Genomic DNA, 72,089 nt, shown 5'->3' with positions numbered 1-72,089 from the left:
TTGCAATTAATCCTGTTATACGATGGAAAAACTGTTGTATTTTGAATGCATTTTATGCTTCGTGCCTTGACTTCTAAGGCCCTAACTATTCAATCTGTTGGAGCAACGCCCTAGGGTGAAGCCTAGGTTGCCCGGAAAGTAGAAATGACCATAACTTTCATACTGGTTGCTATCATTCGTGTTATACGATAGAAAAACTGTTATATTTATAATGTATTTTATGCTTCTGGCGTTGGCTTCTAAGGCCCTAACTGTTTGATCTGGTGGAGCAACGCGCCAGGTTGAAGCCTAGGTTGCTCGGAATGTAGAAATGACAATAACTTTCACACTGGTTGCTATTATGCGTTTGTTACGATGGAAAAACTGTTGTATTTATATTGTATATTATGCTTCTGGCGTTCACTTCTTAGGCCGTAGCTATTCGATATGGCGGAGCACCGCCCTAGAGTGAAGCCTAGGTTGCCCGGTACGTAGAAATGACCATCACTTTCAAACTGGTTGCAATTATTCGTTTTATACAATGGAAAAACTGTTCTATTTATTTTGTATTTTATGCTTCGGGCGTTGACTTCTAAGGCCCTAACTGTTTGATCTGGTGGAGCAACGCCCTAGAGTGAAACCTAGGTTGCCTGGAACGCAGAAATTACCATCACCTTCACACGGGTTGCAGTTATTCCTGTTATAGGATGGAAAGACTGTTGTATTTTTATTGTATTTTAGACTTCTGGCGTTGACTCCTAAGGCCCGAACTATTCGATCAGGTGGAGCATCGCCCTAGAGTGAAGCCTAGGTTGCTCCGAATGTAGAAATTACCATAAGTTTCACACTGGTTGCAATTATTCATTTTATACGGTGGAAAAACTGTTGTACTTATATTGTATTTTATTCTTATGGCGTTGAATTCTAAGTCCCTCACTATTCGATCTGGTGGTGCAACGCCCTAGAGTGAAACCTAGGTTACCCGGAACGTAGAAATGACCAGTACTTTCATACTGTTTGCAGTTATTCCTGTTATACGATGGAAAAATTGTTGCATCTTTATTGTATTTTATGCTTCTGGCGGTGACATCTTAGGACCTAACTATTCCATCTGGTGGAGCAACGCCCTAGGGTGAAGGGTAGGTTGCCCTGAACGTAGAAATGACCATAACTTTCACACTGGTAGCAATTATTCGTTTTATACGATGGAAAAACTGTTCTATTTATATATTATTTTATGATTCGGGCGTTGACTTCTAACGCCCTAACTATTCGATTTGGTGGAGCAACGCCATAGCGTGAAGCCTAGGTTGCCCGGAAAGTAGAAATGACCATAACTTTCATACTGGTTGCAATTATTCGTTTTATATGATGGAAAAACTGTTGTATTTATATTGTATTTTATGCTTCTGGCGTTCACTTCTTAGGGCCTAACTATTCGATCTGGTGGAACAACGCCCTGGAGTGAAACCTAGGTTACCCGGAAAGTAGAAATGACCATGACTTTCAAACTGGTAGCAATTATTCGTTTTATACGATGGAAAAAGTGTTTTATTTATTAGGTATTTTATGCTTCGGGCGTTGACTTCTAAGGCCCTAACTATTCGATCTGGTGCAACAACGCCCTAGAGTGAAGCCTAGGTTGCCCGGAACGTAGAAATGACCATCACTTGCACACGGTTTGCAATTATTCCTGTTACAGGATAGAAAAACTGTTGTATATATTTTGTATTATATTCTTTTGGTGTTGACTTCTTAGGCCCTAACTATTCGATCTGGTGGAACAACGCCGTAGAGTGAAGCCTAGGTTGCCGGGAACGTAGAAATGACCATTACTTTCACACTGTTTGCAATTATTCCTTTTATACAATGGAAAAGCTGTTGTATTTATATCGTATTTTATGCATCTGGAGTTCACTTCTTAGGCCCTAACTATTCGATCTGGTGCAACAACGCCCTAGAGTGAAGCCTAGGTTGCCCGGAACGTAGAAATGACCATCACTTGCACACGGGTTGCAATTATTCGTCCTATACGATGGAAAAGCGGTTGTATTTATATCGTATTTTATGCTTCTGGCGCTGACCTCTTAGGCCCTAACTATTCCATCTGGTGGAACAACGCCCTAGGGTGAAGCCTAGGTTGCCCGGAAACTAGAAATGACCATAACTTTCACACTGGTAGCAATTATTCGTTTTATACGATGGAAAAACTGTTCTACTTATTTTGTATTTTATGCTTCGGGCGTTGACTTCTAAGGCCCTAACTATTCGATCTGGTGGAGCAACGCCCTAGGGTGAAGCCTAGCTTGCCCGGAACGTAGAAATGACCATCACTTTCACACTGGTTGCAATTATTCGTTTTATACGATGGAAAAACTTTTGGATTTATACTGTATTTTATGCTTCTGACGTTGACTTCTAAGGCACTAACTATTCGATCTGGTGGAGCAACGCCCTAGAGCGAGACCTAGGTTGCCCGGAACGTAGAAATGACCATTACTTTCACACTCTTTGCAATTATTCATTTTATACGATGGAAAAGCTGTTGCATTTATATTGTATTTTATGCTTCTGGCGTTGACTTCTTAGGCCCTAACTATTCGATCTGGTGGAGCGACGCCTTAGAGTGACGCCTAGGTTGCCCGGAACGTAGAAATGATCATATCTTCCACACTGGTTGCTATTGTTCCTGTTATACGATGGAAAAGCTGTCGTATTTATATTGTACCTAATGCTTCTGGCGTTGATTGCTAAGGCCCTAACTATTCGATCTGGTGGAGCAACGCCCTAGGGTGAAGCCTAGGTTGCCCGGAACGTAGAAATGACCATCACTTTCACACTGGTTGCAATTATTCCTGTTATACGATGGAAAAACTGTTGTATCTTTTTGCATTTTATGCTTCGGGCGTTGACTTCTAAGGCCCTAACTATTCATTCTGTTGGAGCAACTCCCTAGGGTGAAGCCTAGGTTGCCCGGAAGGTAGAAATGTCCATAACTTTCTTACTGGTTGCAATTAATCGTTTTATACGATGGAAAAACTGTTGTATTTATATTGTGTTTTAAGCTTCTGACGTTGACTTCTAAGGCACCAACTATTCAATCTGTTGGAGAACCGCCCTATGGTGAATCCTAGGTTGCCCGGAAAGTAGAAATGACCATAACTTTCATACTGGTTGCAATTATTCGTTTTATATGATGGAAAAACTGTTGTATTTATATTGTATTTTATGCTTCTGGCGTTCACTTCTTAGGGCCTAACTATTCGATCTGGTGGAACAACGCCCTGGAGTGAAACCTAGGTTCCCCGGAAAGTAGAAATGACCATGACTTTCAAACTGGTAGCAATTATTCGTTTTATACGATGGAAAAAGTGTTTTATTTATTAGGTATTTTATGCTTCGCGCGTTGACTTCTAAGGCCCTAACTATTCGATCTGGTGCAACAACGCCCTAGAGTGAAGCCTAGGTTGCCCGGAACGTAGAAATGACCATCACTTGCACACGGGTTGCAATTATTCCTGTTACAGGATAGAAAAACTGTTGTATATATTTTGTATTATATTCTTTTGGTGTTGACTTCTTAGGCCCTAACTATTCGATCTGGTGGAACAACGCCGTAGAGTGAAGCCTAGGTTGCCGGGAACGTAGAAATGACCATTACTTTCACACTGTTTGCAATTATTCCTTTTATACGATGGAAAAGCTGTTGTATTTATATCGTATTTTATGCATCTGGAGTTCACTTCTTAGGCCCTAACTATTCGATCTGGTGCAACAACGCTCTAGAGTGAAGCCTAGGTTGCCCGGAACGTAGAAATGACCATCACTTGCACACGGGTTGCAATTATTCGTCCTATACGATGGAAAAGCGGTTGTATTTATATCGTATTTTATGCTTCTGGCGCTGACCTCTCAGGCCCTAACTATTCCATCTGGTGGAACAACGCCCTAGGGTGAAGCCTAGGTTGCCCGGAAACTAGAAATGACCATAACTTTCACACTGGTAGCAATTATTCGTTTTATACGATGGAAAAACTGTTCTACTTATTTTGTATTTTATGCTTCGGGCGTTGACTTCTAAGGCCCTAACTATTCGATCTGGTGGAGCAACGCCCTAGGGTGAAGCCTAGCTTGCCCGGAACGTAGAAATGACCATCACTTTCACACTGGTTGCAATTATTCGTTTTATACGATGGAAAAACTTTTGGATTTATACTGTATTTTATGCTTCTGACGTTGACTTCTAAGGCACTAACTATTCGATCTGGTGGAGCAACGCCCTAGAGCGAGACCTAGGTTGCCCGGAACGTAGAAATGACCATTACTTTCACACTCTTTGCAATTATTCATTTTATACGATGGAAAAGCTGTTGCATTTATATTGTATTTTATGCTTCTGGCGTTGACTTCTTAGGCCCTAACTATTCGATCTGGTGGAGCGACGCCTTAGAGTGACGCCTAGGTTGCCCGGAACGTAGAAATGATCATATCTTCCACACTGGTTGCTATTGTTCCTGTTATACGATGGAAAAGCTGTCGTATTTATATTGTACCTAATGCTTCTGGCGTTGATTGCTAAGGCCCTAACTATTCGATCTGGTGGAGCAACGCCCTAGGGTGAAGCCTAGGTTGCCCGGAACGTAGAAATGACCATCACTTTCACACTGGTTGCAATTATTCCTGTTATACGATGGAAAAACTGTTGTATCTTTTTGCATTTTATGCTTCGGGCGTTGACTTCTAAGGCCCTAACTATTCATTCTGTTGGAGCAACTCCCTAGGGTGAAGCCTAGGTTGCCCGGAAGGTAGAAATGTCCATAACTTTCTTACTGGTTGCAATTAATCGTTTTATACGATGGAAAAACTGTTGTATTTATATTGTGTTTTAAGCTTCTGACGTTGACTTCTAAGGCACCAACTATTCAATCTGTTGGAGAACCGCCCTATAGTGAATCCTAGGTTGCCCGGAAAGTAGAAATGACCATAACTTTCATACTGGTTGCAATTATTCGTTTTATATGATGGAAAAACTGTTGTATTTATATTGTATTTTATGCTTCTGGCGTTCACTTCTTAGGGCCTAACTATTCGATCTGGTGGAACAACGCCCTGGAGTGAAACCTAGGTTCCCCGGAAAGTAGAAATGACCATGACTTTCAAACTGGTAGCAATTATTCGTTTTATACGATGGAAAAAGTGTTTTATTTATTAGGTATTTTATGCTTCGCGCGTTGACTTCTAAGGCCCTAACTATTCGATCTGGTGCAACAACGCCCTAGAGTGAAGCCTAGGTTGCCCGGAACGTAGAAATGACCATCACTTGCACACGGGTTGCAATTATTCCTGTTACAGGATAGAAAAACTGTTGTATATATTTTGTATTATATTCTTTTGGTGTTGACTTCTTAGGCCCTAACTATTCGATCTGGTGGAACAACGCCGTAGAGTGAAGCCTAGGTTGCCGGGAACGTAGAAATGACCATTACTTTCACACTGTTTGCAATTATTCCTTTTATACGATGGAAAAGCTGTTGTATTTATATCGTATTTTATGCATCTGGAGTTCACTTCTTAGGCCCTAACTATTCGATCTGGTGCAACAACGCTCTAGAGTGAAGCCTAGGTTGCCCGGAACGTAGAAATGACCATCACTTGCACACGGGTTGCAATTATTCGTCCTATACGATGGAAAAGCGGTTGTATTTATATCGTATTTTATGCTTCTGGCGCTGACCTCTCAGACCCTAACTATTCCATCTGGTGGAACAACGCCCTAGGGTGAAGCCTAGGTTGCCCGGAAACTAGAAATGACCATAACTTTCACACTGGTAGCAATTATTCGTTTTATACGATGGAAAAACTGTTCTACTTATTTTGTATTTTATGCTTCGGGCGTTGACTTCTAAGGCCCTAACTATTCGATCTGGTGGAGCAACGCCCTAGGGTGAAGCCTAGCTTGCCCGGAACGTAGAAATGACCATCACTTTCACACTGGTTGCAATTATTCGTTTTATACGATGGAAAAACTTTTGGATTTATACTGTATTTTATGCTTCTGACGTTGACTTCTAAGGCACTAACTATTCGATCTGGTGGAGCAACGCCCTAGAGCGAGACCTAGGTTGCCCGGAACGTAGAAATGACCATTACTTTCACACTCTTTGCAATTATTCATTTTATACGATGGAAAAGCTGTTGCATTTATATTGTATTTTATGCTTCTGGCGTTGACTTCTTAGGCCCTAACTATTCGATCTGGTGGAGCGACGCCTTAGAGTGACGCCTAGGTTGCCCGGAACGTAGAAATGATCATATCTTCCACACTGGTTGCTATTGTTCCTGTTATACGATGGAAAAGCTGTCGTATTTATATTGTACCTAATGCTTCTGGCGTTGATTGCTAAGGCCCTAACTATTCGATCTGGTGGAGCAACGCCCTAGGGTGAAGCCTAGGTTGCCCGGAACGTAGAAATGACCATCACTTTCACACTGGTTGCAATTATTCCTGTTATACGATGGAAAAACTGTTGTATCTTTTTGCATTTTATGCTTCGGGCGTTGACTTCTAAGGCCCTAACTATACATTCTGTTGGAGCAACTCCCTAGGGTGAAGCCTAGGTTGCCCGGAAGGTAGAAATGTCCATAACTTTCTTACTGGTTGCAATTAATCGTTTTATACGATGGAAAAACTGTTGTATTTATATTGTATTTTAAGCTTCTGACGTTGACTTCTAAGGCACCAACTATTCAATCTGTTGGAGAACCGCCCTATGGTGAATCCTAGGTTGCCCGGAAAGTAGAAATGACCATAACTTTCATACTGGTTGCAATTATCCGGTTTATACGATGGAAAAACTGTTGTATTTATATTGTATTATATGCTTCGGGCGTTGACTTCTAAGACCCTAACTGTTTGATCTGGTGGAGCAACGCCCTAGAGTGAAACCTAGGTTGCCTGGAACGCAGAAATTGCCATCACCTTCACACGGGTTGCAGTTATTCCTGTTATAGGATGGAAAGACTGTTGTATTTTTATTGTATTTTAGACTTCTGGCGTTGACTCCTAAGGCCCTAACTATTCAATTTGTTGGAGCAACGCCCTAGGGTGAAGCCTAGGTTTCCCGGAAAGTAGAAATGTCCATAACTTTCAAACTGGTTGCAATTAATCCTGTTATACGATGGAAAAACTGTTGTATTTTTAATGCATTTTATGCTTCGTGCCTTGACTTCTAAGGCCCTAACTATTCAATCTGTTGGAGCAACGCCCTAGGGTGAAGCCTAGGTTGCCCGGAACGTAGAAATGACCATAACTTTCACTCTGGTTGCAATTATTCGTTTTATACGATGGAAAAACTGTTGTATTTATATTGTATTTTATGCTTCTGGCGTTGACTTCTTAGGCCCTAACTATTCGATCTGGTGGAACAACGCCGTAGAGTGAAGCCTCGGTTGCCCGGATCGTAGAAATGACCATTACTTTCACACTGTTTGCAATTATTCCTTTTATACGATGGAAAAGCTGTTGTATTTATATCGTATTTTATGCTTCTGGCGTTGACATCTAAGGAGCTAACTATTCGTTCTGGTGGAGCAGCGCCCTAGAGTGAAGCCTAGGTTGCTTGGAATGTAGAAATGACCATAACTTTCACACTGGTTGCTATTATTCGTTTGTTACGATGGAAAAACTGTTATATTTATATTGTATTTTATGCGTCTGGCGTTCACTTCTTAGGCCCTAACTATTCGATCTGGAGGAACAACGCCGTAGAGTGAAGCCTAGGTTGCTTGGAATGTAGAAATGACCATAACTTTCACACTGGTTGCTATTATTCGTTTTATACAATGGAAAAACTGTTGTATTTATATTGCATTTTATGCTTCTGGCGTTCACTTCTTAGGCCCTAACTATTCGATCTGGTGGAGCAACGCCCTAGGGTGAAGCCTAGGTTGCCCGGAACGTAGAAATGACCATCACTTTCACACTGGTTGCAATTATTCCTGTTATACGATGGAAAAACTGTTGTATCTTTTTGCATTTTATGCTTCGGGCGTTGACTTCTAAGGCCCTAACTATTCATTCTGTTGGAGCAACTCCCTAGGGTGAAGCCTAGGTTGCCCGGAAGGTAGAAATGTCCATAACTTTCTTACTGGTTGCAATTAATCGTTTTATACGATGGAAAAACTGTTGTATTTATATTGTGTTTTAAGCTTCTGACGTTGACTTCTAAGGCACCAACTATTCAATCTGTTGGAGAACCGCCCTATGGTGAATCCTAGGTTGCCCGGAAAGTAGAAATGACCATAACTTTCATACTGGTTGCAATTATTCGTTTTATATGATGGAAAAACTGTTGTATTTATATTGTATTTTATGCTTCTGGCGTTCACTTCTTAGGGCCTAACTATTCGATCTGGTGGAACAACGCCCTGGAGTGAAACCTAGGTTACCCGGAAAGTAGAAATGACCATGACTTTCAAACTGGTAGCAATTATTCGTTTTATACGATGGAAAAAGTGTTTTATTTATTAGGTATTTTATGATTCGGGCGTTGACTTCTAAGGCCCTAACTATTCGATCTGGTGCAACAACGCCCTAGAGTGAAGCCTAGGTTGCCCGGAACGTAGAAATGACCATCACTTGCACACGGGTTGCAATTATTCCTGTTACAGGATAGAAAAACTGTTGTATATATTTTGTATTATATTCTTTTGGTGTTGACTTCTTAGGCCCTAACTATTCGATCTGGTGGAACAACGCCGTAGAGTGAAGCCTAGGTTGCCGGGAACGTAGAAATGACCATTACTTTCACACTGTTTGCAATTATTCCTTTTATACGATGGAAAAGCTGTTGTATTTATATCGTATTTTATGCATCTGGAGTTCACTTCTTAGGCCCTAACTATTCGATCTGGTGCAACAACGCCCTAGAGTGAAGCCTAGGTTGCCCGGAACGTAGAAATGACCATCACTTGCACACGGGTTGCAATTATTCGTCCTATACGATGGAAAAGCGGTTGTATTTATATCGTATTTTATGCTTCTGGCGCTGACCTCTTAGGCCCTAACTATTCCATCTGGTGGAACAACGCCCTAGGGTGAAGCCTAGGTTGCCCGGAAACTAGAAATGACCATAACTTTCACACTGGTAGCAATTATTCGTTTTATACGATGGAAAAACTGTTCTACTTATTTTGTATTTTATGCTTCGGGCGTTGACTTCTAAGGCCCTAACTATTCGATCTGGTGGAGCAACGCCCTAGGGTGAAGCCTAGCTTGCCCGGAACGTAGAAATGACCATCACTTTCACACTGGTTGCAATTATTCGTTTTATACGATGGAAAAACTTTTGGATTTATACTGTATTTTATGCTTCTGACGTTGACTTCTAAGGCACTAACTATTCGATCTGGTGGAGCAACGCCCTAGAGCGAGACCTAGGTTGCCCGGAACGTAGAAATGACCATTACTTTCACACTCTTTGCAATTATTCATTTTATACGATGGAAAAGCTGTTGCATTTATATTGTATTTTATGCTTCTGGCGTTGACTTCTTAGGCCCTAACTATTCGATCTGGTGGAGCGACGCCTTAGAGTGACGCCTAGGTTGCCCGGAACGTAGAAATGATCATATCTTCCACACTGGTTGCTATTGTTCCTGTTATACGATGGAAAAGCTGTCGTATTTATATTGTACCTAATGCTTCTGGCGTTGATTGCTAAGGCCCTAACTATTCGATCTGGTGGAGCAACGCCCTAGGGTGAAGCCTAGGTTGCCCGGAACGTAGAAATGACCATCACTTTCACACTGGTTGCAATTATTCCTGTTATACGATGGAAAAACTGTTGTATCTTTTTGCATTTTATGCTTCGGGCGTTGACTTCTAAGGCCCTAACTATACATTCTGTTGGAGCAACTCCCTAGGGTGAAGCCTAGGTTGCCCGGAAGGTAGAAATGTCCATAACTTTCTTACTGGTTGCAATTAATCGTTTTATACGATGGAAAAACTGTTGTATTTATATTGTATTTTAAGCTTCTGACGTTGACTTCTAAGGCACCAACTATTCAATCTGTTGGAGAACCGCCCTATGGTGAATCCTAGGTTGCCCGGAAAGTAGAAATGACCATAACTTTCATACTGGTTGCAATTATCCGGTTTATACGATGGAAAAACTGTTGTATTTATATTGTATTTTATGCTTCGGGCGTTGACTTCTAAGGCCCTAACTGTTTGATCTGGTGGAGCAACGCCCTAGAGTGAAACCTAGGTTGCCTGGAACGCAGAAATTGCCATCACCTTCACACGGGTTGCAGTTATTCCTGTTATAGGATGGAAAGACTGTTGTATTTTTATTGTATTTTAGACTTCTGGCGTTGACTCCTAAGGCCCTAACTATTCAATCTGTTGGAGCAACGCCCTAGGGTGAAGCCTAGGTTTCCCGGAAAGTAGAAATGTCCATAACTTTCAAACTGGTTGCAATTAATCCTGTTATACGATGGAAAAACTGTTGTATTTTTAATGCATTTTATGCTTCGTGCCTTGACTTCTAAGGCCCTAACTATTCAATCTGTTGGAGCAACGCCCTAGGGTGAAGCCTAGGTTGCCCGGAACGTAGAAATGACCATAACTTTCACTCTGGTTGCAATTATTCGTTTTATACGATGGAAAAACTGTTGTATTTATATTGTATTTTATGCTTCTGGCGTTGACTTCTTAGGCCCTAACTATTCGATCTGGTGGAACAACGCCGTAGAGTGAAGCCTCGGTTGCCCGGATCGTAGAAATGACCATTACTTTCACACTGTTTGCAATTATTCCTTTTATACGATGGAAAAGCTGTTGTATTTATATCGTATTTTATGCTTCTGGCGTTGACATCTAAGGAGCTAACTATTCGTTCTGGTGGAGCAGCGCCCTAGAGTGAAGCCTAGGTTGCTTGGAATGTAGAAATGACCATAACTTTCACACTGGTTGCTATTATTCGTTTGTTACGATGGAAAAACTGTTATATTTATATTGTATTTTATGCGTCTGGCGTTCACTTCTTAGGCCCTAACTATTCGATCTGGAGGAACAACGCCGTAGAGTGAAGCCTAGGTTGCTTGGAATGTAGAAATGACCATAACTTTCACACTGGTTGCTATTATTCGTTTTATACAATGGAAAAACTGTTGTATTTATATTGCATTTTATGCTTCTGGCGTTCACTTCTTAGGCCCTAACTATTCGATCTGGTGGAGCAACGCCCTAGGGTGAAGCCTAGGTTTCCCGGAACGTAGAAATGACCATCACTTTCACACTGGTTGCAATTATTCCTGTTATACGATGGAAAAACTGTTGTACCTTTTTGCATTTTATGCTTCGGGCGTTGACTTCTAAGGCCCTAACTATTCATTCTGTTGGAGCAACTCCCTAGGGTGAAGCCTAGGTTGCCCGGAAGGTAGAAATGTCCATAACTTTCTTACTGGTTGCAATTAATCGTTTTATACGATGGAAAAACTGTTGTATTTATATTGTGTTTTAAGCTTCTGACGTTGACTTCTAAGGCACCAACTATTCAATCTGTTGGAGAACCGCCCTATGGTGAATCCTAGGTTGCCCGGAAAGTAGAAATGACCATAACTTTCATACTGGTTGCAATTATTCGTTTTATATGATGGAAAAACTGTTGTATTTATATTGTATTGTATGCTTCTGGCGTTCACTTCTTAGGGCCTAACTATTCGATCTGGTGGAACAACGCCCTGGAGTGAAACCTAGGTTACCCGGAAAGTAGAAATGACCATGACTTTCAAACTGGTAGCAATTATTCGTTTTATACGATGGAAAAAGTGTTTTATTTATTAGGTATTTTATGATTCGGGCGTTGACTTCTAAGACCCTAACTATTCGATCTGGTGCAACAACGCCCTAGAGTGAAGCCTAGGTTGCCCGGAACGTAGAAATGACCATCACTTGCACACGGGTTGCAATTATTCCTGTTACAGGATAGAAAAACTGTTGTATATATTTTGTATTATATTCTTTTGGTGTTGACTTCTTAGGCCCTAACTATTCGATCTGGTGGAACAACGCCGTAGAGTGAAGCCTAGGTTGCCGGGAACGTAGAAATGACCATTACTTTCACACTGTTTGCAATTATTCCTTTTATACGATGGAAAAGCTGTTGTATTTATATCGTATTTTATGCATCTGGAGTTCACTTCTTAGGCCCTAACTATTCGATCTGGTGCAACAACGCCCTAGAGTGAAGCCTAGGTTGCCCGGAACGTAGAAATGACCATCACTTGCACACGGGTTGCAATTATTCGTCCTATACGATGGAAAAGCGGTTGTATTTATATCGTATTTTATGCTTCTGGCGCTGACCTCTTAGGCCCTAACTATTCCATCTGGTGGAACAACGCCCTAGGGTGAAGCCTAGGTTGCCCGGAAACTAGAAATGACCATAACTTTCACACTGGTAGCAATTATTCGTTTTATACGATGGAAAAACTGTTCTACTTATTTTGTATTTTATGCTTCGGGCGTTGACTTCTAAGGCCCTAACTATTCGATCTGGTGGAGCAACGCCCTAGGGTGAAGCCTAGCTTGCCCGGAACGTAGAAATGACCATCACTTTCACACTGGTTGCAATTATTCGTTTTATACGATGGAAAAACTTTTGGATTTATACTGTATTTTATGCTTCTGACGTTGACTTCTAAGGCACTAACTATTCGATCTGGTGGAGTAACGCCCTAGAGCGAGACCTAGGTTGCCCGGAACGTAGAAATGACCATTACTTTCACACTCTTTGCAATTATTCATTTTATACGATGGAAAAGCTGTTGCATTTATATTGTATTTTATGCTTCTGGCGTTGACTTCTTAGGCCCTAACTATTCGATCTGGTGGAGCGACGCCTTAGAGTGACGCCTAGGTTGCCCGGAACGTAGAAATGATCATATCTTCCACACTGGTTGCTATTGTTCCTGTTATACGATGGAAAAGCTGTCGTATTTATATTGTACCTAATGCTTCTGGCGTTGATTGCTAAGGCCCTAACTATTCGATCTGGTGGAGCAACGCCCTAGGGTGAAGCCTAGGTTGCCCGGAACGTAGAAATGACCATCACTTTCACACTGGTTGCAATTATTCCTGTTATACGATGGAAAAACTGTTGTATCTTTTTGCATTTTATGCTTCGGGCGTTGACTTCTAAGGCCCTAACTATACATTCTGTTGGAGCAACTCCCTAGGGTGAAGCCTAGGTTGCCCGGAAGGTAGAAATGTCCATAACTTTCTTACTGGTTGCAATTAATCGTTTTATACGATGGAAAAACTGTTGTATTTATATTGTATTTTAAGCTTCTGACGTTGACTTCTAAGGCACCAACTATTCAATCTGTTGGAGAACCGCCCTATGGTGAATCCTAGGTTGCCCGGAAAGTAGAAATGACCATAACTTTCATACTGGTTGCAATTATCCGGTTTATACGATGGAAAAACTGTTGTATTTATATTGTATTTTATGCTTCGGGCGTTGACTTCTAAGGCCCTAACTGTTTGATCTGGTGGAGCAACGCCCTAGAGTGAAACCTAGGTTGCCTGGAACGCAGAAATTGCCATCACCTTCACACGGGTTGCAGTTATTCCTGTTATAGGATGGAAAGACTGTTGTATTTTTATTGTATTTTAGACTTCTGGCGTTGACTCCTAAGGCCCTAACTATTCAATCTGTTGGAGCAACGCCCTAGGGTGAAGCCTAGGTTTCCCGGAAAGTAGAAATGTCCATAACTTTCAAACTGGTTGCAATTAATCCTGTTATACGATGGAAAAACTGTTGTATTTTTAATGCATTTTATGCTTCGTGCCTTGACTTCTAAGGCCCTAACTATTCAATCTGGTGGAACAACGCCGTAGAGTGAAGCCTCGGTTGCCCGGATCGTAGAAATGACCATTACTTTCACACTGTTTGCAATTATTCCTTTTATACGATGGAAAAGCTGTTGTATTTATATCGTATTTTATGCTTCTGGCGTTGACATCTAAGGAGCTAACTATTCGTTCTGGTGGAGCAGCGCCCTAGAGTGAAGCCTAGGTTGCTTGGAATGTAGAAATGACCATAACTTTCACACTGGTTGCTATTATTCGTTTGTTACGATGGAAAAACTGTTATATTTATATTGTATTTTATGCGTCTGGCGTTCACTTCTTAGGCCCTAACTATTCGATCTGGAGGAACAACGCCGTAGAGTGAAGCCTAGGTTGCTTGGAATGTAGAAATGACCATAACTTTCACACTGGTTGCTATTATTCGTTTTATACAATGGAAAAACTGTTGTATTTATATTGCATTTTATGCTTCTGGCGTTCACTTCTTAGGCCCTAACTATTCGATCTGGTGGAGCAACGCCCTAGGGTGAAGCCTAGGTTGCACGGAACGTAGAAATGACCATCACTTTCAAACTGGTTGCAATTAATCCTGTTATACGATGGAAAAACTGTTGTATTTTTAATGCATTTTATGCTTCGTGCCTTGACTTCTAAGGCCCTAACTATTCAATCTGTTGGAGCAACGCCCTAGGGTGAAGCCTAGGTTGCCCGGAAAGTAGAAATGACCATAACTTTCATACTGGTTACTAGCATTCGTGTTATACGATAGAAAAACTGTTATATTTATAATGTATTTTATGCTTCTGGCGTTGGCTTCTAAGGACCTAACTGTTTGATCTGGTGGAGCAACGGCAAGGAGTGAAACCTAGGTTGCCCGGAACGTAGAAATGACCATAACTTTCACACTGGTTGCTATTATTCGTTTTATACGATGGAAAAGCTGTTATATTTATATTGTATTTTATGCTTCTGGCGTTGACTTCTTAGGCCCTAACTATTCGATCTGGAGGAACAACGCCCTAGAGTGAAGCCTAGGTTGCCTGGAACGCAGAAATGACCATCACCTTCACACGGGTTGCAATTATTCCTGTTATAGGATGGAAAGACTGTTGTATTTTTATAGTATTTTAGACTTCAGGTGTTGACTTCTGAGGCCGTAGCTATTCGATGTGGTGGAACAACGCCCTAGAGTGAAGCCTAGGTTGCCCGGAACGTAGAAATGACCATCACTTTAAAGCTGGTTGCAATTAATCCTATTAGACGATGGAAAAACTGTTGTATTTTTATGCATTTTATGCTTCGGGCATTGCCTTCTAAGGCCCAAACTATTCAATCTGTTGGAGCAACGCGCCAGGTTGAAACCTAGGTTGCTCGGAATGTAGAAATGACCATAACTTTCACACTGGTTGCTATTATTCGTTTGTTACGATGGAAAAACTGTTGTATTTATATTGTATTTTATGCTTCTGGCGTTCACTTCTTAGGCCGTAGCTATTCGATATGGTGGAGCACCGCCCTAGAGTGAAGCCTAGGTTGCCCGGTACGTAGAAATGACCATCACTTTCAAACTGGTTGCAATTATTCGTTTTATACAATGGAAAAACTGTTCTATTTATTTTGTATTTTATGCTTCGGGCGTTGACTTCTAAGGCCCTAACTGTTTGATCTGGTGGAGCAACGCCCTAGAGTGAAACCTAGGTTGCCTGGAACGCAGAAATTACCATCACCTTCACACGGGTTGCAGTTATTCCTGCTATAGGATGGAAAGACTGTTGTATTTTTATGTGTATTTTAGACTTCTGGCGTTGACTCCTAAGGCCCTAACTATTCAATCTGTTGGAGCAACGCCCTAGGGTGAAGCCTAGGTTTCCCGGAAAGTAGAAATGTCCATAACTTTCATACTGGTTGCAATTATTCGTTTTATACGACGGAAAAACTGTTGTATTTATACTGTATTTTATGCTTCTGACGTTGACTTGTAAGGCACCAACTATTCGATCAGTTGGAGCAACGCCCTAGAGTGAAGCCTATGTTGCCCGGAACGTAGAAATGACCATAACTTTCACACTGGTTGCAATTACTCGTTTTATACGATGGAAAAACTGTTGTATTTTTATTGTATTTTATGCTTCGGGTGTTTACTTCTAAACCCCTAACGATTCGATATGGTGGAGGCACATCCTAGAGTGAAGCCTAGGTTGCCCGGAACGTAGAAATGACCATAACTTTCATACTGGTTGCAATTATCCGGTTTATACGATGGAAAAACTGTTGTATTTATATTGTATTTTATGCTTCGGGCGTTGACTTCTAAGGCCCTAACTGTTTGATCTGGTGGAGCAACGCCCTAGAGTGAAACCTAGGTTGCCTGGAACGCAGAAATTGCCATCACCTTCACACGGGTTGCAGTTATTCCTGTTATAGGATGGAAAGACTGTTGTATTTTTATTGTATTTTAGACTTCTGGCGTTGACTCCTAAGGCCCTAACTATTCAATCTGTTGGAGCAACGCCCTAGGGTGAAGCCTAGGTTTCCCGGAAAGTAGAAATGTCCATAACTTTCAAACTGGTTGCAATTAATCCTGTTATACGATGGAAAAACTGTTGTATTTTTAATGCATTTTATGCTTCGTGCCTTGACTTCTAAGGCCCTAACTATTCAATCTGGTGGAACAACGCCGTAGAGTGAAGCCTCGGTTGCCCGGATCGTAGAAATGACCATTACTTTCACACTGTTTGCAATTATTCCTTTTATACGATGGAAAAGCTGTTGTATTTATATCGTATTTTATGCTTCTGGCGTTGACATCTAAGGAGCTAACTATTCGTTCTGGTGGAGCAGCGCCCTAGAGTGAAGCCTAGGTTGCTTGGAATGTAGAAATGACCATAACTTTCACACTGGTTGCTATTATTCGTTTGTTACGATGGAAAAACTGTTATATTTATATTGTATTTTATGCGTCTGGCGTTCACTTCTTAGGCCCTAACTATTCGATCTGGAGGAAGAACGCCGTAGAGTGAAGCCTAGGTTGCTTGGAATGTAGAAATGACCATAACTTTCACACTGGTTGCTATTATTCGTTTTATACAATGGAAAAACTGTTGTATTTATATTGCATTTTATGCTTCTGGCGTTCACTTCTTAGGCCCTAACTATTCGATCTGGTGGAGCAACGCCCTAGGGTGAAGCCTAGGTTGCACGGAACGTAGAAATGACCATCACTTTCAAACTGGTTGCAATTAATCCTGTTATACGATGGAAAAACTGTTGTATTTTTAATGCATTTTATGCTTCGTGCCTTGACTTCTAAGGCCCTAACTATTCAATCTGTTGGAGCAACGCCCTAGGGTGAAGCCTAGGTTGCCCGGAAAGTAGAAATGACCATAACTTTCATACTGGTTACTAGCATTCGTGTTATACGATAGAAAAACTGTTATATTTATAATGTATTTTATGCTTCTGGCGTTGGCTTCTAAGGACCTAACTGTTTGATCTGGTGGAGCAACGGCAAGGAGTGAAACCTAGGTTGCCCGGAACGTAGAAATGACCATAACTTTCACACTGGTTGCTATTATTCGTTTTATACGATGGAAAAGCTGTTATATTTATATTGTATTTTATGCTTCTGGCGTTGACTTCTTAGGCCCTAACTATTCGATCTGGAGGAACAACGCCCTAGAGTGAAGCCTAGGTTGCCTGGAACGCAGAAATGACCATCACCTTCACACGGGTTGCAATTATTCCTGTTATAGGATGGAAAGACTGTTGTATTTTTATAGTATTTTAGACTTCAGGTGTTGACTTCTGAGGCCGTAGCTATTCGATGTGGTGGAACAACGCCCTAGAGTGAAGCCTAGGTTGCCCGGAACGTAGAAATGACCATCACTTTAAAGCTGGTTGCAATTAATCCTATTAGACGATGGAAAAACTGTTGTATTTTTATGCATTTTATGCTTCGGGCATTGCCTTCTAAGGCCCAAACTATTCAATCTGTTGGAGCAACGCGCCAGGTTGAAACCTAGGTTGCTCGGAATGTAGAAATGACCATAACTTTCACACTGGTTGCTATTATTCGTTTGTTACGATGGAAAAACTGTTGTATTTATATTGTATTTTATGCTTCTGGCGTTCACTTCTTAGGCCGTAGCTATTCGATATGGTGGAGCACCGCCCTAGAGTGAAGCCTAGGTTGCCCGGTACGTAGAAATGACCATCACTTTCAAACTGGTTGCAATTATTCGTTTTATACAATGGAAAAACTGTTCTATTTATTTTGTATTTTATGCTTCGGGCGTTGACTTCTAAGGCCCTAACTGTTTGATCTGGTGGAGCAACGCCCTAGAGTGAAACCTAGGTTGCCTGGAACGCAGAAATTACCATCACCTTCACACGGGTTGCAGTTATTCCTGCTATAGGATGGAAAGACTGTTGTATTTTTATGTGTATTTTAGACTTCTGGCGTTGACTCCTAAGGCCCTAACTATTCAATCTGTTGGAGCAACGCCCTAGGGTGAAGCCTAGGTTTCCCGGAAAGTAGAAATGTCCATAACTTTCATACTGGTTGCAATTATTCGTTTTATACGACGGAAAAACTGTTGTATTTATACTGTATTTTATGCTTCTGACGTTGACTTGTAAGGCACCAACTATTCGATCAGTTGGAGCAACGCCCTAGAGTGAAGCCTATGTTGCCCGGAACGTAGAAATGACCATAACTTTCACACTGGTTGCAATTACTCGTTTTATACGATGGAAAAACTGTTGTATTTTTATTGTATTTTATGCTTCGGGTGTTTACTTCTAAACCCCTAACGATTCGATATGGTGGAGGCACATCCTAGAGTGAAGCCTAGGTTGCCCGGAACGTAGAAATGACCATAACTTTCACTCTGGTTGTAATTATTCGTTTTATACGATGGAAAAACTGTTGTATTTATATTGTATTTTATGCTTCTGGCGTCGACTACTTAGGCCCTAACTATTCGATCTGGTGGAACAACGCCGTAGAGTGAAGCCTCGGTTGCCCGGATCGTAGAAATGACCATTACTTTCACACTGTTTGCAATTATTCCTTTTATACGATGGAAAAGCTGTTGTATTTATATCGTATTTTATGCTTCTGGCGTTGACATCTAAGGACCTAACTATTCGTTCTGGTGGAGCAGCGCCCTAGAGTGAAGCCTAGGTTCCCCGGAACGTAGAAATGACCATCACTTTCAAACTGGTTGCAATTAATCCTGTTATACGATGGAAAAACTGTTGTATTTTTAATGCATTTTATGCTTCGTGCCTTGACTTCTAAGGCCCTAACTATTCAATCTGTTGGAGCAACGCCCTAGGGTGAAGCCTAGGTTGCCCGGAAAGTAGAAATGACCATAACTTTCATACTGGTTGCTATCATTCGTGTTATACGATAGAAAAACTGTTATATTTATAATGTATTTTATGCTTCTGGCGTTGGCTTCTAAGGCCCTAACTGTTTGATCTGGTGGAGCAACGCCAAGGAGTGAAACCTAGGTTGCCCGGAACGTAGAAATGACCATAACTTTCACACTGGTTGCTATTATTCGTTTTATACGATGGAAAAGCTGTTATATTTATATTGTATTTTATGCTTCTGGCGTTGACTTCTTAGGCCCTAACTATTCGATCTGGAGGAACAACGCCCTAGAGTGAAGCCTAGGTTGCCTGGAACGCAGAAATGACCATCACCTTCACACGGGTTGCAATTATTCCTGTTATAGGATGGAAAGACTGTTGTATTTTTATTGTATTTTAGACTTCAGGTGTTGACTTCTGAGGCCGTAGCTATTCGATGTGGTGGAACAACGCCCTAGAGTGAAGCCTAGGTTGCCCGGAACGTAGAAATGACCATCACTTTAGAACTGGTTGCAATTAATCCTATTAGACGATGGAAAAACTGTTGTATTTCTATTGCATTTTATGCTTCGGGCATTGCCTTCTAAGGCCCAAACTATTCAATCTGTTGGAGCAACGCGCCAGGTTGAAGCCTAGGTTGCTCGGAATGTAGAAATGACCATAACTTTCACACTGGTTGCTATTATGCGTTTGTTACGATGGAAAAACTGTTGTATTTATATTGTATTTTATGCTTCTGGCGTTCACTTCTTAGGCCGTAGCTATTCGATATGGCGGAGCACCGCCCTAGAGTGAAGCCTAGGTTGCCCGGTACGTAGAAATGACCATCACTTTCAAACTGGTTGCAATTATTCGTTTTATACAATGGAAAAACTGTTCTATTTATTTTGTATTTTATGCTTCGGGCGTTGACTTCTAAGGCCCTAACTGTTTGATCTGGTGGAGCAACGCCCTAGAGTGAAACCTAGGTTGCCTGGAACGCAGAAATTACCATCACCTTCACACGGGTTGCAGTTATTCCTGTTATAGGATGGAAAGACTCTTGTATTTTTATTGTATTTTAGACTTCTGGCGTTGACTCCTAAGGCCCGAACTATTCGATCAGGTGGAGCATCGCCCTAGAGTGAAGCCTAGGTAGCTCCGAATGTAGAAATTACCATAAGTTTCACACTGGTTGCAATTATTCATTTTATACGGTGGAAAAACTGTTGTACTTATATTGTATTTTATTCTTATGGCGTTGAATTCTAAGTCCCTCACTATTCGATCTGGTGGAGCAACGCCCTAGGGTGAAGCCTAGGTTGCCCGGAACGTAGAAATGACCATCACTTTCACACTGGTTGCAATTATTCCTGTTATACGATGGAAAAACTGTTGTATCTTTTTGCATTTTATGCTTCGGGCGTTGACTTCTAAGGCCCTAACTATTCATTCTGTTGGAGCAACTCCCTAGGGTGAAGCCTAGGTTGCCCGGAAGGTAGAAATGTCCATAACTTTCTTACTGGTTGCAATTAATCGTTTTATACGATGGAAAAACTGTTGTATTTATATTGTATTTTAAGCTTCTGACGTTGACTTCTAAGGCACCAACTATTCAATCTGTTGGAGAACCGCCCTATGGTGAATCCTAGGTTGCCCGGAAAGTAGAAATGACCATAACTTTCATACTGGTTGCAATTATCCGGTTTATACGATGGAAAAACTGTTGTATTTATATTGTATTTTATGCTTCGGGCGTTGACTTCTAAGGCCCTAACTGTTTGATCTGGTGGAGCAACGCCCTAGAGTGAAACCTAGGTTGCCTGGAACGCAGAAATTGCCATCACCTTCACACGGGTTGCAGTTATTCCTGTTATAGGATGGAAAGACTGTTGTATTTTTATTGTATTTTAGACTTCTGGCGTTGACTCCTAAGGCCCTAACTATTCAATCTGTTGGAGCAACGCCCTAGGGTGAAGCCTAGGTTTCCCGGAAAGTAGAAATGTCCATAACTTTCATACTGGTTGCAATTATTCGTTTTATACGACGGAAAAACTGTTGTATTTATACTGTATTTTATGCTTCTGACGTTGACTTGTAAGGCACCAACTATTCGATCTGTTGGAGCAACGACCTAGAGTGAAGCCTATGTTGCCCGGAAAGTAGAAATGACCATAACTTTCACACTGGTTGCTATTATTCGTTTTATACGATGGAAAAGCTGTTATATTTATATTGTATTTTATGCTTCTGGCGTTGACTTCTTAGGCCCTAACTATTCGATCTGGAGGAACAACGCCCTAGAGTGAAGCCTAGGTTGCCTGGAACGCAGAAATGACCATCACCTTCACACGGGTTGCAATTATTCCTGTTATAGGATGGAAAGACTGTTGTATTTTTATTGTATTTTAGACTTCAGGTGTTGACTTCTGAGGCCGTAGCTATTCGATGTGGTGGAACAACGCCCTAGAGTGAAGCCTAGGTTGCCCGGAACGTAGAAATGACCATCACTTTAAAACTGGTTGCAATTAATCCTATTAGACGATGGAAAAACTGTTGTATTTTTATTGCATTTTATGCTTCGGGCATTGCCTTCTAAGGCCCAAACTATTCAATCTGTTGGAGCAACGCGCCAGGTTGAAGCCTAGGTTGCTCGGAATGTAGAAATGACCATAACTTTCACACTGGTTGCTATTATTCGTTTGTTACGATGGAAAAACTGTTGTATTTATATTGTATTTTATGCTTCTGGCGTTCACTTCTTAGGCCGTAGCTATTCGATATGGTGGAGCACCGCCCTAGAGTGAAGCCTAGGTTGCCCGGTACGTAGAAATGACCATCACTTTCAAACTGGTTGCAATTATTCGTTTTATACAATGGAAAAACTGTTCTATTTATTTTGTATTTTATGCTTCGGGCGTTGACTTCTAAGGCCCTAACTGTTTGATCTGGTGGAGCAACGCCCTAGAGTGAAACCTAGGTTGCCTGGAACGCAGAAATTACCATCACCTTCACACGGGTTGCAGTTATTCCTGCTATAGGATGGAAAGACTGTTGTATTTTTATTGTATTTTAGACTTCTGGCGTTGACTCCTAAGGCCCTAACTATTCAATCTGTTGGAGCAACGCCCTAGGGTGAAGCCTAGGTTTCCCGGAAAGTAGAAATGTCCATAACTTTCATACTGGTTGCAATTATTCGTTTTATACGACGGAAAAACTGTTGTATTTATACTGTATTTTATGCTTCTGACGTTGACTTGTAAGGCACCAACTATTCGATCTGTTGGAGCGACGCCCTAGAGTGAAGCCTATGTTGCCCGGAACGTAGAAATGACCATAACTTTCACACTGGTTGCAATTACTCGTTTTATACGATGGAAAAACTGTTGTATTTTTATTGTATTTTATGCTTCGGGTGTTTACTTCTAAACCCCTAACTATTCGATATGCTGGAGGCACATCCTAGAGTGAAGCCTCGGTTGCCCGGATCGTAGAAATGACCATTACTTTCACACTGTTTGCAATTATTCCTTTTATACGATGGAAAAGCTGTTGTATTTATATCGTATTTTATGCTTCTGGCGTTGACATCTAAGGACCTAACTATTCGTTCTGGTGGAGCAGCGCCCTAGAGTGAAGCCTAGGTTCCCCGGAACGTAGAAATGACCATCACTTTCAAACTGGTTGCAATTAATCCTGTTATACGATGGAAAAACTGTTGTATTTTTAATGCATTTTATGCTTCGTGCCTTGACTTCTAAGGCCCTAACTATTCAATCTGTTGGAGCAACGCCCTAGGGTGAAGCCTAGGTTGCCAGGAAAGTAGAAATGACCATAACTTTCATACTGGTTGCTATCATTCGTGTTATACGATAGAAAAACTGTTATATTTATAATGTATTTTATGCTTCTGGCGTTGGCTTCTAAGGCCCTAACTGTTTGATCTGGTGGAGCAACGCCAAGGAGTGAAACCTAGGTTGCCCGGAACGTAGAAATGACCATAACTTTCACACTGGTTGCTATTATTCGTTTTATACGATGGAAAAGCTGTTATATTTATATTGTATTTTATGCTTCTGGCGTTGACTTCTTAGGCCCTAACTATTCGATCTGGAGGAACAACGCCCTAGAGTGAAGCCTAGGTTGCCTGGAACGCAGAAATGACCATCACCTTCACACGGGTTGCAATTATTCCTGTTATAGGATGGAAAGACTGTTGTATTTTTATTGTATTTTAGACTTCAGGTGTTGACTTCTGAGGCCGTAGCTATTCGATGTGGTGGAACAACGCCCTAGAGTGAAGCCTAGGTTGCCCGGAACGTAGAAATGACCATCACTTTAGAACTGGTTGCAATTAATCCTATTAGACGATGGAAAAACTGTTGTATTTTTATTGCATTTTATGCTTCGGGCATTGCCTTCTAAGGCCCAAACTATTCAATCTGTTGGAGCAACGCGCCAGGTTGAAGCCTAGGTTGCTCGGAATGTAGAAATGACCATAACTTTCACACTGGTTGCTATTATGCGTTTGTTACGATGGAAAAACTGTTGTATTTATATTGTATTTTATGCTTCTGGCGTTCACTTCTTAGGCCGTAGCTATTCGATATGGCGGAGCACCGCCCTAGAGTGAAGCCTAGGTTGCCCGGTACGTAGAAATGACCATCACTTTCAAACTGGTTGCAATTATTCGTTTTATACAATGGAAAAACTGTTCTATTTATTTTGTATTTTATGCTTCGGGCGTTGACTTCTAAGGCCCTAACTGTTTGATCTGGTGGAGCAACGCCCTAGAGTGAAACCTAGGTTGCCTGGAACGCAGAAATTACCATCACCTTCACACGGGTTGCAGTTATTCCTGTTATAGGATGGAAAGACTGTTGTATTTTTATTGTATTTTAGACTTCTGGCGTTGACTCCTAAGGCCCGAACTATTCGATCAGGTGGAGCATCGCCCTAGAGTGAAGCCTAGGTTGCTCCGAATGTAGAAATTACCATAAGTTTCACACTGGTTGCAATTATTCATTTTATACGGTGGAAAAACTGTTGTACTTATATTGTATTTTATTCTTATGGCGTTGAATTCTAAGTCCCTCACTATTCGATCTGGTGGTGCAACGACCTAGAGTGAAACCTAGGTTACCCGGAACGTAGAAATGAACAGTACTTTCATACTGTTTGCAGTTATTCCTGTTATACGATGGAAAAATTGTTGCATCTTTATTGTATTTTATGCTTCTGGCGGTGACATCTTAGGACCTAACTATTCCATCTGGTGGAGCAACGCCCTAGGGTGAAGGGTAGGTTGCCCTGAACGTAGAAATGACCATAACTTTCACACTGGTAGCAATTATTCGTTTTATACGATGGAAAAACTGTTCTATTTATATATTATTTTATGATTCGGGCGTTGACTTCTAAGGCCCTAACTATTCGATCTGGTGGAGCAACGCCATAGCGTGAAGCCTAGGTTGCCCGGAAAGTAGAAATGACCATAACTTTCATACTGGTTGCAATTATTCGTTTTATATGATGGAAAAACTGTTGTATTTATATTGTATTTTATGCTTCTGGCGTTCACTTCTTAGGGCCTAACTATTCGATCTGGTGGAACAACGCCCTGGAGTGAAACCTAGGTTACCCGGAAAGTAGAAATGACCATGACTTTCAAACTGGTAGCAATTATTCGTTTTATACGATGGAAAAAGTGTTTTATTTATTAGGTATTTTATGCTTCGGGCGTTGACTTCTAAGGCCCTAACTATTCGATCTGGTGCAACAACGCCCTAGAGTGAAGCCTAGGTTGCCCGGAACGTAGAAATGACCATCACTTGCACACGGGTTGCAATTATTCCTGTTACAGGATAGAAAAACTGTTGTATATATTTTGTATTATATTCTTTTGGTGTTGACTTCTTAGGCCCTAACTATTCCATCTGGTGGAACAACGCCGTAGAGTGAAGCCTAGGTTGCCGGGAACGTAGAAATGACCATTACTTTCACACTGTTTGCAATTATTCCTTTTATACGATGGAAAAGCTGTTGTATTTATATCGTATTTTATGCATCTGGAGTTCACTTCTTAGGCCCTAACTATTCGATCTGGTGCAACAACGCCCTAGAGTGAAGCCTAGGTTGCCCGGAACGTAGAAATGACCATCACTTGCACACGGGTTGCAATTATTCGTCCTATACGATGGAAAAGCTGTTGTATTTATATCGTATTTTATGCTTCTGGCGCTGACCTCTTAGGCCCTAACTATTCCATCTGGTGGAACAACGCCCTAGGGTGAAGCCTAGGTTGCCCGGAAACTAGAAATGACCATAACTTTCACACTGGTAGCAATTATTCGTTTTATACGATGGAAAAACTTTTGGATTTATACTGTATTTTATGCTTCTGACGTTGACTTCTAAGGCACTAACTATTCGATCTGGTGGAGCAACGCCCTAGAGCGAGACCTAGGTTGCCCGGAACGTAGAAATGACCATTACTTTCACACTCTTTGCAATTATTCATTTTATACGATGGAAAAGCTGTTGCATTTATATTGTATTTTATGCTTCTGGCGTTGACTTCTTAGGCCCTAACTATTCGATCTGGTGGAGCGACGCCTTAGAGTGACGCCTAGGTTGCCCGGAACGTAGAAATGATCATATCTTCCACACTGGTTGCTATTGTTCCTGTTATACGATGGAAAAGCTGTCGTATTTATATTGTACCTAATGCTTCTGGCGTTGATTGCTAAGGCCCTAACTATTCGATCTGGTGGAGCAACGCCCTAGGGTGAAGCCTAGGTTGCCCGGAACGTAGAAATGACCATCACTTTCACACTGGTTGCAATTATTCCTGTTATACGATGGAAAAACTGTTGTATCTTTTTGCATTTTATGCTTCGGGCGTTGACTTCTAAGGCCCTAACTATTCATTCTGTTGGAGCAACTCCCTAGGGTGAAGCCTAGGTTGCCCGGAAGGTAGAAATGTCCATAACTTTCTTACTGGTTGCAATTAATTCGTTTTATACGATGGAAAAACTGTTGTATTTATATTGTATTTTAAGCTTCTGACGTTGACTTCTAAGGCACCAACTATTCAATCTGTTGGAGAACCGCCCTATGGTGAATCCTAGGTTGCCCGGAAAGTAGAAATGACCATAACTTTCATACTGGTTGCAATTATCCGGTTTATACGATGGAAAAACTGTTGTATTTATATTGTATTTTATGCTTCGGGCGTTGACTTCTAAGGCCCTAACTGTTTGATCTGGTGGAGCAACGCCCTAGAGTGAAACCTAGGTTGCCTGGAACGCAGAAATTGCCATCACCTTCACACGGGTTGCAGTTATTCCTGTTATAGGATGGAAAGACTGTTGTATTTTTATTGTATTTTAGACTTCAGGTGTTGACTTCTGAGGCCGTAGCTATTCGATGTGGTGGAACAACGCCCTAGAGTGAAGCCTAGGTTGCCCGGAACGTAGAAATGACCATCACTTTAAAACTGGTTGCAATTAATCCTATTAGACGATGGAAAAACTGTTGTATTTTTATTGCATTTTATGCTTCGGGCATTGCCTTCTAAGGCCCAAACTATTCAATCTGTTGGAGCAACGCGCCAGGTTGAAGCCTAGGTTGCTCGGAATGTAGAAATGACCATAACTTTCACACTGGTTGCTATTATTCGTTTGTTACGATGGAAAAACTGTTGTATTTATATTGTATTTTATGCTTCTGGCGTTCACTTCTTAGGCCGTAGCTATTCGATATGGTGGAGCACCGCCCTAGAGTGAAGCCTAGGTTGCCCGGTACGTAGAAATGACCATCACTTTCAAACTGGTTGCAATTATTCGTTTTATACAATGGAAAAACTGTTCTATTTATTTTGTATTTTATGCTTCGGGCGTTGACTTCTAAGGCCCTAACTGTTTGATCTGGTGGAGCAACGCCCTAGAGTGAAACCTAGGTTGCCTGGAACGCAGAAATTACCATCACCTTCACACGGGTTGCAGTTATTCCTGCTATAGGATGGAAAGACTGTTGTATTTTTATTGTATTTTAGACTTCTGGCGTTGACTCCTAAGGCCCTAACTATTCAATCTGTTGGAGCAACGCCCTAGGGTGAAGCCTAGGTTTCCCGGAAAGTAGAAATGTCCATAACTTTCATACTGGTTGCAATTATTCGTTTTATACGACGGAAAAACTGTTGTATTTATACTGTATTTTATGCTTCTGACGTTGACTTGTAAGGCACCAACTATTCGATCTGTTGGAGCAACGCCCTAGAGTGAAGCCTATGTTGCACGGAACGTAGAAATGACCATAACTTTCACACTGGTTGCATTTACTCGTTTTATACGATGGAAAAACTGTTGTATTTTTATTGTATTTTATGCTTCGGGTGTTTACTTCTAAACCCCTAACTATTCGATATGGTGGAGGCACATCCTAGAGTGAAGCCTAGGTTGCCCGGAACGTAGAAATGACCATAACTTTCACTCTGGTTGCAATTATTCGTTTTATACGATGGAAAAACTGTTGTATTTATATTGTATTTTATGCTTCTGGCGTTGACTTCTTAGGCCCTAACTATTCGATCTGGTGGAACAACGCCGAAGAGTGAAGCCTCGGTTGCCCGGAAAGTAGAAATGACCATTACTTTCACACTGTTTGCAAGTATTCCTTTTATACGATGGAAAAGCTGTTGTATTTATATCGTATTTTATGCTTCTGGCGTTGACATCTAAGGACCTAACTATTCGTTCTGGTGGAGCAGCGCCCTAGAGTGAAGCCTAGGTTGCCCGGAACGTAGAAATGACCATCACTTTCAAACTGGTTGCAATTAATCCTGTTATGCGATGGAAAAACTGTTGTATTTTTAATGCATTTTATGCTTCGTGCCTTGACTTCTAAGGCCCTAACTATTCAATCTGTTGGAGCAACGCCCTAGGGTGAAGCCTAGGTTGCCCGGAAAGTAGAAATGACCATAACTTTCATACTGGTTGCAATTAATCCTATTAGACGATGGAAAAACTGTTATATTTATAATGTATTTTATGCTTCTGGCGTTGGCTTCTAAGGCCCTAACTGTTTGATCTGGTGGAGCAACGCCAAGGAGTGAAACCTAGGTTGCCCGGAACGTAGAAATGACCATAACTTTCACACTGGTTGCTATTATTCGTTTTATACGATGGAAAAGCTGTTATATTTATATTGTATTTTATGCTTCTGGCGTTGACTTCTTAGGCCCTAACTATTGGATCTGGAGGAACAACGCCCTAGAGTGAAGCCTAGGTTGCCTGGAACGCAGAAATGACCATCACCTTCACACGGGTTGCAATTATTCCTGTTATAGGATGGAAAGACTGTTGTATTTTTATTGTATTTTATACTTCAGGTGTTGACTTCTGAGGCCGTAGCTATTCGATGTGGTGGAACAACGCCCTAGAGTGAAGCCTAGGTTGCCCGGAACGTAGAAATGACCATCACTTTAAAACTGGTTGCAATTAATCCTATTAGACGATGGAAAAACTGTTGTATTTTTATTGCATTTTCTGCTTCGGGCATTGCCTTCTAAGGCCCAAACTATTCAATCTGTTGGAGCAACGCGCCAGGTTGAAGCCTAGGTTGCTCGGAATGTAGAAATGACCATAACTTTCACACTGGTTGCTATTATTCGTTTGTTACGATGGAAAAACTGTTGTATTTATATTGTATTTTATGCTTCTGGCGTTCACTTCTTAGGCCGTAGCTATTCGATATGGCGGAGCACCGCCCTAGAGTGAAGCCTAGGTTGCCAGGTACGTAGAAATGACCATCACTTTCAAACTGGTTGCAATTATTCGTTTTATACAATGGAAAAACTGTTCTATTTATTTTGTATTTTATGCTTCGGGCGTTGACTTCTAAGGCCCTAACTGTTTGATCTGGTGGAGCAACGCCCTAGAGTGAAACCTAGGTTGCCTGGAACGCAGAAATTACCATCACCTTCACACGGGTTGCAGTTATTCCTGTTATAGGATGGAAAGACTGTTGTATTTTTATTGTATTTTAGACATCTGGCGTTGACTCCTAAGGCCCGAACTATTCGATCAGGTGGAGCATCGCCCTAGAGTGAAGCCTAGGTTGCTCCGAATGTAGAAATTACCATAAGTTTCACACTGGTTGCAATTATTCATTTTATACGGTGGAAAAACTGTTGTACTTATATTGTATTTTATTCTTATGGCGTTGAATTCTAAGTCCCTCACTATTCGATCTGGTGGTGCAACGCCCTAGAGTGAAACCTAGGTTACCCGGAACGTAGAAATGACCAGTACTTTCATACTGTTTGCAGTTATTCCTGTTATACGATGGAAAAATTGTTGCATCTTTATTGTATTTTATGCTTCTGGCGTTGACATCTTAGGACCTAACTATTCCATCTGGTGGAGCAACGCCCTAGGGTGAAGGGTAGGTTGCCCTGAACGTAGAAATGACCATAACTTTCACACTGGTAGCAATTATTCGTTTTATACGATGGAAAAACTGTTCTATTTATATATTATTTTATGATTCGGGCGTTGACTTCTAAGGCCCTAACTATTCGATCTGGTGGAGCAACGCCATAGCGTGAAGCCTAGGTTGCCCGGAAAGTAGAAATGACCATAACTTTCATACTGGTTGCAATTATTCGTTTTATATGATGGAAAAACTGTTGTATTTATATTGTATTTTATGCTTCTGGCGTTCACTTCTTAGGGCCTAACTATTCGATCTGGTGGAACAACGCCCTGGAGTGAAACCTAGGTTACCCGGAAAGTAGAAATGACCATGACTTTCAAACTGGTAGCAATTATTCGTTTTATACGATGGAAAAAGTGTTTTATTTATTAGGTATTTTATGCTTCGGGCGTTGACTTCTAAGGCCCTAACTATTCGATCTAGTGGAGCAACACCCTAGAGTGAAGCCTAGGTTGCCTGGAAAGTAGAAATGTCCATAACTTTCATACTGGTTGCAATTATTCGTTTTATACGATGGAAGAACTGTTGTATTTATACTGTATTTTACGCTTCTGACGTTGACTTCTAAGGCACTAACTATTCGATCTGGTGGAGCTACGCCCTAGAGTGAAACCTAGGTTGCCCGGAACGTAGAAATGACCATTACTTTCACACTCTTTGCAATTATTCATTTTATACGATGGAAAAGCTGTTGCATTTATATTGTATTTTATGCTCCTGGCGTTGACTTCTTAGGCCCTAACTATTCGATCTGGTGGAGCAACGCCTTAGAGTGACGCCTAGGTTGCCCGGAACGTAGAAATGACCATACCTTTCACACTGGTTGCTATTGTTGCTGTTATACGATGGAAAAGCTGTTGTATTTATAATGTACCTTATGCTTCTGGCGTTGACTTCTAAGGCCCTAACTATTCGATCTGGTGGAGCAACGCCATAGGGTGATGCCTAGCTTGCCCGGAACGTAGAAATGACCATCACATTCACACTGGTTGCAATTATTCGTTTTTACGATGGAAAAACTGTTGTATTTATATTGTATTTTAAGCTTCTGACGTTGACTTCTAAGGCACCAACCATTCGAGCTGGTGGAGCAACGCCCTAGAGTGAAGCCTAGGTTGCCCGGAACGCAGAAATGACCATAACTTTCACACTGGTTGCAATTATTCGTTTTATACGATGTTAAAACTGTTGTATTTATACTGTATTTTATGCTTGTGACGTTGACTTCTAAGGCACTAACTATTCGATCTGGTGGAGCAACGCCCTAGAGTGAAGCCTAGGCTGCCCGGATAGTAGAAATGTCCATAACCTTCATACTGGTTGCAATTATTCGTTTTATACGATGGAAAAACTGTTGTATTTATATTGTATTTTATGCTTCTGGCGTTCACTTCTTAGGCCCTAACTATTCGATCTGGTGGTGCAACGACCTAGAGTGAAACCTAGGTTACCCGGAACGTAGAAATGAACAGTACTTTCATACTGTTTGCAGTTATTCCTGTTATACGATGGAAAAATTGTTGCATCTTTATTGTATTTTATGCTTCTGGCGGTGACATCTTAGGACCTAACTATTCCATCTGGTGGAGCAACGCCCTAGGGTGAAGGGTAGGTTGCCCTGAACGTAGAAATGACCATAACTTTCACACTGGTAGCAATTATTCGTTTTATACGATGGAAAAACTGTTCTATTTATATATTATTTTATGATTCGGGCGTTGACTTCTAAGGCCCTAACTATTCGATCTGGTGGAGCAACGCCATAGCGTGAAGCCTAGGTTGCCCGGAAAGTAGAAATGACCATAACTTTCATACTGGTTGCAATTATTCGTTTTATATGATGGAAAAACTGTTGTATTTATATTGTATTTTATGCTTCTGGCGTTCACTTCTTAGGGCCTAACTATTCGATCTGGTGGAACAACGCCCTGGAGTGAAACCTAGGTTACCCGGAAAGTAGAAATGACCATGACTTTCAAACTGGTAGCAATTATTCGTTTTATACGATGGAAAAAGTGTTTTATTTATTAGGTATTTTATGCTTCGGGCGTTGACTTCTAAGGCCCTAACTATTCGATCTGGTGCAACAACGCCCTAGAGTGAAGCCTAGGTTGCCCGGAACGTAGAAATGACCATCACTTGCACACGGGTTGCAATTATTCCTGTTACAGGATAGAAAAACTGTTGTATATATTTTGTATTATATTCTTTTGGTGTTGACTTCTTAGGCCCTAACTATTCCATCTGGTGGAACAACGCCGTAGAGTGAAGCCTAGGTTGCCGGGAACGTAGAAATGACCATTACTTTCACACTGTTTGCAATTATTCCTTTTATACGATGGAAAAGCTGTTGTATTTATATCGTATTTTATGCATCTGGAGTTCACTTCTTAGGCCCTAACTATTCGATCTGGTGCAACAACGCCCTAGAGTGAAGCCTAGGTTGCCCGGAACGTAGAAATGACCATCACTTGCACACGGGTTGCAATTATTCGTCCTATACGATGGAAAAGCTGTTGTATTTATATCGTATTTTATGCTTCTGGCGCTGACCTCTTAGGCCCTAACTATTCCATCTGGTGGAACAACGCCCTAGGGTGAAGCCTAGGTTGCCCGGAAACTAGAAATGACCATAACTTTCACACTGGTAGCAATTATTCGTTTTATACGATGGAAAAACTTTTGGATTTATACTGTATTTTATGCTTCTGACGTTGACTTCTAAGGCACTAACTATTCGATCTGGTGGAGCAACGCCCTAGAGCGAGACCTAGGTTGCCCGGAACGTAGAAATGACCATTACTTTCACACTCTTTGCAATTATTCATTTTATACGATGGAAAAGCTGTTGCATTTATATTGTATTTTATGCTTCTGGCGTTGACTTCTTAGGCCCTAACTATTCGATCTGGTGGAGCGACGCCTTAGAGTGACGCCTAGGTTGCCCGGAACGTAGAAATGATCATATCTTCCACACTGGTTGCTATTGTTCCTGTTATACGATGGAAAAGCTGTCGTATTTATATTGTACCTAATGCTTCTGGCGTTGATTGCTAAGGCCCTAACTATTCGATCTGGTGGAGCAACGCCCTAGGGTGAAGCCTAGGTTGCCCGGAACGTAGAAATGACCATCACTTTCACACTGGTTGCAATTATTCCTGTTATACGATGGAAAAACTGTTGTATCTTTTTGCATTTTATGCTTCGGGCGTTGACTTCTAAGGCCCTAACTATTCATTCTGTTGGAGCAACTCCCTAGGGTGAAGCCTAGGTTGCCCGGAAGGTAGAAATGTCCATAACTTTCTTACTGGTTGCAATTAATCGTTTTATACGATGGAAAAACTGTTGTATTTATATTGTATTTTAAGCTTCTGACGTTGACTTCTAAGGCACCAACTATTCAATCTGTTGGAGAACCGCCCTATGGTGAATCCTAGGTTGCCCGGAAAGTAGAAATGACCATAACTTTCATACTGGTTGCAATTATCCGGTTTATACGATGGAAAAACTGTTGTATTTATATTGTATTTTATGCTTCGGGCGTTGACTTCTAAGGCCCTAACTGTTTGATCTGGTGGAGCAACGCCCTAGAGTGAAACCTAGGTTGCCTGGAACGCAGAAATTGCCATCACCTTCACACGGGTTGCAGTTATTCCTGTTATAGGATGGAAAGACTGTTGTATTTTTATTGTATTTTAGACTTCAGGTGTTGACTTCTGAGGCCGTAGCTATTCGATGTGGTGGAACAACGCCCTAGAGTGAAGCCTAGGTTGCCCGGAACGTAGAAATGACCATCACTTTAAAACTGGTTGCAATTAATCCTATTAGACGATGGAAAAACTGTTGTATTTTTATTGCATTTTATGCTTCGGGCATTGCCTTCTAAGGCCCAAACTATTCAATCTGTTGGAGCAACGCGCCAGGTTGAAGCCTAGGTTGCTCGGAATGTAGAAATGACCATAACTTTCACACTGGTTGCTATTATTCGTTTGTTACGATGGAAAAACTGTTGTATTTATATTGTATTTTATGCTTCTGGCGTTCACTTCTTAGGCCGTAGCTATTCGATATGGTGGAGCACCGCCCTAGAGTGAAGCCTAGGTTGCCCGGTACGTAGAAATGACCATCACTTTCAAACTGGTTGCAATTATTCGTTTTATACAATGGAAAAACTGTTCTATTTATTTTGTATTTTATGCTTCGGGCGTTGACTTCTAAGGCCCTAACTGTTTGATCTGGTGGAGCAACGCCCTAGAGTGAAACCTAGGTTGCCTGGAACGCAGAAATTACCATCACCTTCACACGGGTTGCAGTTATTCCTGCTATAGGATGGAAAGACTGTTGTATTTTTATTGTATTTTAGACTTCTGGCGTTGACTCCTAAGGCCCTAACTATTCAATCTGTTGGAGCAACGCCCTAGGGTGAAGCCTAGGTTTCCCGGAAAGTAGAAATGTCCATAACTTTCATACTGGTTGCAATTATTCGTTTTATACGACGGAAAAACTGTTGTATTTATACTGTATTTTATGCTTCTGACGTTGACTTGTAAGGCACCAACTATTCGATCTGTTGGAGCAACGCCCTAGAGTGAAGCCTATGTTGCACGGAACGTAGAAATGACCATAACTTTCACACTGGTTGCATTTACTCGTTTTATACGATGGAAAAACTGTTGTATTTTTATTGTATTTTATGCTTCGGGTGTTTACTTCTAAACCCCTAACTATTCGATATGGTGGAGGCACATCCTAGAGTGAAGCCTAGGTTGCCCGGAACGTAGAAATGACCATAACTTTCACTCTGGTTGCAATTATTCGTTTTATACGATGGAAAAACTGTTGTATTTATATTGTATTTTATGCTTCTGGCGTTGACTTCTTAGGCCCTAACTATTCGATCTGGTGGAACAACGCCGAAGAGTGAAGCCTCGGTTGCCCGGAAAGTAGAAATGACCATTACTTTCACACTGTTTGCAAGTATTCCTTTTATACGATGGAAAAGCTGTTGTATTTATATCGTATTTTATGCTTCTGGCGTTGACATCTAAGGACCTAACTATTCGTTCTGGTGGAGCAGCGCCCTAGAGTGAAGCCTAGGTTGCCCGGAACGTAGAAATGACCATCACTTTCAAACTGGTTGCAATTAATCCTGTTATGCGATGGAAAAACTGTTGTATTTTTAATGCATTTTATGCTTCGTGCCTTGACTTCTAAGGCCCTAACTATTCAATCTGTTGGAGCAACGCCCTAGGGTGAAGCCTAGGTTGCCCGGAAAGTAGAAATGACCATAACTTTCATACTGGTTGCAATTAATCCTATTAGACGATGGAAAAACTGTTATATTTATAATGTATTTTATGCTTCTGGCGTTGGCTTCTAAGGCCCTAACTGTTTGATCTGGTGGAGCAACGCCAAGGAGTGAAACCTAGGTTGCCCGGAACGTAGAAATGACCATAACTTTCACACTGGTTGCTATTATTCGTTTTATACGATGGAAAAGCTGTTATATTTATATTGTATTTTATGCTTCTGGCGTTGACTTCTTAGGCCCTAACTATTGGATCTGGAGGAACAACGCCCTAGAGTGAAGCCTAGGTTGCCTGGAACGCAGAAATGACCATCACCTTCACACGGGTTGCAATTATTCCTGTTATAGGATGGAAAGACTGTTGTATTTTTATTGTATTTTATACTTCAGGTGTTGACTTCTGAGGCCGTAGCTATTCGATGTGGTGGAACAACGCCCTAGAGTGAAGCCTAGGTTGCCCGGAACGTAGAAATGACCATCACTTTAAAACTGGTTGCAATTAATCCTATTAGACGATGGAAAAACTGTTGTATTTTTATTGCATTTTCTGCTTCGGGCATTGCCTTCTAAGGCCCAAACTATTCAATCTGTTGGAGCAACGCGCCAGGTTGAAGCCTAGGTTGCTCGGAATGTAGAAATGACCATAACTTTCACACTGGTTGCTATTATTCGTTTGTTACGATGGAAAAACTGTTGTATTTATATTGTATTTTATGCTTCTGGCGTTCACTTCTTAGGCCGTAGCTATTCGATATGGCGGAGCACCGCCCTAGAGTGAAGCCTAGGTTGCCAGGTACGTAGAAATGACCATCACTTTCAAACTGGTTGCAATTATTCGTTTTATACAATGGAAAAACTGTTCTATTTATTTTGTATTTTATGCTTCGGGCGTTGACTTCTAAGGCCCTAACTGTTTGATCTGGTGGAGCAACGCCCTAGAGTGAAACCTAGGTTGCCTGGAACGCAGAAATTACCATCACCTTCACACGGGTTGCAGTTATTCCTGTTATAGGATGGAAAGACTGTTGTATTTTTATTGTATTTTAGACATCTGGCGTTGACTCCTAAGGCCCGAACTATTCGATCAGGTGGAGCATCGCCCTAGAGTGAAGCCTAGGTTGCTCCGAATGTAGAAATTACCATAAGTTTCACACTGGTTGCAATTATTCATTTTATACGGTGGAAAAACTGTTGTACTTATATTGTATTTTATTCTTATGGCGTTGAATTCTAAGTCCCTCACTATTCGATCTGGTGGTGCAACGCCCTAGAGTGAAACCTAGGTTACCCGGAACGTAGAAATGACCAGTACTTTCATACTGTTTGCAGTTATTCCTGTTATACGATGGAAAAATTGTTGCATCTTTATTGTATTTTATGCTTCTGGCGTTGACATCTTAGGACCTAACTATTCCATCTGGTGGAGCAACGCCCTAGGGTGAAGGGTAGGTTGCCCTGAACGTAGAAATGACCATAACTTTCACACTGGTAGCAATTATTCGTTTTATACGATGGAAAAACTGTTCTATTTATATATTATTTTATGATTCGGGCGTTGACTTCTAAGGCCCTAACTATTCGATCTGGTGGAGCAACGCCATAGCGTGAAGCCTAGGTTGCCCGGAAAGTAGAAATGACCATAACTTTCATACTGGTTGCAATTATTCGTTTTATATGATGGAAAAACTGTTGTATTTATATTGTATTTTATGCTTCTGGCGTTCACTTCTTAGGGCCTAACTATTCGATCTGGTGGAACAACGCCCTGGAGTGAAACCTAGGTTACCCGGAAAGTAGAAATGACCATGACTTTCAAACTGGTAGCAATTATTCGTTTTATACGATGGAAAAAGTGTTTTATTTATTAGGTATTTTATGCTTCGGGCGTTGACTTCTAAGGCCCTAACTATTCGATCTAGTGGAGCAACACCCTAGAGTGAAGCCTAGGTTGCCTGGAAAGTAGAAATGTCCATAACTTTCATACTGGTTGCAATTATTCGTTTTATACGATGGAAGAACTGTTGTATTTATACTGTATTTTACGCTTCTGACGTTGACTTCTAAGGCACTAACTATTCGATCTGGTGGAGCTACGCCCTAGAGTGAAACCTAGGTTGCCCGGAACGTAGAAATGACCATTACTTTCACACTCTTTGCAATTATTCATTTTATACGATGGAAAAGCTGTTGCATTTATATTGTATTTTATGCTCCTGGCGTTGACTTCTTAGGCCCTAACTATTCGATCTGGTGGAGCAACGCCTTAGAGTGACGCCTAGGTTGCCCGGAACGTAGAAATGACCATACCTTTCACACTGGTTGCTATTGTTGCTGTTATACGATGGAAAAGCTGTTGTATTTATAATGTACCTTATGCTTCTGGCGTTGACTTCTAAGGCCCTAACTATTCGATCTGGTGGAGCAACGCCATAGGGTGATGCCTAGCTTGCCCGGAACGTAGAAATGACCATCACATTCACACTGGTTGCAATTATTCGTTTTTACGATGGAAAAACTGTTGTATTTATATTGTATTTTAAGCTTCTGACGTTGACTTCTAAGGCACCAACCATTCGAGCTGGTGGAGCAACGCCCTAGAGTGAAGCCTAGGTTGCCCGGAACGCAGAAATGACCATAACTTTCACACTGGTTGCAATTATTCGTTTTATACGATGTTAAAACTGTTGTATTTATACTGTATTTTATGCTTGTGACGTTGACTTCTAAGGCACTAACTATTCGATCTGGTGGAGCAACGCCCTAGAGTGAAGCCTAGGCTGCCCGGATAGTAGAAATGTCCATAACCTTCATACTGGTTGCAATTATTCGTTTTATACGATGGAAAAACTGTTGTATTTATATTGTATTTTATGCTTCTGGCGTTCACTTCTTAGGCCCTAACTATTCGATCGGGTGCAACAACGCCCTAGGGTGAAGCCTAGGTTGCCCGGAAAGTTGAAATGACCATAACTTTCAAACTGGTTGCAATTATTCCTGTTATACGATGGAAAAACTGTTGTATTTATATCGTATTTTATGCTTCTGGCGTTGACTTCTAAGGCACTAAGTATTCTATATGGTGGAGCAACGACCTAGAGTGAAGCCTAGGGTGCCCGGAACGTAGAAATGAACATCACTATCAAACTGGTTGCAATTACTCTTGTTATATGATGGAAAAACTGTTGTATTTTTATTGTATTTGATGCTTCGGGCGTTGAGTTCTAAGGCACTAACTATTCAATCCGTTGGAGCAACGACCTAGGGTGAATCCTAGGTTGGCCGGAAAGTAGAAATGAAAATAACTATCTTACTGGTTGCAATTATCCGGTTTATACGATGGAAAAACTGTTGTATTTATATTGTATTTAATGCTTCTGGCGTTGACTTCTTAGGCACTAACTTTTCAATCTGTTGGAGCAACGCCCTAGGGTGAATCCTAGGTTGCCCGGGAAGTAGATATGACCATTACTTTCATACTGGTTGCAATTATCCACTTTATACGATGGAAAAACTGTTGTATTTATATTGTATTTTATGCTTCTGGCGTTCACTTCTTAGGCCTTAACTATTCGATCCGGTGGAACAACGCACTAGGGTGAAGCCTAGGCTGCCCGGAACGTAGGAATGACCATAACTTTCACACTGGTAGGAATTATTCGATTTATACAATGGAAAAACTGTTCCATTTATTTTGTGTTTTATGTTTCGCGCGTTGACTTCTAAGGCCCTAACTATTCGATCTGGTGGAGCTACGCACTAGGGTGAAGCCTAGGTTGCCCGGAAAGTAGTAATGACCATATCTTTCAACCTGGTTGCAATTATTCCTGTTATACGATGGAAAAACTGTTGTATTTATATTGTATTTTAAGCTTCTGACGTTGACTTCTAAGGCACCAACTATTCGATCTGGTGAAGCAATGCCCTAGAGTGAGGCCTAGGTTGCCCGGAACGTAGAAATGACCATAACTTTCAAACTGGTTGCAACTATTCGTTTTATACGATGGAAAAACTGTTGTATTTAAATTGTATTTTATGCTTCTGGCGTTCACTTCTTAGGCCTTAACTATTCGATCTGGTGGAACAACGCACTAGGGTGAAGCCTAGGTTTCCCGGAACGTAGAAATGGCCATAACTTTCACACTGGTAGCAATTATTCGATTTATACAATGGAAAAACTGTACTATTTATTTCGTGTTTTATGTTTCGCGCGTTGTCTTCTAAGGCCCTAACTATTCGATCTGGTGCAGCATCGCCCTAGGATGAAGCCTAGGTTGCCCGGAAAGTAGAAATGTCCATAACTTTCATACTGGTTGCAATTATTCGTTTTATACTACGGAAAAACTGTTGTATTTATACTGTATTTTATGCTTCTGACGTTGACTTGTAAGGCACCAACTATTCGATCTGTTGGAGCAACGCCCTAGAGTGAAGCCTATGTTGCCCGGAACGTAGAAATGACCATAACTTTCACACTGGTTGCAATTACTCGTTTTATACGATGGAAAAACTGTTGTATTTTTATTGTATTTTATGCTTCGGGTGTTTACTTCTAAACCCCTAGCTATTCGATATGGTGGAGGCACATCCTAGAGTGAAGCCTAGGTTGCCCGGAACGTAGAAATGACCATAACTTTCACTCTGGTTGCAATTATTTGTTTTATACGATGGAAAAACTGTTGTATTTATATTGTATTTTATGCTTCTGGCGTTCACTTCATAGGCCCTAACAATGCGATCGGGTAGACCAACGCCCTAGGGTGAAGCCTAGGTTGCCCGGCAAGTAGAAATGACCATATCTTTCAAACTGGTTGCAATTATTCCTGTTATACGATGGAAAAACTGTTGTATTTATATTGTATTTTATGCTTCTGGCGTTGACTTCTAAGGCACTAAGTATTCGATATGGTGGAGCAACACCCTAGTGTGAAGCCTGGGTTACACGGAACGTAGAAATGACCATTACTTTCCCACTCTTTGCAATTATTCATTTTATACGATGGAAAAGCTGTTGCATTTATATTGTATTTTATGCTTCTGACGTTGACTTCTAACGCACTAACTATTCGATCTGGTGGAGCAACGCGCTAGAGTGAAACCTAGGTTGCCCGGGACGTAGAAATGACCATTACTTTCACACTCTTTGCAATTATTCATTTTATACGATGGAAAAGCTGTGGCATTTATATTGTATTTTATGCTTCTGGCGTTGTCTTCTTGGGCCCTAACTATTCGATCTGGTGGAGCAACGCCTTAGAGTGACGCCTAGGTTGCCCGGAACGTAGAAATGACCATATCTTTCACACTGGTTGCTATTGTTCCTGTTATACGATGTAAAAGCTGTTGTATTTATATTGTACCTTATGCTTCTGGCGTTGACTTCTAAGGCCCTAACTATTCGATCTGGTGGAACAACGCCGTAGAGTGAAGCCTAGGTTGCCGGGAACGTAGAAATGACCATTACTTTCACACTGTTTGCAATTATTCCTTTTATACGATGGAAAAGCTGTTGTATTTATATCGTATTTTATGCTTCTGGAGTTCACCTCTTAGGCCCTAACTATTCGATCTGGTGCAACAACGCCCTAGAGTGAAGCCTAGGTTGCCCGGAACGTAGAAATGACCATCACTTGCACACGGGTTGCAATTATTCGTCCTATACGATGGAAAAGCTGTTGTATTTATATCGTATTTTATGCTTCTGGCGCTGACCTCTTAGGCCCTAACTATTCCATCTGGTGGAACAACGCCCTAGGGTGAAGCCTAGGTTGCCCGGAAACTGGAAATGACCATAACTTTCACACTGGCAGCAATTAATCGTTTTATACGATGGAAAAACTGTTGTATTTATATTGTATTTTAAGCTTCTGACGTTGACTTCTAAGGCACCAACTATTCAATCTGTTGGAGAAACGCCCTATGGTGAATCCTAGGTTGCCCGGAAAGTAGAAATGACCATAACTTTCATACTGGTTGCAATTATCCGGTTTATACGATGGAAAAACTGTTGTATTTATATTGTATTTTATGCTTCTGGCGTTCAATTCTTAGGCCCTAACTATTCGATCTGGTGGAACAACGCACTAGGGTGAAGCCTAGGTTTCCCGGAACGTAGAAATGGCCATAACTTTCACACTGGTAGCAATTATTCGATTTATACAATGGAAAAACTGTTCTATTTATTTTGTGTTTTATGCTCCTGGCGATGACTTCTTAGGCCCTAACTATTCGATCTGGTGGAGCAACGCCTTAGAGTGACGCCTAGGTTGCCCGGAACGTAGAAATGACCATACCTTTCACACTGGTTGCTATTGTTGCTGTTATACGATGGAAAAGCTGTTGTATTTATAATGTACCTTATGCTTCTGGCGTTGACTTCTAAGGCCCTAACTATTCGATCTGGTGGAGCAACGCCATAGGGTGATGCCTAGCTTGCCCGGAACGTAGAAATGACCATCACATTCACACTGGTTGCAATTATTCGTTTTTACGATGGAAAAACTGTTGTATTTATATTGTATTTTAAGCTTCTGACGTTGACTTCTAAGGCACCAACCATTCGAGCTGGTGGAGCAACGCCCTAGAGTGAAGCCTAGGTTGCCCGGAACGCAGAAATGACCATAACTTTCACACTGGTTGCAATTATTCGTTTTATACGATGTTAAAACTGTTGTATTTATACTGTATTTTATGCTTGTGACGTTGACTTCTAAGGCACTAACTATTCGATCTGGTGGAGCAACGCCCGAGAGTGAAACCTAGTATGCCCGGAACGTAGGAATGACCATACCTTTCACACTGGTTGCTATTGTTCCTGTTATACGATGGAAAAGCTGTTGTATTTATATTGTACCTTATGCTTCTGGTGTTGACTTCTAAGGCCTTAACTATTCGATCTGGTGGAACAACGCACTAGGGTGAAGCCTAGGTTTGCCGGAACGTAGAAATGGCCATAACTTTCACACTGGTAGCAATTATACGTTTTATACGATGGAAAAACTGTTGTGCTTATATTGTATTTTATGCTTGTGGCGTTGAATTCTGAGGCACTAGCTATTCGATCTGGTGGAACACGCCCTAGAGTGAAGTCTAGGTTGCACGGAACGTAGAAATGACCATCACTTTCACACTGGTTGCAATTATTCATATTATAGGATGGAAAACCTGTTGTATTTATATTGTATTTAATGCTTCTGGCGTTGACTTCTTAGGCACTAACTTTTCAATCTGTTGGAGCAACGCCCTAGGGTGAATCCTAGGTTGTCCGGGAAGTAGATATGACCATTACTTTCATACTGGTTGCAATTATCCACCTTATACGATGGAAAAACTGTTGTATTTATATTGTATTTTATGCTTCTGGCGTTCACTTCTTAGGCCTTAACTATTCGATCCGGTGGAACAACGCACTAGGGTGAAGCCTAGGCTGCCCGGAACGTAGGAATGACCATAACTTTCACACTGGTAGGAATTATTCGATTTATACAATGGAAAAACTGTTCCATTTATTTTGTGTTTTATGTTTCGCGCGTTGACTTCTAAGGCCCTAACTATTCGATCTGGTGGAGCATCGCCCTAGGGTGAAGCCTAGGTTGCCCGGAAAGTAGAAATGTCCATAACTTTCGGACAGGTTGCAATTATTCGTTTTATACGATGGAAAAACTGATCTATTTATACTGTATTTTATGCTTCTGACGTTGACTTCTAAGGCACCAACTATTGGATCTGGTGGAACACGCCCTAGAGTGAAGTCTAGGTTGCACGGAACGTAGAAATGACCATCACTTTCACACTGGTTGCAATTATTCATATTATAGGATGGAAAACCTGTTGTATTTATATTGTATTTTATGCTTCTGGCGTTCACTTCTTAGGCACTAACTTTGAAATCTGTTGGAGCAACGCCCTAGCGTGAATCCCAGGTTGCCCGGAAAGTTGAAATGACCATAACTTTCAAACTGGTTGCAATTATTCCTGTTATACGATGGAAAAACTGTTGTACTTATACCGTATTTTATGCTTCTGGCGTTGACTTCTAAGGAACTAAGTATTCTATATGGTGGAGCAACGACCTAGAGTGAAGCAAAGGGTGCCCGGAACGTAGAAATGAACATCACTTTCAAACTGGTTGCAATTACTCTTGTTATATGATGGAAAAACTGTTGTATTTTTATTGCATTTGATGCTTCGGGCGTTGACTTCTAAGGCACTAACTATTCAATCCGTTGGAGCAACGCCCTAGGGTGAATCCTAGGTTGCCCGGAAAGTAGAAATGAAAATAACTATCTTACTGGTTGCAATTATCCGGTTTATACGATGGAAAAACTGTTGTATTTATATTGTATTTAATGCTTCTGGCGTTGACTTCTTAGGCACTAACTTTTCAATCTGTTGGAGCAACGCCCTAGGGTGAATCCTAGGTTGCCCGGGAAGTAGATATGACCATTACTTTCATACTGGTTGCAATTATCCATTTTATACGATGGAAAAACTGTTGTATTTATATTGTATTTTATGCTTCTGGCGTTCACTTCTTAGACCTTAACTATTCGATCCGGTGGAACAACGCACTAGGGTGAAGCCTAGGCTGCCCGGAACGTAGGAATGACCATAACTTTCACACTGGTAGGAATTATTCGATTTATACAATGGAAAAACTGTTCCATTTATTTTGTGTTTTATGTTTCGCGCGTTGACTTCTAAGGCCCTAACTATTCGATCTGGTGGAGCATCGCCCTAGGGTGAAGCCTAGGTTGCCCGGAAAGTAGAAATGTCCATAACTTTCGGACAGGTTGCAATTATTCGTTTTATACGATGGAAAAACTGTTCTATTTATACTGTATTTTATGCTTCTGACGTTGACTTCTAAGGCACCAACTATTCGATCTGGTGGAGCAACGCCCTAGAGTGAGGCCTAGGTTGCCCGGATAGTAGAAATGACGATAACTTTCATAGTGGTTGCAATTACTCGTTTTATACGATGGAAAAGCTGTTGTATTTATATTGTATTTTATGCTTCTGGCGTTGACTTGTAAGGCACCAACTCTTCGATCTGTTGGAGCCACGCCCTAGAGTGAAGCCTATGTTGCCCGGAACGTAGAAATGACCATCACTTTCAAACTGGTTGCAATTACTCCTATTATATGATGGAAAAACTGTTGCATTTTTATTGCATTTTATGCTTCGGGCGTTGACTTCTAAGGCACTAACTATTCAATCTGTTGGAGCAACGCCCTAGGGTGAATCCTAGGTTGCCCGGAAAGTAGAAATGACCATAACTTTCATACTGGTTGCAATTATCCGTTTTATACGAAGGTAAAACTGTTGTATTTATATTGTATTTTATGCTTCTGGCGTTCACTTCGTAGGCCTTAACTATTCGATCTGGTGGAACAACGCACTAGGGTGAAGCCTAGGTTGCCCGGAACGTAGAAATGACCATAACTTTCACACTGGTAGCAATTATTCGATTTATACAATGGAAAAACTGTTCTATTTATTTTGTGTTTTATGTTCCGCGCGTTGACTTCTAAGGCCCTAGCTATTCGATCTGGTGCAGCAACGCCCTAGTGTGAAGCCTAGGTTGCCCGGATAGTAGAAATGACCATAACTTTCATAGTGGTTGCAATTATTCGTTTTATACGATGGAAAAACTGTTGTATTTATATTGTATTTTATGCTTCTGGCGTTGACTTCTGAGGCCCTAACTATTCGATCTCTTGGAGCAACGACTTAGAGTGAAGCCTTGGTTTCCCGGAACGTAGAAATGACCATGACTTTCATACTGGTTGCAATTATTCGGTTTATACGATGGAAGAACTGTTGTATTTATACTGTATTTTATGCTTCTGACGTTGACTTCTAAGGCACTAACTATTCGATCTGGTGGAGCTACGCACTAGGGTGAAGCCTAGGTTGCCCGGAAAGTAGGAATGACCATAACTTTCAACCTGGTTGCAATTATTCCTGTTATACGATGGAAAAACTGTTGTATTTATGTTGTATTTTATGCTTCTGGCGTTGACTTCTAAGGCACTAAGTATCCGATATGGTGGAGCAGCGCCCTAGAGGGAAGCCTAGGGTGCCCGGAGCGTAGAAATGACCATCACTTTCAAACTGGTTGCAATTACTCCTGTAATATGATGGAAAAACTGTTGTATTTTTATTGCATTTTACGCTTCGGGGGTTGACTTCTAAGGCACTAACTATTCAGTCTGTTGGAGCAACTCCCTAGGGTGAAGCCTAGGTTGCCCGGAAAGTAGAAATGTCCATAAATTTCATACTGGTTGCAATTATTCGATTTATACGATGGAAAAACTGTTGTATTTATATTGTATTTTAAGCTTCTGACGTTGACTTCTAAGGCACCAACTATTCGATCTGGTGAAGCAACGCCCTAGAGTGAGGCCTAGGTTGACCGGAACGTAGAAATGACCATAACGTTCAAACTGGTTGCAATTATTCGTTTTATACGATGGAAAAACTGTTGTATTTATATTGTATTTTATGCTTCTGGCGTTGACTTCTAAGGCACTAAGTATTCTATATGGTGGAGCAACGACCTAGAGTGAAGCCTAGGGTGCCCGGAACGTAGAAATGAACATCACTTTCAAACTGGTTGCAATTACCCTTGTTATATGATGGAAAACCTGTTGTATTTATATTGTATTTTATGCTCCTGGTGTTGACTTCTAAGGCCCTAACTATTCAATCTGTTGGAGCAACGCCCTAGGGTGAAGCCTAGGCTGCCCGTATAGTAGAAATGTCCATAACTTTCATACTGGTTGCAATTATTCGTTTTATACGACGGAAAAACTGTTGTATTTATATTGTATTTTATGCTTCTGGCGTTCACTTCTTAGGCCCTAACTATTCGATCGGGTGGAACAACGCCCTAGGGTGAAGCCTAGGTTGCCCGGAAAGTTGAAATGACCATAACTTTCAAACTGGTTGCAATTATTCCTGTTATACGATGGAAAAACTGTTGTATTTATACCGTATTTTATGCTTCTGGCGTTGACTTCTAAGGCACTAAGTATTCTATATGGTGGGGCAACGACCTAGAGTGAAGCCTAGGGTGCCCGGAACGTAGAAATGAACATCACTTTCAAACTGGTTGCAATTACTCTTGTTATATGATGGAAAAACTGTTGTATTTTTATTGCATTTGATGCTTCGGGCGTTGACTTCTAAGGCACTAACTATTCTATCCGTTGGAGCAACGCCCTAGGGTGAATCCTAGGTTGCCCGGAAAGTAGAAATGAAAATAACTATCTTACTGGTTGCAATTATCCGGTTTTTACGATGGAAAAACTGTTGTATTTATATTGTATTTAATGCTTCTGGCGTTGACTTCTTAGGCACTAACTTTTCAATCTGTTGGAGCAACGCCCTAGGGTGAATCCTAGGTTGCCCGGGAAGTAGATATGACCATTACTTTCATACTGGTTGCAATTATCCATTTTATACGATGGAAAAACTGTTGTATTTATATTGTATTTTATGCTTCTGGCGTTCACTTCTTAGGCCTTAACTATTCGATCCGGTGGAACAACGCACTAGGGTGAAGCCTAGGCTGCCCGGAACGTAGGAATGACCATAACTTTCACACTGGTAGGAATTATTCGATTTATACAATGGAAAAACTGTTCCATTTATTTTGTGTTTTATGTTTCGCGCGTTGACTTCTAAGGCCCTAACTATTCGATCTGGTGGAGCATCGCCCTAGGGTGAAGCCTAGGTTGCCCGGAAAGTAGAAATGTCCATAACTTTCGGACAGGTTGCAATTATTCGTTTTATACGATGGAAAAACTGATCTATTTATACTGTATTTTATGCTTCTGACGTTGACTTCTAAGGCACCAACTATTGGATCTGGTGGAACACGCCCTAGAGTGAAGTCTAGGTTGCACGGAACGTAGAAATGACCATCACTTTCACACTGGTTGCAATTATTCATATTATAGGATGGAAAACCTGTTGTATTTATATTGTATTTTATGCTTCTGGCGTTCACTTCTTAGGCACTAACTTTTAAATCTGTTGGAGCAACGCCCTAGCGTGAATCCCAGGTTGCCCGGAAAGTTGAAATGACCATAACTTTCAAACTGGTTGCAATTATTCCTGTTATACGATGGAAAAACTGTTGTATTTATACCGTATTTTATGCTTCTGGCGTTGACTTCTAAGGAACTAAGTATTCTATATGGTGGAGCAACGACCTAGAGTGAAGCCTAGGGTGCCCGGAACGTAGAAATGAACATCACTTTCAAACTGGTTGCAATTACTCTTGTTATATGATGGAAAAACTGTTGTATTTTTATTGCATTTGATGCTTCGGGCGTTGACTTCTAAGGCACTAACTATTCAATCCGTTGGAGCAACGCCCTAGGGTGAATCCTAGGTTGCCCGGAAAGTAGAAATGAAAATAACTATCTTACTGGTTGCAATTATTCGGTTTATACGATGGAAGAACTGTTGTATTTATACTGTATTTTATGCTTCTGACGTTGACTTCTAAGGCACTAACTATTCGATCTGGTGGAGCTACGCACTAGGGTGAAGCCTAGGTTGCCCGGAAAGTAGAAATGACCATAACTTTCAACCTGGTTGCAATTATTCCTGTTATACGATGGAAAAACTGTTGTATTTATGTTGTATTTTATGCTTCTGGCGTTGACTTCTAAGGCACTAAGTATCCGATATGATGGAGCAGCGCCCTAGAGGGAAGCCTAGGGTGCCCGGAGCGTAGAAATGACCATCACTTTCAAACTGGTTGCAATTACTCCTGTAATATGATGGAAAAACTGTTGTATTTTTATTGCATTTTACGCTTCGGGGGTTGACTTCTAAGGCACTAACTATTCAGTCTGTTGGAGCAACTCCCTAGGGTGAAGCCTAGGTTGCCCGGAAAGTAGAAATGTCCATAAATTTCATACTGGTTGCAATTATTCGATTTATACGATGGAAAAACTGTTGTATTTATATTGTATTTTAAGCTTCTGACGTTGACTTCTAAGGCACCAACTATTCGATCTGGTGAAGCAACGCCCTAGAGTGAGGCCTAGGTTGACCGGAACGTAGAAATGACCATAACGTTCAAACTGGTTGCAATTATTCGTTTTATACGATGGAAAAACTGTTGTATTTATATTGTATTTTATGCTTCTGGCGTTGACTTCTAAGGCACTAAGTATTCTATATGGTGGAGCAACGACCTAGAGTGAAGCCTAGGGTGCCCGGAACGTAGAAATGAACATCACTTTCAAACTGGTTGCAATTACCCTTGTTATATGATGGAAAACCTGTTGTATTTATATTGTATTTTATGCTCCTGGTGTTGACTTCTAAGGCCCTAACTATTCAATCTGTTGGAGCAACGCCCTAGGGTGAAGCCTAGGCTGCCCGTATAGTAGAAATGTCCATAACTTTCATACTGGTTGCAATTATTCGTTTTATACGACGGAAAAACTGTTGTATTTATATTGTATTTTATGCTTCTGGCGTTCACTTCTTAGGCCCTAACTATTCGATCGGGTGGAACAACGCCCTAGGGTGAAGCCTAGGTTGCCCGGAAAGTTGAAATGACCATAACTTTCAAACTGGTTGCAATTATTCCTGTTATACGATGGAAAAACTGTTGTATTTATACCGTATTTTATGCTTCTGGCGTTGACTTCTAAGGCACTAAGTATTCTATATGGTGGAGCAACGACCTAGAGTGAAGCCTAGGGTGCCCGGAACGTAGAAATGAACATCACTTTCAAACTGGTTGCAATTACTCTTGTTATATGATGGAAAAACTGTTGTATTTTTATTGCATTTGATGCTTCGGGCGTTGACTTCTAAGGCACTAACTATTCAATCCGTTGGAGCAACGCCCTAGGGTGAATCCTAGGTTGCCCGGAAAGTAGAAATGAAAATAACTATCTTACTGGTTGCAATTATCCGGTTTTTACGATGGAAAAACTGTTGTATTTATATTGTATTTAATGCTTCTGGCGTTGACTTCTTAGGCACTAACTTTTCAATCTGTTGGAGCAACGCCCTAGGGTGAATCCTAGGTTGCCCGGGAAGTAGATATGACCATTACTTTCATACTGGTTGCAATTATCCATTTTATACGATGGAAAAACTGTTGTATTTATATTGTATTTTATGCTTCTGGCGTTCACTTCTTAGGCCTTAACTATTCGATCCGGTGGAACAACGCACTAGGGTGAAGCCTAGGCTGCCCGGAACGTAGGAATGACCATAACTTTCACACTGGTAGGAATTATTCGATTTATACAATGGAAAAACTGTTCCATTTATTTTGTGTTTTATGTTTCGCGCGTTGACTTCTAAGGCCCTAACTATTCGATCTGGTGGAGCATCGCCCTAGGGTGAAGCCTAGGTTGCCCGGAAAGTAGAAATGTCCATAACTTTCGGACAGGTTGCAATTATTCGTTTTATACGATGGAAAAACTGATCTATTTATACTGTATTTTATGCTTCTGACGTTGACTTCTAAGGCACCAACTATTGGATCTGGTGGAACACGCCCTAGAGTGAGGTCTAGGTTGCACGGAACGTAGAAATGACCATCACTTTCACACTGGTTGCAATTATTCATATTATAGGATGGAAAACCTGTTGTATTTATATTGTATTTTATGCTTCTGGCGTTCACTTCTTAGGCACTAACTTTTAAATCTGTTGGAGCAACGCCCTAGCGTGAATCCCAGGTTGCCCGGAAAGTTGAAATGACCATAACTTTCAAACTGGTTGCAATTATTCCTGTTATACGATGGAAAAACTGTTGTATTTATACCGTATTTTATGCTTCTGGCGTTGACTTCTAAGGAACTAAGTATTCTATATGGTGGAGCAACGACCTAGAGTGAAGCCTAGGGTGCCCGGAACGTAGAAATGAACATCACTTTCAAACTGGTTGCAATTACTCTTGTTATATGATGGAAAAACTGTTGTATTTTTATTGCATTTGATGCTTCGGGCGTTGACTTCTAAGGCACTAACTATTCAATCCGTTGGAGCAACGCCCTAGGGTGAATCCTAGGTTGCCCGGAAAGTAGAAATGAAAATAACTATCTTACTGGTTGCAATTATCCGGTTTATACAATGGAAAAACTGTTGTATTTATATTGTATTTAATGCTTCTGGCGTTGACTTCTTAGGCACTAACTTTTCAATCTGTTGGAGCAACGCCCTAGGGTGAATCCTAGGTTGCCCGGGAAGTAGATATGACCATTACTTTCATACTGGTTGCAATTATCCATTTTATACGATGGAAAAACTGTTGTATTTATATTGTATTTTATGCTTCTGGCGTTCACTTCTTAGGCCTTAACTATTCGATCCGGTGGAACAACGCACTAGGGTGAAGCCTAGGCTGCCCGGAACGTAGGAATGACCATAACTTTCATACTGGTTGCAATTATTCGTTTTATACGATGGAAAAACTGTTGTATTTATACTGTATTTTATGCTTCTGACGTTGACTTCTAACGCACTAACTATTCGATCTGGTGGAGCAACGCCCTAGAGTGAAACCTAGGTTGCCCGCAACGTAGAAATGACAATCACTTTCAAACTGGTTACAATTATTCCTGTTATACGATGGAAAAACTGTTGTATTTTTATTGCATTTTATGCTTCGGGCGTTGACTTCTAAGGCCCTAACTATTCAATCTGTTGGAGCAACGCCCTAGGGTGAAGCCTAGGTTGCCCGGAAAGTAGAAATGTCCATAACTTTCATACTGGTTGCAATTATTCCTTTTATACGACGGAAAAACTGTTCTATTTATACTGTATTTTATGCTTCTGACGTTGACTTGTAAGGCACCAACTCTTCGATCTGTTGGAGCAACGCCCTAGAGTGAAGCCTATGTTGCCCGGAACGTAGAAATGACCATAACTTTCACACTGGTTGCAATTACTCGTTTTATACGATGGAAAAACTGTTGTATTTTTATTGTATTTTATGCTTCGAGTGTTTGCTTCTAAACCCCTAACTATTCGATATGGTGGAGGCACATCCTAGAGTGAAGCCTAGGTTGCCCGGAACGTAGAAATGACCATAACTTTCACTCTGGTTGCAATTATTCGTTTTATACGATGGAAAAACTGTTGTATTTATATTGTATTTTATGCTTCTGGCGTTGACTTCTTAGGCCCTAACTATTCGATCTGGTGGAGCGACGCCTTAGAGTGACGCCTAGGTTGCCCGGAACGTAGAAATGACCATATCTTTCACACTAGTTGCTATTGTTCCTGTTATACGATGTAAAAGCTGTTGTATTTATATTGTACCTTATGCTTCTGGCGTTGACTTCTAAGGCCCTAACTATTCGGTCTGGTGGAGCAACGCCCTAGGGTGAAGCCTAGGTTGCCCGGATAGTAGAAATGACCATAACTTTCATAGTGGTTGCAATTACTCGTTTTATACGATGGAAAAGTTGTTGTATTTATATTGTATTTTATGCTTCTGGCGTTGACTTCTGAGGCCCTAACTATTCGATCTGTTGGAGCAACACCCTAGAGTGAAGCCTTGGTTTCCCGGAACGTAGAAATGACCATGACTTTCATACTGGTTGCAATTATTCGTTTTATACGATATATGAACTGTTGTATTTATACTGTATTTTATGCTTCTGACGTTGACTTCTAAGGCACTAAGTATTCGATATGGTAGAGCAACGCCCTAGAGTGAAGCCTAGGGTGCCCGGAACGTAGAAATGACCATCACTTTCAAACTGGTTGCAATTACTCCTATTATATGATGGAAAAACTGTTGCATTTTTATTGCATTTTATGCTTCGGGCGTTGACTTCTAAGGCACTAACTATTCAATCTGTTGGAGCAACGCCCTAGGGTGAATCCTAGGTTGCCCGGAAAGTAGAAATGACCATAACTTTCATACTGGTTGCAATTATCCGTTTTATACGAAGGTAAAACTGTTGTATTTATATTGTATTTTATGCTTCTGGCGTTCACTTCGTAGGCCTTAACTATTCGATCTGGTGGAACAACGCACAAGGGTGAAGCCTAGGTTGCCCGGAACGTACAAATGACCATAACTTTCACACTGGTAGCAATTATTCGATTTATACAATGGAAAAACTGTTCTATTTATTTTGTGTTTTATGTTCCGCGCGTTGACTTCTAAGGCCCTAGCTATTCGATCTGGTGCAGCAACGCCCTAGTGTGAAGCCTAGGTTGCCCGGATAGTAGAAATGACCATAACTTTCGTAGTGGTTGCAATTATTCGTTTTATACGATGGAAAAACTGTTGTATTTATATTGTATTTTATGCTTCTGGCGTTGACTTCTGAGGCCCTAACTATTCGATCTCTTGGAGCAACGACTTAGAGTGAAGCCTTGGTTTCCCGGAACGTAGAAATGACCATGACTTTCATACTGGTTGCAATTATTCGGTTTATACGATGGAAGAACTGTTGTATTTATACTGTATTTTATGCTTCTGACGTTGACTTCTAAGGCACTAACTATTCGATCTGGTGGAGCTACGCACCAGGGTAAAGCCTAGGTTGCCCGGAAAGTAGTAATGACCATATCTTTCAACCTGGTTGCAATTATTCCTGTTATACGATGGAAAAACTGTTGTATTTATGTTGTATTTTATGCTTCTGGCGTTGTCTTCTAAGGCCCTAACTATTCGATCTGGTGCAGCATCGCCCTAGGATGAAGCCTAGGTTGCCCGGAAAGTAGAAATGTCCATAACTTTCATACTGGTTGCAATTATTCGTTTTATACGACGGAAAAACTGTTGTATTTATACTGTATTTTATGCTTCTGACGTTGACTTGTAAGGCACCAACTATTCGATCTGTTGGAGCAACGCCCTAGAGTGAAGCCTATGTTGCCCGGAACGTAGAAATGACCATAACTTTCACACTGGTTTCAATTACTCGTTTTATACGATGGAAAAACTGTTGTATTTTTATTGTATTTTATGCTTCGGGTGTTTACTTCTAAACCCCTAGCTATTCGATATGGTGGAGGCACATCCTAGAGTGAAGCCTAGGTTGCCCGGAACTAGAAATGACCATAACTTTCACTCTGGTTGCAATTATTCGTTTTATACGATGGAAAAACTGTTGTATTTATATTGTGTTTTATGCTTCTGGCGTTCACTTCATAGGCCCTAACTATGCGATCGGGTAGAACAACGCCCTAGGGTGAAGCCTAGGTTGCCCGGAAAGTAGAAATGTCCATAACTTTCGGACAGGTTGCAATTATTCGTTTTATACGATGGAAAAACTGATCTATTTATACTGTATTTTATGCTTCTGACGTTGACTTCTAAGGCACCAACTATTGGATCTGGTGGAACGCGCCCTAGAGTGAGGTCTAGGTTGCACGGAACGTAGAAATGACCATCACTTTCACACTGGTTGCAATTATTCATATTATAGGATGGAAAACCTGTTGTATTTATATTGTATTTTATGCTTCTGGCGTTCACTTCTTAGGCACTAACTTTTAAATCTGTTGGAGCAACGCCCTAGCGTGAATCCCAGGTTGCCCGGAAAGTTGAAATGACCATAACTTTCAAACTGGTTGCAATTATTCCTGTTATACGATGGAAAAACTGTTGTATTTATACCGTATTTTATGCTTCTGGCGTTGACTTCTAAGGAACTAAGTATTCTATATGGTGGAGCAACGACCTAGAGTGAAGCCTAGGGTGCCCGGAACGTAGAAATGAACATCACTTTCAAACTGGTTGCAATTACTCTTGTTATATGATGGAAAAACTGTTGTATTTTTATTGCATTTGATGCTTCGGGCGTTGACTTCTAAGGCACTAACTATTCAATCCGTTGGAGCAACGCCCTAGGGTGAATCCTAGGTTGCCCGGAAAGTAGAAATGAAAATAACTATCTTACTGGTTGCAATTATCCGGTTTATACAATGGAAAAACTGTTGTATTTATATTGTATTTAATGCTTCTGGCGTTGACTTCTTAGGCACTAACTTTTCAATCTGTTGGAGCAACGCCCTAGGGTGAATCCTAGGTTGCCCGGGAAGTAGATATGACCATTACTTTCATACTGGTTGCAATTATCCATTTTATACGATGGAAAAACTGTTGTATTTATATTGTATTTTATGCTTCTGGCGTTCACTTCTTAGGCCTTAACTATTCGATCCGGTGGAACAACGCACTAGGGTGAAGCCTAGGCTGCCCGGAACGTAGGAATGACCATAACTTTCATACTGGTTGCAATTATTCGTTTTATACGATGGAAAAACTGTTGTATTTATACTGTATTTTATGCTTCTGACGTTGACTTCTAACGCACTAACTATTCGATCTGGTGGAGCAACGCCCTAGAGTGAAACCTAGGTTGCCCGCAACGTAGAAATGACAATCACTTTCAAACTGGTTACAATTATTCCTGTTATACGATGGAACAACTGTTGTATTTTTATTGCATTTTATGCTTCGGGCGTTGACTTCTAAGGCCCTAACTATTCAATCTGTTGGAGCAACGCCCTAGGGTGAAGCCTAGGTTGCCCGGAAAGTAGAAATGTCCATAACTTTCATACTGGTTGCAATTATTCCTTTTATACGACGGAAAAACTGTTCTATTTATACTGTATTTTATGCTTCTGACGTTGACTTGTAAGGCACCAACTCTTCGATCTGTTGGAGCAACGCCCTAGAGTGAAGCCTATGTTGCCCGGAACGTAGAAATGACCATAACTTTCACACTGGTTGCAATTACTCGTTTTATACGATGGAAAAACTGTTGTATTTTTATTGTATTTTATGCTTCGAGTGTTTGCTTCTAAACCCCTAGCTATTCGATATGGTGGAGGCACATCCTAGAGTGAAGCCTAGGTTGCCCGGAACGTAGAAATGACCATAACTTTCACTCTGGTTGCAATTATTCGTTTTATACGATGGAAAAACTGTTGTATTTTTATTGCATTTTACGCTTCGGGGGTTGACTTCTAATGCACTAACTATTCAGTCTGTTGGAGCAACTCCCTAGGGTGAAGCCTAGGTTGCCCGGAAAGTAGAAATGTCCATAAATTTCATACTGGTTGCAATTATTCGTTTTATACGATGGAAAAACTGTTGTATTTATATTGTATTTTAAGCTTCTGACGTTGACTTCTAAGGCACCAACTATTAGATCTGGTGAAGCAACGCCCTAGAGTGAGGCCTAGGTTGCCCGGAACGTAGAAATGACCATAACTTTCAAACTGGTTGCAACTATTCGTTTTATACGATGGAAAAACTGTTGTATTTAAATTGTATTTTATGCTTCTGGCGTTCACTTCTTAGGCCTTAACTATTCGATCTGGTGGAACAACGCACTAGGGTGAAGCCTAGGTTTCCCGGAACGTAGAAATGGCCATAACTTTCACACTGGTAGCAATTATTCGATTTATACAATGGAAAAACTGTACTATTTATTTCGTGTTTTATGTTTCGCGCGTTGTCTTCTAAGGCCCTAACTATTCGATCTGGTGCAGCATCGCCCTAGGATGAAGCCTAGGTTGCCCGGATAGTAGAAATGACCATAACTTTCGTAGTGGTTGCAATTATTCGTTTTATACGATGGAAAAACTGTTGTATTTATATTGTATTTTATGCTTCTGGCGTTGACTTCTGAGGCCCTAACTATTCGATCTCTTGGAGCAACGACTTAGAGTGAAGCCTTGGTTTCCCGGAACGTAGAAATGACCATGACTTTCATACTGGTTGCAATTATTCGGTTTATACGATGGAAGAACTGTTGTATTTATACTGTATTTTATGCTTCTGACGTTGACTTCTAAGGCACTAACTATTCGATCTGGTGGAGCTACGCACCAGGGTAAAGCCTAGGTTGCCCGGAAAGTAGTAATGACCATATCTTTCAACCTGGTTGCAATTATTCCTGTTATACGATGGAAAAACTGTTGTATTTATGTTGTATTTTATGCTTCTGGCGTTGACTTCTAAGGCACTAAGTATTCGATATGGTGGAGCAACGCCCTAGAGTGAAGCCTAGGGTGCCAGGAGCGTAGAAATGACCATCACTTTCAAACTGGTTGCAATTACTCCTGTCATATGATGGAAAAACTGTTGTATTTTTATTGCATTTTACGCTTCGGGGGTTGACTTCTAATGCACTAACTATTCAGTCTGTTGGAGCAACTCCCTAGGGTGAAGCCTAGGTTGCCCGGAAAGTAGAAATGTCCATAAATTTCATACTGGTTGCAATTATTCGTTTTATACGATGGAAAAACTGTTGTATTTATATTGTATTTTAAGCTTCTGACGTTGACTTCTAAGGCACCAACTATTAGATCTGGTGAAGCAACGCCCTAGAGTGAGGCCTAGGTTGCCCGGAACGTAGAAATGACCATAACTTTCAAACTGGTTGCAACTATTCGTTTTATACGATGGAAAAACTGTTGTATTTAAATTGTATTTTATGCTTCTGGCGTTCACTTCTTAGGCCTTAACTATTCGATCTGGTGGAACAACGCACTAGGGTGAAGCCTAGGTTTCCCGGAACGTAGAAATGGCCATAACTTTCACACTGGTAGCAATTATTCGATTTATACAATGGAAAAACTGTACTATTTATTTCGTGTTTTATGTTTCGCGCGTTGTCTTCTAAGGCCCTAACTATTCGATCTGGTGCAGCATCGCCCTAGGATGAAGCCTAGGTTGCCCGGAAAGTAGAAATGTCCATAACTTTCATACTGGTTGCAATTATTCGTTTTATACGACGGAAAAACTGTTGTATTTATACTGTATTTTATGCTTCTGACGTTGACTTGTAAGGCACCAACTATTCGATCTGTTGGAGCAACGCCCTAGAGTGAAGCCTATGTTGCCCGGAACGTAGAAATGACCATAACTTTCACACTGGTTTCAATTACTCGTTTTATACGATGGAAAAACTGTTGTATTTTTATTGTATTTTATGCTTCGGGTGTTTACTTCTAAACCCCTAGCTATTCGATATGGTGGAGGCACATCCTAGAGTGAAGCCTAGGTTGCCCGGAACTAGAAATGACCATAACTTTCACTCTGGTTGCAATTATTCGTTTTATACGATGGAAAAACTGTTGTATTTATATTGTGTTTTATGCTTCTGGCGTTCACTTCATAGGCCCTAACTATGCGATCGGGTAGAACAACGCCCTAGGGTGAAGCCTAGGTTGCCCGGAAAGTAGAAATGTCCATAACTTTCGGACAGGTTGCAATTATTCGTTTTATACGATGGAAAAACTGATCTATTTATACTGTATTTTATGCTTCTGACGTTGACTTCTAAGGCACCAACTATTGGATCTGGTGGAACGCGCCCTAGAGTGAGGTCTAGGTTGCACGGAACGTAGAAATGACCATCACTTTCACACTGGTTGCAATTATTCATATTATAGGATGGAAAACCTGTTGTATTTATATTGTATTTTATGCTTCTGGCGTTCACTTCTTAGGCACTAACTTTTAAATCTGTTGGAGCAACGCCCTAGCGTGAATCCCAGGTTGCCCGGAAAGTTGAAATGACCATAACTTTCAAACTGGTTGCAATTATTCCTGTTATACGATGGAAAAACTGTTGTATTTATACCGTATTTTATGCTTCTGGCGTTGACTTCTAAGGAACTAAGTATTCTATATGGTGGAGCAACGACCTAGAGTGAAGCCTAGGGTGCCCGGAACGTAGAAATGAACATCACTTTCAAACTGGTTGCAATTACTCTTGTTATATGATGGAAAAACTGTTGTATTTTTATTGCATTTGATGCTTCGGGCGTTGACTTCTAAGGCACTAACTATTCAATCCGTTGGAGCAACGCCCTAGGGTGAATCCTAGGTTGCCCGGAAAGTAGAAATGAAAATAACTATCTTACTGGTTGCAATTATCCGGTTTATACAATGGAAAAACTGTTGTATTTATATTGTATTTAATGCTTCTGGCGTTGACTTCTTAGGCACTAACTTTTCAATCTGTTGGAGCAACGCCCTAGGGTGAATCCTAGGTTGCCCGGGAAGTAGATATGACCATTACTTTCATACTGGTTGCAATTATCCATTTTATACGATGGAAAAACTGTTGTATTTATATTGTATTTTATGCTTCTGGCGTTCACTTCTTAGGCCTTAACTATTCGATCCGGTGGAACAACGCACTAGGGTGAAGCCTAGGCTGCCCGGAACGTAGGAATGACCATAACTTTCATACTGGTTGCAATTATTCGTTTTATACGATGGAAAAACTGTTGTATTTATACTGTATTTTATGCTTCTGACGTTGACTTCTAACGCACTAACTATTCGATCTGGTGGAGCAACGCCCTAGAGTGAAACCTAGGTTGCCCGCAACGTAGAAATGACAATCACTTTCAAACTGGTTACAATTATTCCTGTTATACGATGGAACAACTGTTGTATTTTTATTGCATTTTATGCTTCGGGCGTTGACTTCTAAGGCCCTAACTATTCAATCTGTTGGAGCAACGCCCTAGGGTGAAGCCTAGGTTGCCCGGAAAGTAGAAATGTCCATAACTTTCATACTGGTTGCAATTATTCCTTTTATACGACGGAAAAACTGTTCTATTTATACTGTATTTTATGCTTCTGACGTTGACTTGTAAGGCACCAACTCTTCGATCTGTTGGAGCAACGCCCTAGAGTGAAGCCTATGTTGCCCGGAACGTAGAAATGACCATAACTTTCACACTGGTTGCAATTACTCGTTTTATACGATGGAAAAACTGTTGTATTTTTATTGTATTTTATGCTTCGAGTGTTTGCTTCTAAACCCCTAGCTATTCGATATGGTGGAGGCACATCCTAGAGTGAAGCCTAGGTTGCCCGGAACGTAGAAATGACCATAACTTTCACTCTGGTTGCAATTATTCGTTTTATACGATGGAAAAACTGTTGTATTTTTATTGCATTTTACGCTTCGGGGGTTGACTTCTAATGCACTAACTATTCAGTCTGTTGGAGCAACTCCCTAGGGTGAAGCCTAGGTTGCCCGGAAAGTAGAAATGTCCATAAATTTCATACTGGTTGCAATTATTCGTTTTATACGATGGAAAAACTGTTGTATTTATATTGTATTTTAAGCTTCTGACGTTGACTTCTAAGGCACCAACTATTAGATCTGGTGAAGCAACGCCCTAGAGTGAGGCCTAGGTTGCCCGGAACGTAGAAATGACCATAACTTTCAAACTGGTTGCAACTATTCGTTTTATACGATGGAAAAACTGTTGTATTTAAATTGTATTTTATGCTTCTGGCGTTCACTTCTTAGGCCTTAACTATTCGATCTGGTGGAACAACGCACTAGGGTGAAGCCTAGGTTTCCCGGAACGTAGAAATGGCCATAACTTTCACACTGGTAGCAATTATTCGATTTATACAATGGAAAAACTGTACTATTTATTTCGTGTTTTATGTTTCGCGCGTTGTCTTCTAAGGCCCTAACTATTCGATCTGGTGCAGCATCGCCCTAGGATGAAGCCTAGGTTGCCCGGATAGTAGAAATGACCATAACTTTCGTAGTGGTTGCAATTATTCGTTTTATACGATGGAAAAACTGTTGTATTTATATTGTATTTTATGCTTCTGGCGTTGACTTCTGAGGCCCTAACTATTCGATCTCTTGGAGCAACGACTTAGAGTGAAGCCTTGGTTTCCCGGAACGTAGAAATGACCATGACTTTCATACTGGTTGCAATTATTCGGTTTATACGATGGAAGAACTGTTGTATTTATACTGTATTTTATGCTTCTGACGTTGACTTCTAAGGCACTAACTATTCGATCTGGTGGAGCTACGCACCAGGGTAAAGCCTAGGTTGCCCGGAAAGTAGTAATGACCATATCTTTCAACCTGGTTGCAATTATTCCTGTTATACGATGGAAAAACTGTTGTATTTATGTTGTATTTTATGCTTCTGGCGTTGACTTCTAAGGCACTAAGTATTCGATATGGTGGAGCAACGCCCTAGAGTGAAGCCTAGGGTGCCAGGAGCGTAGAAATGACCATCACTTTCAAACTGGTTGCAATTACTCCTGTCATATGATGGAAAAACTGTTGTATTTTTATTGCATTTTACGCTTCGGGGGTTGACTTCTAATGCACTAACTATTCAGTCTGTTGGAGCAACTCCCTAGGGTGAAGCCTAGGTTGCCCGGAAAGTAGAAATGTCCATAAATTTCATACTGGTTGCAATTATTCGTTTTATACGATGGAAAAACTGTTGTATTTATATTGTATTTTAAGCTTCTGACGTTGACTTCTAAGGCACCAACTATTAGATCTGGTGAAGCAACGCCCTAGAGTGAGGCCTAGGTTGCCCGGAACGTAGAAATGACCATAACTTTCAAACTGGTTGCAACTATTCGTTTTATACGATGGAAAAACTGTTGTATTTAAATTGTATTTTATGCTTCTGGCGTTCACTTCTTAGGCCTTAACTATTCGATCTGGTGGAACAACGCACTAGGGTGAAGCCTAGGTTTCCCGGAACGTAGAAATGGCCATAACTTTCACACTGGTAGCAATTATTCGATTTATACAATGGAAAAACTGTACTATTTATTTCGTGTTTTATGTTTCGCGCGTTGTCTTCTAAGGCCCTAACTATTCGATCTGGTGCAGCATCGCCCTAGGATGAAGCCTAGGTTGCCCGGAAAGTAGAAATGTCCATAACTTTCATACTGGTTGCAATTATTCGTTTTATACGACGGAAAAACTGTTCTATTTATACTGTATTTTATTCTTCTGACGTTGACTTGTAAGGCACCAACTATTCGATCTGTTGGAGCAACGCCCTGGAGTGAAGCCTATGTTGCCCGGAACGTAGAAATGACCATAACTTTCACACTGGTTGCAATTACTCGTTTTATACGATGGAAAAACTGTTGTATTTTTATTGTATTTTATGCTTCGGGTGTTTACTTCTAAACCCCTAGCTATTCGATATGGTGGAGGCACATCCTAGAGTGAAGCCTAGGTTGCCCGGAACGTAGAAATGACCATAACTTTCACTCTGGTTGCAATTATTCGTTTTATACGATGGAAAAACTGTTCTATTTATTTTGTGTTTTATGTTCCGCGCGTTGACTTCTAAGGCCCTAGCTATTCGATCTGGTGCAGCAACGCGCTAGTGTGAAGCCTAGGTTGCCCGGATAGTAGAAATGACCATAACTTTCATAGTGGTTGTAATTATTCGTTTTATACGATGGAAAAACTGTTGTATTTATATTGTATTTTATGCTTCTGGCGTTGACTTCTGAGGCCCTAACTATTCGATCTCTTGGAGCAACGACTTAGAGTGAAGCCTTGGTTTCCCGGAACGTAGAAATGACCATGACTTTCATACTGGTTGCAATTATTCGGTTTATACGATGGAAGAACTGTTGTATTTATACTGTATTTTATGCTTCTGACGTTGACTTCTAAGGCACTAACTATTCGATCTGGTGGAGCTACGCACTAGGGTGAAGCCTAGGTTGCCCGGAAAGTAGTAATGACCATATCTTTCAACCTGGTTGCAATTATTCCTGTTATACGATGGAAAAACTGTTGTATTTATGTTGTATTTTATGCTTCTGGCGTTGACTTCTAAGGCACTAAGTATTCGATATGGTGGAGCAACGCCCTAGAGTGAAGCCTAGGGTGCCAGGAGCGTAGAAATGACCATCACTTTCAAACTGGTTGCAATTACTCCTGTAATATGATGGAAAAACTGTTGTATTTTTATTGCATTTTACGCTTCGGGGGTTGACTTCTAAGGCACTAACTATTCAGTCTGTTGGAGCAACTCCCTAGGGTGAAGCCTAGGTTGCCCGGAAAGTAGAAATGTCCATAAATTTCATACTGGTTGCAATTATTCGTTTTATACGATGGAAAAACTGTTGTATTTATATTGTATTTTAAGCTTCTGACGTTGACTTCTAAGGCACCAACTATTCGATCTGGTGAAGCAACGCCCTAGAGTGAGGCCTAGGTTGCCCGGAACGTAGAAATGACCATAACTTTGAAACTGGTTGCAACTATTCGTTTTATACGATGGAAAAACTGTTGTATTTAAATTCTCTTTTATGCTTCTGGCGTTCACTTCTTAGGCCTTAACTATTCGATCTGGTGGAACAACGCACTAGGGTGAAGCCTAGGTTTCCCGGAACGTAGAAATGGCCATAACTTTTACACTGGTAGCAATTATTCGATTTATACAATGGAAAAACTGTACTATTTATTTCGTGTTTTATGTTTCGCGCGTTGTCTTCTAAGGCCCTAACTATTCGATCTGGTGCAGCATCGCCCTAGGATGAAGCCTAGGTTGCCCGGAAAGTAGAAATGTCCATAACTTTCATACTGGTTGCAATTATTCGTTTTATACGACGGAAAAACTGTTGTATTTATACTGTATTTTATGCTTCTGACGTTGACTTGTAAGGCACCAACTATTCGATCTGTTGGAGCAACGCCCTAGAGTGAAGCCTATGTTGCCCGGAACGTAGAAATGACCATAACTTTCACACTGGTTTCAATTACTCGTTTTATACGATGGAAAAACTGTTGTATTTTTATTGTATTTTATGCTTCGGGTGTTTACTTCTAAACCCCTAGCTATTCGATATGGTGGAGGCACATCCTAGAGTGAAGCCTAGGTTGCCCGGAACTAGAAATGACCATAACTTTCACTCTGGTTGCAATTATTCGTTTTATACGATGGAAAAACTGTTGTATTTATATTGTGTTTTATGCTTCTGGCGTTCACTTCATAGGCCCTAACTATGCGATCGGGTAGAACAACGCCCTAGGGTGAAGCCTAGGTTGCCCGGAAAGTAGAAATGTCCATAACTTTCATACTGGTTGCAATTATTCGTTTTATACGACGGAAAAACTGTTCTATTTATACTGTATTTTATGCTTCTGACGTTGACTTGTAAGGCACCAACTCTTCGATCTGTTGGAGCAACGCCCTAGAGTGAAGCCTATGTTGCCCGGAACGTAGAAATGACCATAACTTTCACACTGGTTGCAATTACTCGTTTTATACGATGGAAAAACTGTTGTATTTTTATTGTATTTTATGCTTCGAGTGTTTGCTTCTAAACCCCTAACTATTCGATATGGTGGAGGCACATCCTAGAGTGAAGCCTAGGTTGCCCGGAACGTAGAAATGACCATAACTTTCACTCTGGTTGCAATTATTCGTTTTATACGATGGAAAAACTGTTGTATTTATATTGTATTTTATGCTTCTGGCGTTGACTTCTTAGGCCCTAACTACTCGATCTGGTGGAGCGACGCCTTAGAGTGACGCCTAGGTTGCCCGGAACGTAGAAATGACCATATCTTTCACACTGGTTGCTATTGTTCCTGTTATACGATGTAAAAGCTGTTGTATTTATATTGTACCCTATGCTTCTGGCGTTGACTTCTAAGGCCCTAACTATTCGGTCTGGTGGAGCAACGCCCTAGGGTGAAGCCTAGGTTGCCCGGATAGTAGAAATGGCCATAACTTTCATAGTGGTTGCAATTACTCGTTTTATACGATGGAAAAGCTGTTGTATTTATATTGTATTTTATGCTTCTGGCGTTGACTTCTGAGGCCCTAACTATTCGATCTGTTGGAGCAACACCCTAGAGTGAAGCCTTGGTTTCCCGGAACGTAGAAATGACCATGACTTTCATACTGGTTGCAATTATTCGTTTTATACGATATATGAACTGTTGTATTTATACTGTATTTTATGCTTCTGACGTTGACTTCTAAGGCACTAAGTATTCGATATGGTAGAGCAACGCCCTAGAGTGAAGCCTAGGGTGCCCGGAACGTAGAAATGACCATCACTTTCAAACTGGTTGCAATTACTCCTATTATATGATGGAAAAACTGTTGCATTTTTATTGCATTTTATGCTTCGGGCGATGACTTCTAAGGCACTAACTATTCAATCTGTTGGAGCAACGCCCTAGGGTGAATCCTAGGTTGCCCGGAAAGTAGAAATGACCATAACTTTCATACTGGTTGCTATTATCCGTTTTATACGAAGGTAAAACTGTTGTATTTATATTGTATTTTATGCTTCTGGCGTTCACTTCGTAGGCCTTAACTATTCGATCTTGTGGAACAACGCACTAGGGTGAAGCCTAGGTTGCCCGGAACGTAGAAATGACCATAACTTTCACACTGGTAGCAATTATTCGATTTATACAATGGAAAAACTGTTCTATTTATTTTGTGTTTTATGTTCCGCGCGTTGACTTCTAAGGCCCTAGCTATTCGATCTGGTGCAGCAACGCCCTAGTGTGAAGCCTAGGTTGCCCGGATAGTAGAAATGACCATAACTTTCATAGTGGTTGCAATTATTCGTTTTATACGATGGAAAAACTGTTGTATTTATATTGTATTTTATGCTTCTGGCGTTGACTTCTGAGGCCCTAACTATTCGATCTCTTGGAGCAACGACTTAGAGTGAAGCCTTGGTTTCCCGGAACGTAGAAATGACCATGACTTTCATACTGGTTGCAATTATTCGGTTTATACGATGGAAGAACTGTTGTATTTATACTGTATTTTATGCTTCTGACGTTGACTTCTAAGGCACTAACTATTCGATCTGGTGGAGCTACGCACTAGGGTGAAGCCTAGGCTGCCCGGAAAGTAGTAATGACCATATCTTTCAACCTGGTTGCAATTATTCCTGTTATTCGATGGAAAAACTGTTGTATTTATGTTGTATTTTATGCTTCTGGCGTTCACTTCTAAGGCACTAAGTATTCGATATGGTGGAGCAACGCCCTAGAGTGAAGCCTAGGGTGCCAGGAGCGTAGAAATGACCATCACTTTCAAACTGGTTGCAATTACTCCTGTAATATGATGGAAAAACTGTTGTATTTTTATTGCATTTTACGCTTCGGGGGTTGACTTCTAAGGCACTAACTATTCAGTCTGTTGGAGCAACTCCCTAGGGTGAAGCCTAGGTTGCCCGGAAAGTAGAAATGTCCATAAATTTCATGCTGGTTGCAATTATTCGTTTTATACGATGGAAAAACTGCTGTATTTATATTGTATTTTAAGCTTCTGACGTTGACTTCTAAGGCACCAACTATTCGATCTGGTGAAGCAACGCCCTAGAGTGAGGCCTAGGTTGCCCGGAACGTAGAAATGACCATAACTTTCAAACTGGTTGCAACTATTCGTTTTATACGATGGAAAAACTGTTGTATTTATATTGTATTTTATGCTTCTGGCGTTCACTTCTTAGGCCTTAACTATTCCATCTGGTGGAACAACGCACTAGGGTGAAGCCTAGGTTGCCCGGAAGGTAGAAATGACCATTAACTTTCACACTGGTAGCAATTATTCGATTTATACGATGGAAAAACTGTTCTATTTATTTTGTGTTTTATGTTCCGCGCGTTGACTTCTAAGGCCCTAGCTATTCGATCTGGTGCAGCAACGCGCTAGTGTGAAGCCTAGGTTGCCCGGATAGTAGAAATGACCATAACTTTCATAGTGGTTGCAATTATTCGTTTTATACGATGGAAAAACTGTTGTATTTATATTGTATTTTATGCTTCTGGCGTTGACTTCTGAGGCCCTAACTATTCGATCTCTTGGAGCAACGACTTAGAGTGAAGCCTTGGTTTCCCGGAACGTAGAAATGACCATGACTTTCATACTGGTTGCAATTATTCGGTTTATACGATGGAAGAACTGTTGTATTTATACTGTATTTTATGCTTCTGACGTTGACTTCTAAGGCACTAACTATTCGATCTGGTGGAGCTACGCACTAGGGTAAAGCCTAGGTTGCCCGGAAAGTAGTAATGACCATATCTTTCAACCTGGTTGCAATTATTCCTGTTATACGATGGAAAAACTGTTGTATTTATGTTGTATTTTATGCTTCTGGCGTTGACTTCTAAGGCACTAAGTATTCGATATGGTGGAGCAACGCCCTAGAGTGAAGCCTAGGGTGCCAGGAGCGTAGAAATGACCATCACTTTCAAACTGGTTGCAATTACTCCTGTAATATGATGGAAAAACTGTTGTATTTTTATTGCATTTTACGCTTCGGGGGTTGACTTCTAAGGCACTAACTATTCAGTCTGTTGGAGCAACTCCCTAGGGTGAAGCCTAGGTTGCCCGGAAAGTAGAAATGTCCATAAATTTCATACTGGTTGCAATTATTCGTTTTATACGATGGAAAAACTGTTGTATTTATATTGTATTTTAAGCTTCTGACGTTGACTTCTAAGGCACCAACTATTCGAACTGGTGAAGCAACGCCCTAGAGTGAGGCCTAGGTTGCCCGGAACGTAGAAATGACCATAACTTTCAAACTGGTTGCAACTATTCGTTTTATACGATGGAAAAACTGTTGTATTTAAATTGTACCTTATGCTTCTGGCGTTGACTCCTAAGGCCCTAACTATTCGGTCTGGTGGAGCAACGCCCTAGGGTGAAGCCTAGGTTGCCCGGATTGTAGAAATGACCATAACTTTCATAGTGGTTGCAATTACTCGTTTTATACGATGGAAAAGCTGTTGTATTTATATTGTATTTTATGCTTCTGGCGTTGACTTCTGAGGCCCTAACTATTCGATCTGTTGGAGCAACACCCTAGAGTGAAGCCTTGGTTTCCCGGAACGTAGAAATGACCATGACTTTCATACTGGTTGCAATTATTCGTTTTATACGATGGAAAAACTGTTGTATTTTTATTGTATTTTATGCTTCGGGTGTTTGCTTCTAAACCCCTAACTATTCGATATGGTGGAGGCGCATCCTAGGGTGAAGCCTAGGTTGCCCGGAACGTAGAAATGACCATAACTTTCACTCTGGTTGCAATTATTCGTTTTATACGATGGAAAAACTGTTGTATTTATATTGTATTTTATGCTTCTGGCGTTGACTTCTTAGGCCCTACCTATTCGATCTGGTGGAGCGACGCCTTAGAGTGACGCCTAGGTTGCCCGGAACGTAGAAATGACCATATCTTTCACACTGGTTGCTATTGTTCCTGTTATACGATGTAAAAGCTGTTGTATTTATATTGTACCTTATGCTTCTGGCGTTGACTCCTAAGGCCCTAACTATTCGGTCTGGTGGAGCAACGCCCTAGGGTGAAGCCTAGGTTGCCCGGATAGTAGAAATGACCATAACTTTCAAAGTGGTTGCAATTACTCGTTTTATACGATGGAAAAGCTGTTGTATTTATATTGTATTTTATGCTTCTGGCGTTGACTTCTGAGGCCCTAACTATTCGATCTGTTGGAGCAACACCCTAGAGTGAAGCCTTGGTTTCCCGGAACGTAGAAATGACCATGACTTTCATACTGGTTGCAATTATTCGTTTTATACGATATATGAACTGTTGTATTTATACTGTATTTTATGCTTCTGACGTTGACTTCTAAGGCACTAGGTATTCGATATGGTAGAATAACGCCCTAGAGTGAAGCCTAGGGTGCCCGGAACGTGGAAATGACCATCACTTTCAAACTGGTTGCAATTACTCCTATTATATGATGGAAAAACTGTTGCATTTTTATTGCATTTTATGCTTCGGGCGTTGACTTCTAAGGCACTAACTATTCAATCTGTTGGAGCAACGCCCTAGGGTGAATCCTAGGTTGCCCGGAAAGTAGAAATGACCATAACTTTCATACTGGTTGCAATTATCCGTTTTATACGAAGGTAAAACTGTTGTATTTATATTGTATTTTATGCTTCTGGCGTTCACTTCGTAGGCCTTAACTATTCGATCTGGTGGAACAACGCACTAGGGTGAAGCCTAGGTTGCCCGGAACGTAGAAATGACCATAACTTTCACACTGGTAGCAATTATTCGATTTATACAATGGAAAAACTGTTCTATTTATTTTGTGTTTTATGTTCCGCGCGTTGACTTCTAAGGCCCTAGCTATTCGATCTGGTGCAGCAACGCCCTAGTGTGAAGCCTAGGTTGCCCGGATAGTAGAAATGACCATAACTTTCATAGTGGTTGCAATTATTCGTTTTATACGATGGAAAAACTGTTGTATTTATATTGTATTTTATGCTTCTGGCGTTGACTTCTGAGGCCCTAACTATTCGATCTCTTGGAGCAACGACTTAGAGTGAAGCCTTGGTTTCCCGGAACGTAGAAATGACCATGACTTTCATACTGGTTGCAATTATTCGGTTTATACGATGGAAGAACTGTTGTATTTATACTGTATTTTATGCTTCTGACGTTGACTTCTAAGGCACTAACTATTCGATCTGGTGGAGCTACGCACTAGGGTAAAGCCTAGGTTGCCCGGAAAGTAGTAATGACCATATCTTTCAACCTGGTTGCAATTATTCCTGTTATACGATGGAAAAACTGTTGTATTTATGTTGTATTTTATGCTTCTGGCGTTGACTTCTAAGGCACTAAGTATTCGATATGGTGGAGCAACGCCCTAGAGTGAAGCCTAGGGTGCCAGGAGCGTAGAAATGACCATCACTTTCAAACTGGTTGCAATTACTCCTGTAATATGATGGAAAAACTGTTGTATTTTTATTGCATTTTACGCTTCGGGGGTTGACTTCTAAGGCGCTAACTATTCAGTCTGTTGGAGCAACTCCCTAGGGTGAAGCCTAGGTTGCCCGGAAAGTAGAAATGTCCATAAATTTCATACTGGTTGCAATTATTCGTTTTATACGATGGAAAAACTGTTGTACTTATATTGTATTTTAAGCTTCTGACGTTGACTTCTAAGGCACCAACTATTCGATCTGGTGAAGCAACGCCCTAGAGTGAGGCCTAGGTTGCCCGGAACGTAGAAATGACCATAACTTTCAAACTGGTTGCAACTATTCGTTTTATACGATGGAAAAACTGTTGTATTTAAATTCTATTTTATGCTTCTGGCGTTCACTTCTTAGGCCTTAACTATTCGATCTGGTGGAACAACGCACTAGGGTGAAGCCTAGGTTTCCCGGAACGTAGAAATGGCCATAACTTTTACACTGGTAGCAATTATTCGATTTATACAATGGAAAAACTGTACTATTTATTTCGTGTTTTATGTTTCGCGCGTTGTCTTCTAAGGCCCTTACTATTCGATCTGGTGCAGCATCGCCCTAGGATGAAGCCTAGGTTGCCCGGAAAGTAGAAATGTCCATAACTTTCATACTGGTTGCAATTATTCGTTTTATACGATGGAAAAACTGTTGTATTTATATTGTATTTTATGCTTCTGGCGTTGACTTCTGAGGCCCTAACTATTCGATCTCTTGGAGCAACGACTTAGAGTGAAGCCTTGGTTTCCCGGAACGTAGAAATGACCATGACTTTCATACTGGTTTCAATTACTCGTTTTATACGATGGAAAAACTGTTGTATTTTTATTGTATTTTATGCTTCGGGTGTTTACTTCTAAACCCCTAGCTATTCGATATGGTGGAGGCACATCCTAGAGTGTAGCCTAGGTTGCCCGGAACGTAGAAATGACCATAACTTTCACTCTGGTTGCAATTATTCGTTTTATACGATGGAAAAACTGTTGTATTTATATTGTGTTTTATGCTTCTGGCGTTCACTTCATAGGCCCTAACTATGCGATCGGGTAGAACAACGCCCTAGGGTGAAGCCTAGGTTGCCCGGAAAGTAGAAATGTCCATAACTTTCATACTGGTTGCAATTATTCGTTTTATACGACGGAAAAACTGTTCTATTTATACTGTATTTTATGCTTCTGACGTTGACTTGTAAGGCACCAACTCTTCGATCTGTTGGAGCAACGCCCTAGAGTGAAGCCTATGTTGCCCGGAACCTAGAAATGACCATAACTTTCACACTGGTTGCAATTACTCGTTTTATACGATGGAAAAACTGTTGTATTTTTATTGTATTTTATGCTTCGAGTGTTTGCTTCTAAACCCCTAACTATTCGATATGGTGGAGGCACATCCTAGAGTGAAGCCTAGGTTGCCCGGAACGTAGAAATGACCATAACTTTCACTCTGGTTGCAATTATTCGTTTTATACGATGGAAAAACTGTTGTATTTATATTGTATTTTATGCTTCTGGCGTTGACTTCTTAGGCCCTAACTATTCGATCTGGTGGAGCGACGCCTTAGAGTGACGCCTAGGTTGCCCGGAACGTAGAAATGACCATATCTTTCACACTGGTTGCTATTGTTCCTGTTATACGATGTAAAAGCTGTTGTATTTATATTGTACCTTATGCTTCTGGCGTTGACTTCTAAGGCCCTAACTATTCGGTCTGGTGGAGCAACGCCCTAGGGTGAAGCCTAGGTTGCCCGGATAGTAGAAATGACCATAACTTTCATAGTGGTTGCAATTACTCGTTTTATACGATGGAAAAGCTGTTGTATTTATATTGTATTTTATGCTTCTGGCGTTGACTTCTGAGGCCCTAACTATTCGATCTGTTGGAGCAACACCCTAGAGTGAAGCCTTGGTTTCCCGGAACGTAGAAATGACCATGACTTTCATACTGGTTGCAATTATTCGTTTTATACGATATATGAACTGTTGTATTTATACTGTATTTTATGCTTCTGACGTTGACTTCTAAGGCACTAAGTATTCGATATGGTAGAGCAACGCCCTAGAGTGAAGCCTAGGGTGCCCGGAACGTAGAAATGACCATCACTTTCAAACTGGTTGCAATTACTCCTATTATATGATGGAAAAACTGTTGCATTTTTATTGCATTTTATGCTTCGGGCGTTGACTTCTAAGGCACTAACTATTCAATCTGTTGGAGCAACGCCCTAGGGTGAATCCTAGGTTCCCCGGAAAGTAGAAATGACCATAACTTTCATACTGGTTGCTATTATCCGTTTTATACGAAGGTAAAACTGTTGTATTTATATTGTATTTTATGCTTCTTGCGTTCACTTCGTAGGCCTTAACTATTCGATCTTGTGGAACAACGCACTAGGGTGAAGCCTAGGTTGCCCGGAACGTAGAAATGACCATACCTTTCACACTGGTAGCAATTATTCGATTTATACAATGGAAAAACTGTTCTATTTATTTTGTGTTTTATGTTCCGCGCGTTGACTTCTAAGGCCCTAGCTATTCGATCTGGTGCAGCAACGCCCTAGTGTGAAGCCTAGGTTGCCCGGATAGTAGAAATGACCATAACTTTCATAGTGGTTGCAATTATTCGTTTTATACGATGGAAAAACTGTTGTATTTATATTGTATTTTATGCTTCTGGCGTTGACTTCTGAGGCCCTAACTATTCGATCTCTTGGAGCAACGACTTTGAGTGAAGCCTTGGTTTCCCGGAACGTAGAAATGACCATGACTTTCATACTGGTTGCAATTATTCGGTTTATACGATGGAAGAACTGTTGTATTTATACTGTATTTTATGCTTCTGACGTTGACTTCTAAGGCACTAACTATTCGATCTGGTGGAGCTACGCACTAGGGTGAAGCCTAGGTTGCCCGGAAAGTAGTAATGACCATATCTTTCAACCTGGTTGCAATTATTCCTGTTATTCGATGGAAAAACTGTTGTATTTATGTTGTATTTTATGCTTCTGGCGTTCACTTCTAAGGCACTAAGTATTCGATATGGTGGAGCAACGCCCTAGAGTGAAGCCTAGGGTGCCAGGAGCGTAGAAATGACCATCACTTTCAAACTGGTTGCAATTACTCCTGTAATATGATGGAAAAACTGTTGTATTTTTATTGCATTTTACGCTTCGGGGGTTGACTTCTAAGGCACTAACTATTCAGTCTGTTGGAGCAACTCCCTAGGGTGAAGCCTAGGTTGCCCGGAAAGTAGAAATGTCCATAAATTTCATGCTGGTTGCAATTATTCGTTTTATACGATGGAAAAACTGTTGTATTTATATTGTATTTTAAGCTTCTGACGTTGACTTCTAAGGCACCAACTATTCGATCTGCTGAAGCAACGCCCTAGAGTGAGGCCTAGGTTGCCCGGAACGTAGAAATGATCATAACTTTCAAACTGGTTGCAACTATTCGTTTTATACGATGGAAAAACTGTTGTATTTAAATTGTATTTTATGCTTCTGGC

Source organism: Calliopsis andreniformis, unplaced genomic scaffold (genome assembly GCF_051401765.1).
Source record: "Calliopsis andreniformis isolate RMS-2024a unplaced genomic scaffold, iyCalAndr_principal scaffold0025, whole genome shotgun sequence".
Classification (NCBI taxonomy): Eukaryota; Metazoa; Arthropoda; class Insecta; order Hymenoptera; family Andrenidae; genus Calliopsis; species Calliopsis andreniformis.
The sequence above is the reverse complement of the archived record's forward strand: the minus strand, read 5'-3'. Positions refer to the sequence as shown.